Consider the following 72,089-nt stretch of genomic DNA (forward strand, 5'->3'; position numbering starts at 1 on the left):
TACCAATGATCGCACAGCTAAAGAGGTCCTGCCAGGCCGTGAACCCAGATCCAGCTCAGAAGTCCAGGCTCCAAATCCCCATGCTATATTGCTTCAGTGAGAGCCTGCTTCTAGAATTTACATCTTCTCACACTGTGTTGCAGTCTCACGCATCATCTGTCACTATGAATCCTCCTAACCTCTCCTTCCCTTGCAATTGCCTCTTTGCCACTGATGTTTTTCTAGATGTTCCCAATTCTTTGCTGAATGTGGGAAAGTTGAAATCAATTTTTCAAGGTGTAATTTTAATACACATTCCAATACAGTAAATTACTATTATGAAAAGTGTACTACTTGGAAACTTCAAGAAGCCCTCTAGAGTAACTTGTAATTATAATGAGTCGTGTTGATGCAGTATACGTTTTTACTCTGTATAATTTAACAAGTGTGTGATGACTATCTAATTATAGCCTATAGTTCACAAAGTAATAGTTTACAATCATATTTCCTTGGTAGAGGTTATACTTCCACATGAGATTCTTGCTTTATGTCTGCCTACAAGAGGCGTATTACTACCAAATGTGCATACAAATAAAGCCTTATCACAAAGATTGACTTTAGAAGCATAATCTGCTTCAGAAGTACATTTCTAAAAATTTGCACAACACTTACATTCCTTAAACCGACCAAGCCAAACAAATTCATCAAAATACTCTTGTCCTTTCAAACGTCGTAAGAACTGTTCTGACAATACTCATGAGCGAAAATCTGTTATTCAAGAATGAAACAGGAAAAAAAAAGTGAGTAGATTTTTCTACCTCTGCAAAACACACTGAGGACTTTCTTGTATCATTGCATCCTTCAAGAGCTGAGTTGAAGAACAGAGATAGAAAGGAAACCTAATGGCCCTACCTTCAAACTATATCCTGAGTCAGTCCGCTTCCCTCCACCTCTATGGGCAACCTCTTAGTCCAAACCACCATCATCTCTCACCTGGATTACTGAAATAGCCTCCTAGCTGGCCTTCCTGCTTCTGCCCTTGCCCCACTTCTGTCTCTTGGCAACAGACAGCCGAACGACCGTTACAGCCACAGTCGGCCCAGGTCTCCTCTGCTCAGAGCCCTCCAACAGCTAGCTCTCTTTTCCCTGAGAAGAAAAGCTGAAGTTGCCATAAATGACCGATAAAGCCTTACCCACTCTGGCCCCAAGTGCCTCTGTGACTCATCCCCTACTCCTCTTCCTCTGCTCCTGCCAGATTGGCCTTTTGCACTTTCTCAAAGACAGGAAGCACACTCCTGTCTCAGGGCCTGGGACCACCTGCCCCTCTCCCTGGAGAATCACGTAGTTACCTCCCTCACCTCCTCCAAGTTCTTTGCTCGTACGTCACCTTCTCAAGGAGGCCTTCCTGGACCATCCAAACTTAATTGCAACCCTCTCCCCCAGTCAAATCCCAAATTCTCCAACCTGCTTCACTCGTTTTATTTTTTTGCCAATTATTTGAACCACCTTTCCCTGTCCTCTAGGGTTTTACTTGTTTCTTGTGTTTATTGGCTGCCTCCCCCATTGTACAATTCAAGGGGGAAGGGTCCTTATTGTCTTTTATTCATTGATGTATCACTAGAAACTAGAATTTTACCGAGCATGAGGTAGCCAGTCAAATATTTGGTGAATGAATGAATGAGTGCTAAAATTACTCAGGTTTTTGTCACTGTATTTCACTCTTTTTAAAAAATTTTTTTTTAATGTTTATTTATTTTTGAGAGAGACAGAGACAGAATGCGAGTGGGTTAGGGGCAGAGAGAGAGAGGGAGACATAGAATCTGAAGCAGAGTCCAGGCTCTGAGCTGTCAGCACAGAGCCTGATGCGAGGCTCGAACCCATAAGCTGTGAGATCATGACCTGAGCCGAAGTCAGACGCTCAACCGACTGAGTCACCCAGGCGTCCCTGTATGTCACTCTTTCTCTGCTTCACCAAAATGGCCACGATGCCAGCCTCCTTGAAATCTTGGATAATTTAAAATGCCATGCATTAAGAAATAGCCTAAAAAGTGCTTTTTAAAATTACAGCCATATTCTTCAGGGTTCTGACATTAATATTGAAATATTCATCATGACATCTTTAAAGGTTCTCTGCCTTACTAAATCCTAAACATAATTTATCATATCAGGGACAAAATTAATTGAATTATTCTCTATTCTTAAATCAAGAATACAACTGATTTGCTGTTTTTCCTCATTTTGACGTGCTGTCATATATAAGCAGAGCTTTGATTTTGTGATGAACTTTTAAAAGCTATTGTTAAACTGCTCTGTGTGACATTTTTGCAGGCAGAACTACCATGAATTCAGCAAGCAGCCATGTCGTCATCAGTATCTGATCCTCGTTAAATATAATTGTTAAAGTATAATGAGTCTTCCACTCTCAGAATGATAATCTGTCTAGAGTAAGAATTTCCTCAAATGATATGAGATCAATGAAAATTAAGGCTACTGTTGTTTTTTTTTTTTTCTATCAACAAATATTGACCATGTGTCTGCTGTGATAGATCTATTGCTAGACCCTGGGGGCCCAGAGATGAACAAAAACTAGTCCTTGTCTCAGAACAGTTCAGTCTAGGGGAGGAAACTAACAGATAAATGCCTAGCAATTCCATGACATGCTAAGAGCTATAGCAGACTCATTGAAAAGTGCTGTGAAAACATGGAAGAGAGCGTGGCTTGAAAAAAATTCCTGTATTATCACTGTAGATCTTTGTATTTTTTTTTTCATGTAAAAATGTTCATTAAGCACCTGCTAGATTCCAGGCATTGTGCTTGTCCCTGGGGATGGAGACGCAAATAAGAGGCTGTCTTCTGAGAGGTGCTATTGATGATGATGCTATTTATGCTGATCCTGCGTGCGTGGCTAAAAACATTGATTCCTGGAAAAATGACCAGTGGCAACTGGCGAAGCTTTTAGAGCATGTCTTTTGTAGTCGCTGGACATTCAGCATCCCAGACACCAAGCTCAGAGCTGCTGAATAGCCCTTTCTCTAATTACTGCGTGTCTGAATGCCGTGGTGGACTGGCTGCTACCAGTTCCAGGAAATAGTTCAACCAAATAAAGCACCCACGACTTGTAACTACTCTTGGTCTTAACCTCTTCTTTGTCTGATCCTTGCATAATATAACAAGGTTTATATGAAAGGGCTGAATGCTTCATAAATGCTTCAATATCGTCATGTTATTATGGTAAGAGGGAAAAAGTAAAGAAACACCAAGAAATATTTTCAGCCATCTTCTATGAGCATTTAGAAATTGAGAATTCGACTGAGGGTATCTGTGAACTGCATCACTTTAAGTCAATGTAGCAGCCAAAAAGGCAGGTTCGCATCACATTAGAGTTGGTTACGCGGCCCAGGTGCCATGATGTAATGCTGTATTTTATGTGGACATATATTTGTTCTTATAACCATTAACATAGTTGAAAAATCACTAATAAAATTAACTCCACTACAGTACTATACACGAGATACTATTTATATAATAAGTAATTCCATCACTAAATGACCCTGTGGGTTGGGAGCCATGATTATCCCCATTTTACAAGTGAAGAAAGGTGCAGTGAGGCTTGCTAGTGTGAGGTCACTGCTGATAAGTGGCAGAGCCAGAATTTGGATCCAGGTGGTTGGGCTCCAGATGATGGCAGCTGCAACGTTGTATTGCCACACAAGATGTGCAGATTAGCCATTATTAGCCACGTTCATTATTTAACTCCTAACATGTTTCAGGAGGGTCTGCTTGTTTGCCCTTCGACATGTGTGAGGGGAAGAATACTCCAAGTTATGGTCCTGGTTTGGAAAAACTGTGCCTTTTCGATGTTTGTTATCTACCCTCCCAAAGCCTTAAAATAACTTTCAAGAGTGACTCAGATTGTGTGTAACCAAAATCTTGCTAATGATGAAACAACAAAACCTCAGAAGTTTTAACTACCAATCACCTAATGGAAGGCACACCTTGCTAATTATATCCCTTAATGTGGAGCCAGTAGTCTAGGCTAGGGCACATTACTTTGCAGGGCATCGGGATTCAAGGTCGTGTGAACTCCACACTCGTCTGGACCTAGAACTTAAATGTTGGGTGATAACGTTTTGAAGAAAATTGCTTAATATTTTATAGTGAGGGGACTTTGTGAGTAAAAATCTTCAAGAAGGGTTGATGTGATTTTCAAAAGCAACTTCGATGTTTGGAATTTGGATTGCTGCTCTCTTATTCTTTGGCACATCAATGGGTAAGACTTAATTTATTAGTTCCTTGAGAATAAGGAGTATAGTCACATCCAGAATGTGATTGATACGGGTTTTGGAATATTGGCTCTGTTTATATTTTGATTTATTTGTCATAAAAATATCTAAGGGAAATGAATCAATTTAGTAATACTAAATCTGATAAGTATATAGGAAGTATCTATTTCCAATAATACAAAAGTTGCTGGATGGCTTGTACTGGGCTCCCAGCTCTATACTTACTAGCGTATGGCCTTGGTGAAGCAACTTATCTGTTAAAGTCTTGATTTCTTCACTTCTAAGATAAGTGTGTAGCAATAAATGAGAAAATACATTCATATTTCTGGTTTCAGTATCTGAATCACTGTAGATGCTCAATGAATGTACAAATGAATGAATGAATGAATGAATCAATGAATGACTAATGGTGATTGGAACTTCCATGTTGATTTTTTCTACATTTGGGTCATGCTTTTGTGAAGAGATTTTGGTCTGTGAACATTTCTTACACATTAACTCAATATTCATGGACTTGTGCTCTTTATATTGTGGACTCTTCAGGCATCTCCTGTGTAGTAACTGTTGTTTATCTCTGTTTTTACCTCCCTGGTTCAGTGTTCTGACTATAAGCACAACAAAAGTTAGTTGATATGTTTTAACCAAAATAGAATCAAAGAATTTCAGTGTTTTTACTCCCTGCCCTCCAGATCTTTTCTGTGGGATAAAAGTGGATGGATCTATTGTTGGTTTTAGTATATTCCTGGAACTGTGCTCTATTTTCTGTAATGTTCCTGCCCCCGACAGTCCTTACTGAATACTGAAAGCAGCTAGACTGATAAGTTCCAGAACAGAATCGAGTGAAGTCTTGCCTGGTCTATTGTTCTTATACCGTCACCTTTTATTCCTCAGGTGGTCTCTCCTCCTTCCAGACTTCAGGCCTCTTTGCTATCTCTACTCACAGCCCACCCTCAAAGTCCTCTCTGAACAAGGATGCTAATATGTTTTATTTTAATCAACAAATACAATCACCTACTATGTGCCAGGCACTGTGTTGAACCCTGGAGACACAGTTGTGATTAATAAGACTTCCCTATACCCATCGGAAATATTTACTTTTCAGTAGGGAGTGATTTCTGTTTGAAGGTTTATTGAATTAAACACAAATTGTAAAATGGCAGGTACCAGAGAACTAAATGCAAATGGACCCTGTTACAAATTTAATAGATGCCAATGCAGGTAATAATACAAATGTGATGGAGACTCAAATTTTTAATGATAGCGGCTCTATAATGAATATAAGTGTGCAGTAGAAATATATATATATATACTACTATATATATATTATATATATATACTATATAATATATATACAGTAGAAATATATATATATATATATATATACTACTCCACATATATATATAACTATGCATAACTATTATATATATAATCTAATTTTAATATAACTATGATTTTATTTTTTTAAGTTTTTTGGCAGCCAGCCAACTCTCTCCTCAGTTTAATGCCATGGCCAATCATAATCACTCCTTGGTATACACATTGGACTTCTTTGCTGCTTTTGCTTCACTTGGCTTAACCACAACACTGGTTAAGTCCAACACATCATCTCTGTGCAGCTGACTGTGCCTGGAGAAAAACACACACCATGCTGACTGTCTCACTGCAAAGTCATGGTTATCAGACAGAAGGTGACCCTAAGGCTGCCAAGCCATCCTACTGTTCTCCCCTCATCCATTCATTTGCCCGGGCTCCTGGGGTCTTTCATTTTTCTCCCCTCTTCTCAAATCTCCAACATCTCCCTGCTTACCAGCACTCAGCTGATGGCCTGGTTTCCCATTTCAATAAGAAAATGGAAACAAAGAGAAGAGACCTTTGCGGAGCTCCCAGTACCACATTTATCCAACTTAGCTGCATACACCTGCCTGTACGTTCTGCCTTCTCTCTTTCACAAGAGATGAGCTGTTCTTGCTGCAACAAAGGCCAACCCTTCCTCCTGTATATTAGACACTCTCTCCTCTCACCTGCCCAAGGAGTGCACTCAACCACACTCTCTTCTATTTCTCCTGCTTTACCAATTTTCTTCCTGTCTTCTGGAACATTCCCAGCAGCACAAACATGTGTTATTTCATCCATCTTTTTGTTTTTTTAATTAAAATGTATTTTTAAATGTTTATTCAATTTTGAGAGAGAGAGAGAGACAGAGACAGAGCGCAAGCAAGGGAGGAGCAGAGAGAGAGGGAGACACAGAATCTGAAGCAGGTTCCAGGCTCTGAGCTGTCAGCACAGAGCCTGATGCAGGGCTTGAACCCATAAACTGTGAGATCATGACCTGGGCCAAAGTCAGACACTTAACCAACTGAGCCACCCAGGTACCCCATACATCTTTAAAACTCCACTTCTGAGTTGTGTGTATGGGGTTTCTTTTTCTCCTCCCCTTCCTTCTTGAATTCAGTCCAATCAGGCTTTCACCCCAGAAACTACCCTTGTCACTGTCACCAGTTACTCCTATGTTGACAAGCCAGTGGTCAATTCTCCATCCTCATCTACTTAGACCTTGCAGTATTTGGTACTCTTGATTGCTCTCTCCCCTGGAAGTACATTTTTAAGTTGGCATCTAGGATTCCACGTTCTTCTGGGTTTCCTCCTACTTCTTGTAGGCCTTTTTGTCAGTGTCCTGTGCTTATCCCCACTCGTCTTCCTGATGTTTCAATGATGGAGTGTCCTAGGACTCCGTCCTTAGGTCATCCCTCTTCTTTACCTACCATCACTCCCTTGGTGATCTCCTCCATATTCGTGACGTCAAACACCAACTTTATGTTTATGACTGCCAAGTTCCTATGTGCAACTGAACTTCTCCCTGGAATTGCAGTCTCATATATCTACCTACTTCTGTGGCATCTCCACTTATGTATCTAATTCATATAAAAGCTGCATATCCAGAGCTGAGCTCTTTTTTTTTAAGTTTTTTTTTTTACATTCATTTATTTATTTTGAGAAAGAGAGAGAAAGGCAGAGGGAGAGAGAGAATCCCAACAAGGCCCTGCACTTCAGTGCAGAGCCTGACATGGGGCTCAAACTCCCGAACCGTGAGATTATGACCTGAGCCAAAATCAAGAGTAGGCCACTGAACCTACTGAGCCACCCAGGTGTCCCCAGAGCTGAGCTCTTGATTCTACTCCCAAATCTGTCTAGAATTCTAGCGTCTCCCCAAGTAATGGCAACTCCAGCCTTCCAGGAACTTCGCCAAAAACCTTGACATCATCCTCTACTTTTCTATTACACCTTCCTGCCAATTAATCAGTAAATTGATCCTCCTTCACAATTTATCCAAAACCTGACAACTTCTCACCACTTCCCCTGCTGCCACCTTGACTTTGGACACCATTGTCTCTTGTCTAATTTACTACAGTCGCCTCCCAGATGATCTCTGTGCCTCCCCCCTTGTCCCGCTTCAGTATATTCCTCAAACAAAATAAACCTAAGTCAGTCTGCATCACTTTTCTGCTCATGGCCCTCCAATGGCTATCCCCCTCACCTTGGAGTAAATGCCAGAGTCCTTCCAATGATCTGCCAAGGGCTGCATGCTTTAGCCCTCTGTTACCTTCCTAATACCATCCCTTGTCCATCATCCCTTGTTCAACTCCCTGGGGCCAGATATGTCCCAGAACTCAGACTTTTTTTTTTTTTTCTAATTTTAAGTATACTGTAAAATACAAAACCCTGAGAGGAATCTTGGGTAGCACAACCACATGGATATTTTTGTAGTGAAATCTATGAACATTCATATTAATTAGGACAACGAATATATATAGCCTCAGGTCAGTTTTTGCTACCAAATGAGTTTTCTGCAAACTGAAAAACGAATGAAAAAATCAAAATCCCACTTCTTTCCCCCAGAGGATTTTGGATTTTGCAATTGCAGAGTAAGGTGATACGGACCTGTCACTCCCCACTCTTCCGTCAGCTCTGATCAGGGTGGCCATGTCATAAGTCCTCTGTCACACTAAGCCATGCTCCTTCCCCCAGAGGCTTGTGTGTTCTCTTCCCTCAGCCCTCTTCCAGAAATCCCCACAGTTTGCTCCTCACCCCCTTCAGCTATAGATTCAAATGCCACCTATTTTAGTGAGATCCTCCCTGGCCACCCTATTTGAATAGCAACCCCTTCCTCACCTGAACACATACACATCTTCATTTTATTTACTTATTCTTATTCATTGTCCCCACACACCACTGGGCTATACTCCACCAGGGCTAGGCTTATTTTTTCCACGGTTGATTCCCTAATGCTGAGAACAATATCTGGCACATAATAGACACTCAAATAAATATTTCTTGAATAAATTAATGAGTCCATTTTCAAGATATTTTTTGTCATTGGGAAAGGCGGCTCACAGTATGAAAAATTACTCATTTAGAGAGTGGAAGTTAAGAAAACATGAGCTAATATACCAACTTATATGATTTCTTAACCAATTAAACCTAATGTGCTATAGTAAAGAACGTTGAAGTCAAAGGGTAAATAAAACCCTTCAGTTGCAGAATATATCAAAATACAATGACCCAAGAACTGAAGACACTAGAAAAAGAACAAGTAACATTGAAGGAAGAATTTCATGAATAAATATAAAAGTAAAGGTTAACATATTAGAAGAACAGGAGTAAAGCAATACAAGTGATAAATGTATATTGTGATTGCCTAATAAAAGTAAAAAATAGAAAACTGTGATGACAGATTTAAATAAAGAGAAATAACCACAGGTGTGGAAGACATTGAAATGATTATACTTTGTATAAATTCAGGCCAAGAGAATTGAACTTCTAGATGAAAACCTTCTCTTTACACCAGAATAAACCCCAGATCAATGAACGTTTAAAGTAAGAGAGTGAAACGAGAAAAATAGAAACGAAAACAAAGTGAAATTGTTAATGATCTTGAAGTAAGGAAGGCTTCTCTAAACAAGATGAAACCCCAAAGCCATAAAGAAAAAGACTGATTATTTTGTTGAGTAAAATGTGAAATTTCTATAAAACAAAAACAAAAACAGCAAACTAGAGTATTTTTTCTCAATGTCTGATTGAAAAGGACCAAATCTCTCTACTATTTGAAGAGTTTTTACAAATGAATAAGAAAAAAGCAAACTTTAGAAAAATGTACATCAGACACAAAGATGTCACCCAAAGAACATGTGCAAAGGGCCAGAAATGCACAAGATATTCAGGCATTTAGGTAATTCAAGGAATACAAATGAAAATGACAAAAGGTTTTCCTTCTGGTGGCACCTATAAAAATGTAAACCTGCATACCCTTCTGTTGCAAATGGCAGTGTTGTTCCCCACTCTTTACTCCCCCTCCCCGGAAGAGGATGCTACAACCCCACCTTTGGCTACATGACCTGCAGAGAGCAGTGCCAAGCTCGAATGCCTGTATGAAGAGCATTTGCATGGTTCAACCATGGTTCTGCCCTTTCCCTCTGCCCCAAGAGCAACATGTTCCAGACAGGGTCTCTTTTGGCTTAGATCCTGGAAGGAAGAAGACTGGTAAATCAGAGCCACAGCCAACCGGAAACTACTGCAGCCAAAATAGAACATGAACGAGAACTAAACCTTCATGTTGGGAGGCCGAGGAGATTTGGAGGCTATTTGTTACAACATAACCTAACAAAAGCCAATTAATGCACCTCCCAATTCTACTTAGTGATAGAATGAGCTGCATCATGGTTCTTCCCACCCCCCCCCCCCTCCGCACCAACTTAATAACAATGACACATTGGGCAGGGTGGTCACTTTTTTTTTTTTTTTAATTTATTTATTTTTTAATATATGAAATTTACTGTCAAATTGGTTTCCATACAACACCCAGTGCTCATCCCAAAAGGTGCCCTCCTCAATACCCATCACCCACCCTGCCCTCCCTCCCACCCCCCATCAACCCTCAGTTTGTTCTCAGTTTTTAACAGTCTCTTATGCTCTGGCTCTCTCCCACTCTAACCTCTTTTTTTTTTTTTTTTTCCTTCCCCTCCCCCATGGGTTTCTGTTACGTTTCTCAGGATCCACATAAGAGTGAAACCATATGGTATCTGTCTTTCTCTGTATGGCTTATTTCACTTAGCATCACACTCTCCAGTTCCATCCACGTTGCTACAAAAGGCCATATTTCATTTTTTCTCATTGCCACGTAGTATTCCATTGTGTATATAAACCACAATTTCTTTATCCATTCATCAGTTGATGGACATTTAGGCTCTTTCCATAATTTGGCTATTGTTGAGAGTGCTGCTGTAAACACTGGGGTACAATTGCCCCTATGCATCAGCACTCCTGTATCCCTTGGGTCAATTCCTAGCAGTGCTATTGCTGGGTCATAGGGTAGGTCTATTTTTAATTTTCTGAGGAACCTCCACACTGCTTTGGGTGGTCACTTTTTGTAAGTCTTCATTTCCTCACATATGTGACACTTAGGGCTCAGTCTGTTTTTGCCCTTTTAATTATTATTAATTAAATTATTATTAACTAAACATAATTTGGAGAAGTAGTCTTCTTTTTTCTTTTGTGACTTAGAGTTACCATTATTAATTATTAAAAATTTAAGACCATAGATAAGGGTAAACGAGAAAATAAAAACCACGCATCCTCAGGGCGCCTGGGTGGCTCAGTCAGTTAAGTGTCCGACTCACGTATCTCATGGTACGTGAGTTCAAGCCCTGCGTCGGGCTCTGTGGTGACAGTTCAGAGTCTGGAGCCTGTTTTGGATTCTGTGTCTCCCTCTCCTTCTGCCCCTCACCCACTGGCGCTGTCTCTCTCTCTCTCTCTCTCTCAAAATAAATAAAACCCATGCTTTCTCACCATTATTAATATTTTGATGCACTTCCTTTAAATTTTCTTTTTCCCCATGCATTTTAAATAAAACCATGCATAGTTCTGCAGCCTGCCTTTTCAGCACAACACACTAACATAATCACTGTCATTACAAATTTCATTACAAATCTCTGTAAGCATTTTCAATGGCTGCGTAATACCGTTAACGCTATCATTCTAAAACTATATTCTTTGTCATATGGGCCATTTAAGTTATTGGCCCAGTATCAACTCACTGATTTTGTAGCAAACATGTTATTTTTAAAGAACTATTAATCTTTCAATTTTTTCCCTAAATGGCTTTGATACTTTATAATCTTGATCAGTCTCCTTCATCATATCTAGTTTCTTCTAACTTTATATTCTTTTTATGGGTATTTCCTTATGGAAAAAGGCATAGTGACCAATAACCCTGGTAAGTTACAAACATAAGAAACATACAGTTTTTACAAGTCTTTATTTCAAAATCCAAACTCCTTTCCATAGACTGAATGATGTAGTTGAGAATTTGGGTGTATGGGGGAGGGGGAGACATGGTGTGCGAAAAGCAAGGGCAGCTGGACAGTCTAGAAAAAAACAGAAGGTTGTATTAGAAAGGCACGATCCAAATGTGAACTTATTGATCCAAATTAGAACTGGACATATGTGTGCTTCAACAGAAAAAAAAAAACAGAATGGATTCCAGGCATGAGAAATATTGATTGAGGAGCTATAGTAGAGATATATTGAAGAAGGCACATGTTTACACTTACAACAAGAGAAAACAAAGGCAACCAGAGAATCCAGGAAAATGAAAATGCTACAAGAAAAGCATGATCCAAATATGAAGCAAACCAAAATGACACTGATCTCGAGCAATTCATGTCTAAGGAAAGATAATTCATGTGAATATTCCCCTTTTGAAGAGAATGGGTAACCATACAACAAAGTGCAGATAAGCAAGTGTAATTATAGCACGCTAGCTGGCTCTGAAAGGAAAAATATTTATCTAGTCATAATCGTATAAATTCTGTTTATTGGCTTTCAATTTTTTGGAGCCAGCCTACCCACAAAACATAAAAGACTTAATTATGATCATAGAACAAAGTCTGAATGTTATCAACTTTGACAATATGAAGTCAAAGTGCTGCTGGCGGACCTTGGAAGATGGAAGGGAAGAGAGGTAACATGGCTTAAAACTTCGTCTTGCAAAGGTAGAGAGTCAGGTTATAAGGAGTATGAGGTATCGATCAAGAAATAGAAGATTACTGGGGCACCTGGGTGGCTCAGTTAAGCTTCCAACTCTTAATTTCGGCTCAGGTCATGATCTCACTCTTCATGAGTTCAAGTCCACGTTGGGCTCTGCACTGACGGCAGACTGTCCGTGCCTGAGTGACAGCAGACTGAGACTGCCTGAGATTCTCTGTCTCCCTCTCTCTCTGCTCCTCCCCCACTCGTTCGCTCTGTCTTGCAAAAATAAACATTAAAAAAAAGAAATAGATTATTACTATTTCAGTTCACGGTGGAAGCCAGTTAATGAGCTAAAAACAGTGTTATTGACTATAGAGGAGGAGGAGTTGAGACAGCGTGGAGAGCAGGACTTGTAGGAGCTGTTGTCCCCCAGCAGTTTCAGGCCAGCCCTTGCTTGGCCAGCGCTGGGACGTGCAACCACAGTTCAGCCTGTCTGGCCACTCCCAGAGAAGCTCTGTCAATAGAGACACTAGAGGGACACTGAGGTTCCAGGAGGGAGGAAGGTGGCGTTCCTTCTTCTCTGCTCCTGGTTCCTGTCTTTCCAGAAATGACCAATAATCATCCGGTAGCAGCAGGTGGCTCCAGCTGGCAGTTGTTCGGAAACACCCAGAAGCAGGCACACGGTGCCTACTCAAAGATGCCAGTGCTAGCCAGCCAGCTCCCCTCTTCACGGGCCAAACCCCAGCTCTGGAGACAGCACCTCTCCCCGCCAGGGTCTAGCAGCCCTTCCTTCAAGTTTCTACATCTGAATGACTTTTTGGTTTGGTTCTTTTGGTTTGGTTCTTTTTGATTCTTCCACCAGCCTTCCACCAGCAGCTGCTCTCTGCAATGGCCACCTGTGAGCAACTACATGGGCCCCTTTGTGCCTTCAGTTCTCCAACACTTGATTGATAGCAATTCATTGTATTAAACTTTCACAGTTAAGATAACCGGTATGATTTGTTTCTTGCCTTGATCCTGACTGATCCCAAGAATAGGTGGGTTAAATCCTCATTTATTATTGCAGCAAGTTAATAGATCATGTGTGACTAATGTTAATAAATCAAACCTTGGCAGTGTTAGCACATTATATAGAGATGTGGGGGTAACCACGAGAATAACAGCAGGCATGTTTAAAAGTAGCCACCTCTAGGGAGAGGGCTGTGTTTGGGAGTGAGCACGGATGTTGCTCATCTGTACAATTTCTTTTTAATGTATAAACATTTGTTTGATTAAAAAAAATTTAATTCCTTATCCTCTCTCTTCATGTTTAGCGGGTAATCTCATTGTTAGGGAATGGAGAAAATGCAAAATCTCCTAAGATTTTAAAGTAAAATCTGGTGGACTTAAGAGTGAAAGAATTATTCAGCATTTTTTGGTAAGTGAGAAAAGGAAATGCTCAAATTCAAGACTTCAAACAGTTGTAGCCAATACTAATGAATAACCATATATTGAATAAAGGCCAACCAATTTAATAAATCATAATAACACATTGAATACATAATTCAATGCTAAATTGAATAAATAATTATTGTTATAATTGAACAAGTTAAACTATGCCTCCATAAAACAGTATGAAATAAAGTTATTTGCTTTTGGCTGTTAAAAGAAAATGAAAAAGAAAGGCCATGGTGAAAAGATCAATCAGAGTCGGTGGATGACAGAAACATTAAGACTCAGTTTGCCCAAAGCGTCTCATTTTAGACATGAGTGAGGCGAGCTCCAGAAAAGACTTGGTTAAAACTGAATTAAACTTTGCTGTTATCTATACTCCCAGAAGACCGACGTTGGACTCCTACAGCGTGTCAGGCATAGTGCTAGGTCCTGGGGACTCCAGGGCCCATTTCATCCAAAACTTTCAGTCTGATAAGAAAAGACAGAAATTCAGGGAACACACAGTATCCCTCTTATGTCCAGGCCCATTGACAAGGGCTGTGCCGTGTAATAGTTCGTTTAGGCTTCCCAACAAGGCTGTAAGGTAAGTGGTATTATCTCCACATCACAGAGGAGGAAACTGAGACTCTAAAGAGGCAAAATAATTGCCCAAAGCCAGGAACGTCTGATCCCACAGCCCCTGTGCTCTCATCTGCAACATTGTGATCTACAAGGTCATGGTCATGATATTGGGAGGGTGGTGGGGGAAGGAGAGAGGAGAGCATTTTTTGAAGAGAATCTCCCCCTAAGTCAGACTTGTTTAACTTAAACACCAGTTTCAATTAAGCCTCGTGGTAGGAAACAACCTCTCTCTGGGCCTGGCTCCTACAATACTGACCCTCAATCTTTCTGCCGCAGGAAAAGAAGTTTGCTATGAAAGGGTGGGGTGCTTTAAAGATGGTTTCCCATGGACTGGGACTTTGTCAAGACAGTTGGCAGGTCTACCCTGGTCTCCAGAAGAGATAAACACTCGCTTTCTGCTCTACACGAGACATAATCCCAAAGTTTATCAGGTAAGATAACTCGCTGCCTTCACACATAGGTTATTCCAAAATATAAGATGTAGCTATAGGTTCAGTAACCTACTCTGGGATAAACTGTTGACTTAAAGGCAAATATTTCTTTTTAATATTGTAAGCTAGATTTTTTTTTTCTCATCATCAAATACTTGCCCTAGTATTTAAGTATAAAGATTGGTCTCAGTATGTCGTTTCATAGGAGGTAAATTTGATATTTCATTTGATTCATATATTAATTGGGAGCTTTCCACATGTAAGACTGTAAATAAGCAACAGGCTCCTCATGTATTAAATGGAATAAATAAGACAGTGTCCTAAATTTATTATATTAGGGGAAAGGGGGTATATAAAGAATTACCTCTGTTGCAGCACAAATTATGATCTGTTACATAAGATACAAACAAAAGAATCTGGGAGCAGTGAGGAAAGGCTTACCTTCCCCTTGAGGGTGGGACAAGAGCCAGAAAGGCTTTGAGGAAGACGTGTTTTGAGGTGTGTCCTGAGAGGTGGGAAGGGTTTGCATAAGCAGAGGCAGACAGAGAAATGACAAAAAAAAAAAAAAAAGGTGTGGACAGATACATAAAGGAGAGAACATCTGATGAATGACAATATGTTGAGTTAGACTGAAAGGAAGTCCTCAAAATATGGAGTTAGTTAGAAAAGTAGTTTAGAGACAAATTGTGTAACTCCTTCCTGGGTATTTTGGATTTCATCCTGTGAGTCAGGAGGTCCCACTGGTAGTTTCTGAAGAGTCATTAGGCTGTTTACTCTGGCTGCAGTGCACCGTCTTGACTGGAGCCGGGCAGGCCTGCAGGTGATTTCCTGACTGTTTCGTACTATGCCACCCAACATGTTAGCCGTGAGCCACGTGTGGCATTAAAATGGAATAAAATTAAAAATTCAGTTTTTCAGTTGCACCAGCCACATATCAAGTGCTAATAGTCCCATGTGGCTAGTGGCTACCATTTTGGACAGTGCAAACACGGGATATTTCCACCATCACAGAAAGTGCTATTCGCGATTAACTAGAAAACTACGGCGCGGTTCGGAATGGACTCGGGGAACTAGGCTGAGCCATGGAATGAACATGAGTATGATGATAGAAAATTGACATGATAAACATCATAAACTGCCTGGAGATTTTACACATGAGTTATGGGAAGAGTAATGACCCTTTTAACAAGAAAACTTGATTGGGGATGCCAGAGAATGAGTTACATGTTGGACGAGTGAGGTTCGTGTAGGCTATTGGAGATTTTCGTCTTGCAACTCTGTGGGAGTCTAGACCTGGAAAAATAGGACCCAAAGTCTTTTACCCAGTGGTGAGAGTTGAAACCCAAGAATGATGTTATCTTAGGGGCAGAGAAAAACAAAAGCATGATACTAGACCCAGGTGGAGCGCGAGCCAGAGAAAGAGCACTCCCCAGTGCAATGACATTTCCAGTTTTTACCTTCATCTATAAAACCTTGAGGCTTACTTTCCATCAGACCCAGCCAAGACAGCCTTCTGCTCTGCCTTCTTACAAACAGGATCTGATTTGTAGCTGTCTACATACCAGACACATACACAGGGACACACGACTCTTCACTGACATGTGCCATTTGCTCTGTAGATGACGGCTGTATCTAAAACAAAGAAGAAAAATTCTTATTTTGGGTATGGAGAAACTTACAAAGCAACTGTACCTAAAAATTTGATTTTTATAACTATCAAGAAGCGAAGAGAGGAATATCGTTCAGCCTTTAAAAGAAATGAAATTATGGTAGATGCTACAACATGGATGAAGCTTAGAAACATTTTGCTAAGTTAAATCCGCTAGACAGGAAAGGAAAAACATGGTATAATTCCAGTTATATGAAACACCTATTTGAATAGTCACATTCATAGAGATGGAAAGCAGAATAATAGTTACCGGGGGCTAGGGGAGGTGATAATGGAGAGTTACTGTTTAATGGGTGCCGGATTTCAGTTTAGGATGATAGACAATTCCTCGAGAGGGATGGTGTTGGTGGTTGCACAACAGTGTGAGTGACTTCACGTTACTGAATTGTATACTTGAAAATGGTTAAAATGGTAATTTTTACATTACATATACCTTACCACAATTTTTTTAAGGTAAAGAGAATCTATGTTGAATAAAAATGTTTTGGAGCACCTTCACTGTTTGTTTAGGACTTCCAGGGTGTATGTGTGCATTCAGGACGAACTATACCCCTAGTCTTGACTCTCAGTCCTCATAGGACTCATGGGTCCTTTCACTTTCTGCACAGTGGCCATGCACCTGAGCTTTTGTAGAGAACGGGCACTAAAACAGGTGATGAAGGTCAGTCTTTAGGACAGTCTGGGCCCTGAAGGCAATGAAGAGAATATCAGACACTGAGCACTTCCCTAATAAAGGGACCATAAAAACAATGTTACTCATATCTTTACCACTCCCTTCCATTTGGAAAAACCCATGTGACAAACCAGATCTGTACTTGAATTTTGCAATGGATGGAAGCCTAAGGGTTTGTTGTTAGAGTGTTTTATAACAACAGTGAGGATATAGGATGAGTCAGGATGCAGTACTAAAAACCAGAATTGACCCATATGCTACACTGTGCAAATCTGACTTCGTTTATGAGGAAGCAGAGGTAAACTGTGCAATGGTTTAATACACTCTTTTCTCAGACAGAGGAATTGTTAAAGCTGAACATGGTGCGATAAACTTGACTCTTCTGAGAGTCATAGGTCTTCACAGCTACATTTCTGCAAGAATAAAACCAACTTACTGTCCCCCAGAGTGGCTCATGCAGTCGCTGCTGGTGATGCACATTTGACATAATCATGGTAGTTTCTCCAAGCTAGAACATATCTAACCAGTGACTACTTTTGACGTACTAGAAACGAGATCATCCAGTCATGCTTTGTAGGATGGGTTGATCTCATTCCAGTTAGGTTCTGACTCCTCAAAGATAAGAACGTTCCAAGTAAAGGCCTGAGCACCCAGCTGAACACTGAGACTTTAACTAGCCCTTTCTCTGGATGACCTGTTCTGTCCCAACACCCTTTTAAGGTTCTGTCCTTGTGATGGCAGAATCTGAGTTGTCTTCTTTGAGTTGGTTCCATGATGTTGTTTCAAGTTTCACATTTTCTAAGTTAGTATGCCACTTCATAGGGGTGTGCCAGATGGCATACAAAGTGAAAAATAGTGGGGTTTTTTTTCTACCTTTTCTATTTTATTAAATTCTTCCAGGGCTTTTGTGACAGTGGAGGATGGTCGGACCTCACAATCCTTGTCAGATTGCTAACTTGAAGCTATCACAAGGTCCCGCTTCCCGCGAGTCTCGTGATGGGGAAAGATGAAACAAACTTTCTCTACCAAATTCCTTTTCCCAAATAAGACTCTTTTGAGGGGGAGCATAGAAGTAGAAACACAGTTGGTGTTTAAGGGACTTCAGCTGGAATTGGAATGAGCATTTGGATTCTTTTAGGTATATAGATGGACAAAGGTTTCTGCACTAGAATTCCGTTATTTAGCAGAACAGTGTTTCTGGGAAGGCCCAGGTACACTTGATTTTATTATCTGCCTCGGCAAATCCCACATCTGCCCTGGGCCCTATCAGTAAAGAACAGTAGGATCAGATCCTGACTGGAGAGCTCAGTGGTGAAGCACATGACTTCAGAGAAAGACCGTGAGGGTTTCAGCCCCCACTCCAGGTGCTTCGGGACAAGTGACTTCTCATCATGTTCTTTCCTAATCTGTAAAGTTAGTGCCTACCTCACAGTGTTGTGAAAGTTAAATGAGCTACTCTACAAAGTACTTAGAACAATTCCCAGCATGTAGGCACATCTAAGTGTAGCTCTATTACAATTGCCATGTAAACTAATTTAGGATTCTCATAATTGTTTGCTCACCATCTTGGGAGATACTTTAGCCGGCAAGTTATATGATTAATTGCACGTTACTATTAATCACAGGTAGCTGGTAATAGGCTCTTTGTTTGAATTTCATAGGTATCTAAATGTGTTGCTTTCCAGTGTTAGGATTCACCATTGTCAAATTTGCAGTTTGCTGATTAGACTATTCACTTTTTCTCAAGATAGAATTTTGCGCGTTTCTTCTATTGTGCCTTTTCATTTTTCTCTTAATAATGAAATTACTTAAATTCATCATATCACTTAAATTGAGTTTGGTTATAAAAAGAATCCAACAAAACACAAGAAGTACAAAAGAGCATTTAATGTAATTACATAAAATTATCGTTGGCTGTTGTATTGCACATGGTGAGATCCTAACCTCTATTCCTCATTCTTAAAGTGGGTGAACAATCTGTTTTTGCCACCTTTGTAGCATGCTTTTAAGCCTCAAGTAACATGCTACTCATGAATCACGTCGGCAACAGAGAAGTGCTGTACAAAAGTAAGGCTGACAGAAGTCCTGACTGAAACTGACCCAACACAGTCCTAAAGCCCTGACCTAAACAGTGCCTTAAAACCACACACTTGCCCTTCCTGGTGATTAAGTTTGTATTTTGTATTTTATAACACATTAATAACTTCTTAGTATTTTGCAGTGTGTCAAGGTAACTATTTCTTTGGTTAAAATGCTTTCGATAAGGTTGTTAACAATCCAATTTAGTGGAAGACTTTTGAGCAGACAGAATAATTCTACTGAATATCAAATAATTTTAAATTCTTTTTTTTTTTAACCTTCATCTCTTTTCGCTTGAAATAGGAGATCAGTGCAGTTAATTATCGAACTATCCAAGCCTCACACTTCGGGACAGACAAGATGACCCATATCAACATACCCGGATGGAAATCAGATGGAAAATGGCAGCAAGACATGTGCAATGTATGATGTGAATAAACTCTTCCCTCTACTAGATAAAATCTCTATGTTTAATGGGAATGTACTTCACATACATTAATGCCCATTCCTGGAAATCCCTCCATTCAGTTACTCACATTGTCCTTGTCCCAAAGGCCCCAAGTGAATTATCCATTTCCCATTTATGCTCACTTATTATGAATCGCATAGATTATAAGGGGAGCATATTTTTTTAATAATTATTCTTTGATTAATTCTCACTTTTGACAAAAGATTAAATGATGCGATAAATTTCTCACTTAAGGGCGAAATTTTCCAGGTTCACTCCAAGAAATTAATTTTCCTCTCTGATACTCAAGATCAATAGAGTGCTAACATAGTAAGCAATTATTTATAAGGCCATATAGTATAGTAGAGTCAGGCCGCCTGAATTCATACCATGGTTCTACTTACTATGATCCTGGGCAAGTTTAATGAATCTATTTGTGCTTCCGATTCCGTATCTGTAACTGGGGATGAAATCAGTTCATATATGTAAAAGGGTTAGGACAGGACCTAGCATGTAATAGGTTTTCAGTACCTGGTAGTGTTATTTCTTATTATGGAAGCCCTTGTTCGGTCACTTTGGTTTTCTTCAATTCTTATCTCTCCGAGACTTATAATAAATCTTTGCCCCAGATGCTACTCAAAGTGGAAGATGTGAACTGCATTAACGTAGACTGGATTAACGGTTCACTGGAATATATCCATGCGGTAAACAACCTCCGCGTTGTGGGTGCCGAGGTGGCATATCTTACTGATGTTCTCATGGTAAGAAAAGTTGAGTGTTAAATTTTTTTTAAATATTTGTTTGTTTTTGAGAGAGACAGAGAGAGTCAGAGCGTGAGTGGGGGAGGGGCAGAGAGAGGGGGAGACACAGAATCCGAAGCAGGCTCCAGGCTCTGAGCACAGAGCCGGATGCGGGACCCAGACTCACGTTAAGATCATGACCTGAGCCAAAGTTGGACGTTTAACCAACTGAGACACCCAGGTGCCCCAAAAGTTGATTTTTTCAAAAATTATGTGTAATTGGTTTTGCATCATAACACCAAGAATTTGGGTCAGTTGTATGGCTTTTATATCAGCTTACACAAATTCTGAACAGGTGAGATACTATAAGCATTCCTGTATGGTGACTGGAAAAGGGAAATTACTTCTTGGGAAAGAAGCGCCTGTGGTTCTACAAAGCGCCACTTGGTGGCAGTGTCCCTTCACAGGCTCCTCACCAAATGCTTCTCCACCCCCACCCCCAAGGTCACCTCCTGGGTCAACTTGCAGGACCCTCTCATGCTGGGTAGTTTTCGTTGCATTGTAAACCTATCTTTGATGATTAGAAACTGCTCGCCTCTTATGAATGTTATTTGTTTAGAATGTGAAATACATTTTCCTACAGAAATTGGGTTCTACGGCAGTGAATTAGTTAGGTCTGTAGTCCAGTCCAGGCACAATGACCTATACGTTTTCTAAAAGAATCAAATAGACATTGCTATTTATGAGGGATATACCCTGAGACATTTATAAATCTCCGAATGCCCTACCATAATGGAAAGTAATTTCCCACCATAAAATGCAGTGAAGGAAAATCTAAAGATTTATGACCCTTTCAGACTCTTAAGGAGGATTCATTCATTCACTCAACAAAGATTTTTCTCTGCACTTGCGGTGGGCTGGGCACTGTTCTGGTCCCCGAAGGTACACGGCAAGCGAGACTGTGTTCCTGCTCTGACAAAGCATGGGACGGTGCTGCGAATGAGTCGAAGGCAACGGGGTGGAGAGAGACTGGAGCCACAGCTAACCTAGATGGGAGGCCATGGGAGGTGATATTGGGACCCCGAGCGCAGTGAGGGGTCAGGGAGCCAAGTACTCACCTGCGCCCCCACACTGCTCGGCGGCTCTTCCTGCTGTCAAAGGAGACCAGGGCACAAGGAGGTTTTTAGAATGGGTCCTTGTACCCAAAGGATGAAATCAGATTCATCTCCTCTTTGAGAAAAAGTCGTCCTAAACTTTCGTGAATTGTTTGGTTGACCCTGAGGCCTGAGCTGTGAACTTTTCTAGGGCCTGGACAAAAAGTAGGAGTGGCTCGTAGGAGAGGAAATGTTTGTTGGACTGAAGGGGAAAGCGTTTGCTGAGCTAAATGTGCAGGAGATTGATGGAGACAGAGGAGGGGAAGACTGAGGGCGAGGAGGGCTGATCTCAGATACCAGGGCTGGAGAGGAACCCAGGAAAGAAAGCAGAGATTTCAAAGTATGGCAGCAGTGGAGGGTAGGCTGCCTAAGGACCAGGAGACATCCCGGGCAGCCATTCACGTGTGAACCAGAGAGAAAATACTCTTTATAAAGCAGCACAGATTATTGTCATTACTGTCATTATTTTCCATCACTGCAAAAATAAAAAGTGGAACATTTGATCAAATGACACATTTATCCAAGTGAAGGCAATTGCTTGATATTCACTATTATCATGAAGAGAACTTGAAGCTTAGATAAAACTAAAAATGCGTGCTCCTTTGTTCCCGTTTAAGTTGAGTGTGTGTGTGTGTGTAACTCTTAGGAACATAGCCATTTTGTGAACACTCTTAAAAACTCCTCTTTGAAGACCAAAGTCATCCCAGACATTTGCTCAAGTCGCCTTCAACTGGAGGAGACAGACACAGGTAGGGTAGGTAACAGCCTGGGTCTGACTGCATTTGGCCTGTATCGGGAGGATGCTGGAAGGGTTGGGTCTCAGGAAGAATGGACATGGGCTGAGAGCCACAGATGCCATTTCTGGGCTGTTCTTTTCCGGAGGGCCTTGAGGCTGCTTAGCACAGCGGGAAGAACCTGACAGAAGCCATTCCTCCAGGCCTGCCTGGTGCTTGCTCCTGCAGCCAGACGAGGAAGTGGGTGGATGTGAGGGTCACGTTGTCACCTGGCTGGTCCCCAGGCTGTGTGTGAGAAGGACAATTATGCCAAGCATATGTCAAGAACATGTAAGCCGCTCCGCGTGGTCTTTTAAAAATACTTGTTCTGTTTTCCTTTAAAATCCCTACCAGAAAAAGTTTGGATATTCTCCTTCAAAAGTGCACTTGATTGGCCACAGCGTGGGAGCACATCTGGCTGGGGAAGCTGGGTCAAGGGTACCGGGCCTTGGAAGAATAACTGGTAAGCTTGCGCTGGAGTTGGGCCTTGAATTTGTTTACACACAAAATCAAGTATCTGACGCACCGAGTGAAGTAGCAGAAGCGAATGTAAGGTAGGAGAAAATGGGACTCAACTGAAGCAAAACATAAAAGTGTTTTCAAAGTATGAGCGTGCAGATCCACGTTCAGGAGTGTTCACTGCAGCATTATCTGGGGCAGCAAAGTCATGGCAACTGTGACCGCCCAGCTGTGGAGGGTGGCTGGCGCATTCTGACACACACACCGTGCTTTGCGACGCTGCACCACTAGCTAATACAGAGGATGAGTTAGAGCCCGGCTGATGGTCCTGGAATGGCGTCTGTGACGCATCTGGGTCACCGCTCACAATGGGTGCTGCCTCTGTGGGACTCGTTGAAGGCCTGTGCCCAAGCTGTTCCGGTTGCTAAAATGGTGGGTATTCCTCCTGGATACACCGTTAAGTCTAAAAACAAATCGCAGAGGCAAGTGTGGACGATGAATTAGTAGGAATTAGTTTATACTGTGGATTCGGTTTTTTGAGGATGATAATTAATCATATCCGTTCCCTGCACTCTGACTTCCAAGATGGATGGAGATGGAAATATCAGCTCCAACACCAACGGGTTGGGCTGGCCTCTGTCTCCTCTGCCTTCCCAGCCAACAACGCTCCGTGGGCACGCGCCATGTCTCCCTGTCTGCTTTTCACCTCTCCGTGCCCTGGCCCTGGGCCCGGTTCAGGCTCTCTTCGTCTCTTGCCTGGATTTGGCCGCTCGCGGCTGGTCCCCCAGCCCAGTCCCCCACAAGTGCTGCCAAGTCATCACGTTTCCAAATACAGGCCGTGTCACTCACTGCTGGAACTTTCCATTGCCCAAAGCCTCTTAGCTGGTGATAGAAATAGTTCATGTTTCATTGGGGCCTTTCATAGTTCTGTGCCCTAGCGCATGCTATTGCCTAAACAGCCACTATTCATCCTTCAAGATCCATTTCAAAAGCACCTTCCTCAGGCTGAGCTAATTCTCTGTGCTTACCATCCCCTTTGAAATATGCCTCTATTATATCCGGAAATGCAACTATTGTATTGCATGGTCTTACAATTATTCATGCACCTGTCATTTTTGATAGACTCTGAACTACCTAGAAAGTCTCCCTCACCCCCACCCTACCCGGGCACATACGAGGCACACATTTCCTGTCGGCTAAAACAATATACATACATACATACATACATACATACATACATACACACACATACATACATATGCTTTAAATTCAAATTTGAACATTACGTATTTTTTTCCTAAAACTAGTTAAGAACTCCAAATTGGGTACAAAGGGTTTTGCCTCTGCAGCTCTTAGTACAGCAGGTTTTTTCCCACTGAACGCTTCCTCTTTCTCCTAGTTCCCAAATCCCAGCCCTAGCACCAGCCCACTGCCACCCTTCTTTCTGGGGATAATAAACTGTATTTTTATTCTGAAGTCATTGGGTAGCAAAAATCCCCCTTCGCTCTAAGTTTTCAAGCCTGGGGAAAGAAGAAATGGGCACAGTGTGTGAAGTCAGAAGTTCATGGGGCCTACCCAACCTTGGGCATGTCAGCCATAAATGAAAGGGAAGAATATTGCTGTTCATGTATTGAAAATCACACTGGGTTACAATAAATTTATGAAGATTTTGCCTTTCTCAATTTTGATTCCAAAAATCAGAAACTGTCTAACTCCAATTTTTTTTCTGCCAAGTGAATTACCCTGTTGAGTAAATAGAAAACACTACATTTTTTTAAATCTTTATTTCTTTTTGGGAGAGAGAGCACAAGTGGGGGAGGGCCAGAGAGAGGGGCGCACAGAGGATCGGGCTCCTTGCTGACAACAGCAAGCCTGATGTGGGGCTCAAACTCACAAACCGTGAGATCATGACCTGAGCTAAAGTTGGACACGCAACCAACTGAGCCCCCCAGGCACCCCAGGAAACGATGCATTTTTAAATGTCTCTAAAGTCCAAAGATTGCTATAATTTGGATGTTCTGATCTATATTCCTTCCGAGTGGTTAATTTTTGAACAATCATGTTCCTTGAGTGACCAAAGAACTGAACTTCAAGAAAGATACTAGCTTTATAATAAAACCAGTTAAAAGCAAAATTAAATGATAGATTTGTTTAAGTTTATTTACATAAAGAGAGAGTAAGCATGAACAGGGGAGGGGCAGAGAGGGAGAGAGAGAACCTCAAGCAGGCTCCATGCTCTCAGCGCAGAGCCCGAATCAGGGCTTGATCCCATGAACCGAGAGATCATGACCTGAGCCAAAATCAGATTTTGGCATCAGCCAAAATCTGACGCGTAACCTACCGAGCCACCCGCGTGTCCCTAAATGATAGATTTTAAGACACCCGTAAGTTGAACCTTCTGTTCCCTTTCCTCCAGAGACACGCTAGAACCAAAAATCCAGGATCTTCTCTTCCCTGCTATTTGCCTGTCCTCCGATCGATAGAGTCTGAAGTGTGTCTGCTATATTTGGTTACATCTCTACAGGGCTCTTGACTCCATCAGAAGTTTGTAACTAACCAATAATTGTACACTAAACACACAGACAGCCAGACAGACTTCCTAAAGTTGAAGGTTGATTATGAGGCAGATAAATGCTGCTGTGTCCCAGGAGTGTGGTGTGCAAACATTCACTTCCCACTCATGCCACATGTCCACAGGGGGCTGTGCTCTGGGGTCCTCTCCAATCTAGGATCCAGTCTCCACTTCACAGCAAAAAGATTTTGCTAAAATATAGATAGATCTCTCCTGTTGCAAACTTGTGAGAGCTTCCCATTCCCAACCAGATCACGTCCAAACCCTTTCCCATGGTTCCGGTTACATCCGGCTCCTGCTTACAGTGCTGTCTTCATCTTTCACCCAGTTCTAAAGCTCTGCACACCAGCCTCAAAATCTGGTTCACTATATAGTTTCCCAAGTGTGCTTAACTGCCTCACCTGGAGGCCATGGAGAGTCTCTTTCTTACCCCCGGAGGTCTGCTGACCCCTCTTTACCCTGGCAGACTCTTCTGGGCCCTCAGACCTCTGCTTGTATTTCCCATCTCCAGCAGAAGCATGCCCCAATTTCCCAAGACTTGTTTACATGTCACTTCCCTGTGCTTGCAAAAGACCAATGCTCACCTCTGTCTCTGCACTGAGCGGATTGGGGTGCCTTCCTCACCAGATGGAAAAATCCTTGAGGACAAGGCTAGGCCTCATTCCTTGCATCCAAGTGCTAAACCTGGCACATATTAAGTGCTCGATAAATAATTGTCAGATGTGTAAATGAGTAGGTATGTGAATGGTCATAACATCTTAGGGACCTCTAGATATCTTTCCTTTATCTTTATTAGACATTTGAACAGGAGAGGGTGGGCTGAGGGCCTAGACACCTGGGCTCTTAGTCTATTTTGCCTCCAATGTATGGTGACCTTGTCAAGTCACTGCACTTTCCTGGACGTCAAGCTTTTCATTTGTGATATAATGAAGTGAAACTAAGTGAGCCATAGCTGAAAACTAGGATTCTGTTACTTTAAGTGTGTGGCTTTGTAGATTCACGTTTACACCCTGAAGAGCTCTTATCTTTTATTTTTGTTTTTACGTACAGATGTTGCTTTTGAGATCATCCGCAATCCATAAGTTTAATTATGAATATGGTAGTCTCTGTACAGACCCAGAATAGCCTCTTTGATTTTTCTGACTTTATTGGCTATTTTGCCATTGACTAGATACAGCTCTTCTTGTATATAGGAATCTGATATTGTAATATATAGAGACCTGCGTTTATATACTCAATTTGTATGTCTATACTTTGCCTTGGGTGGTGTTTGACCTATATAAATCTTATAGGAATGAATACCTTGCCTTTCTCATCTGTACTTCCAAAAGAACACTATCAGTATCCTCTTGTATAGAACATGTTTTGGCTTAAAAGACATTATGCTTTTTCCCAGGGTTGGACCCAGCTGGGCCATATTTCCACAACACTCCGAATGAAGTTAGGCTGGACCCTTCAGATGCCAACTTTGTTGATGTTATTCATACAAATGCAGTTCGCTTACTCTTTGAGTTTGGTAAGTTTTTAACACAAACAGAAACTACACTGAAGCGTGGAAGAGAATTTTAGAAGCACTTATCCTGCTTTTAACGATTTCAGGTGCTGGGACTATTAATGCTTGTGGTCACCTTGACTTTTACCCAAATGGAGGGAAGCACATGCCAGGATGTGAAGACTTAATTACACCTTTGTTTAGCTTTGATTTCAATGCTTATAAGGAAGGTAAATACTTTCTAAACTATGAAGCTGGCTATTATATATTCAGCTCCCTCGTTGGACAGGATCCACACCCTTTTGCACATAATATACTATAAAAACACACTTTCGTGCAAAACACAGTCACATGTATGAAGCTCCCACCGGTTGTGAGATCTGCAAGATCGTTGTCTGTGTCTTAGTTATCTTCACATCCCCAGGTCCTATCAGAATATCGCACATATTGTAGGCACTCAGTATAAACAGGGAGGATGTGCTCATTCATTTAACAAATATGCATTGAGAGTGCCTACTATGTGCCAGGCATTATTCCAGGAGCAGCAGATGTAGGAGTGAATACAAAAGACAAAAACCCCTCCCTGATGGAGCTAATATTCTAATTTGCTAGAAAAACAAATAACAGAGTAAGGAGACAAAGCAAAGCATAGAATAGAATATGAGGTGTGGGTGATAGTAGAGGTTGAGTGGGGAGAGGAGATTCTTGATAGGGTGGCCAGGGAGTCCTTACTGACAAGATGGCCTAAAGGAGTTAGCCATGTGGATACCCGGGAGAAAGGCATTCGAGGCCAATGGGTAGGAGGCAGCAAGTGCAAAGGGCCTGCGGTAGGGGCCTGCCTGGGAAGTTCATGGCAGTGAGGAGCCTACTGTGGTTGGCGTAAATTGAAAGAGGAGAATAGTAGGCATGAGGTTGGAAAAGGAACAGGGGCAGAGGGAGATAATGCAGGGCTTTATAAACCATAGTAAAGGTTTCAGCTTTTATTCAATTGAGTTGGGAGCCATGGGAGGATTTTGAGCAGAGGAGAGATACGGTTTGACTTACTTTTTTAACAGAATCACTATCGATCCACAATTTAAATTAATCACAAATTAAACAAATAGTATTTAGCCCTTTATAGTAGTTTCCAGTAACAATAATACCTATAGAGCTCTTGGTAATAAGGCACCAAAAATTATTATTTGGGGATTTCATTTTTCTCTATATCTACATATTACCATCATGTAAATAATGAAACATATCACACAATAATATATAAAATACACGATAGTAGAATGTATGATGATGTGATAATAAATGGATTACCCTAAATCTCACTATCTGATCCCATGTGGTCAGAATATCTAGATGATTTAATTATTTCAACTTCCAGTTGGCTGGTGTAGTGGAAAGAGACACAGATATGACACTGAGAGTAGCTTGAATTTCCTCTTCTCTAGAGACAACTTTCAAAGTTTTAATATCTGTTCAGAAAAATAAACGTGATTAGAAGTCTGTTTGCAATGCCTTCTGAAGGAAAGAAACAAGTAGTGAATTACAGATACTCAAAATGAGAAAGCCAATTCCATCTAGAAGAGAGAAGCAAAATTCATTGAAATAAGACCTATTATAAAAATTATTTGTCTTCTTATTTTCCATATTATGACTTAAAACCCTTTCTATTAGGATAAAATATAGATCATAATATTTCTTTATGTAATTATATACATACATAGGACATTTGAAATTCTGTAAAGAATTAATTCAAGTAAAATACATTGATCACAAGCTATCATTTTAAGGCATCATAAAATTCCCTACAACTTTATTTAAGTATGTGTATCATTCATGTTATAATTTAGAAGAGTTTGAAGATATTAAGATATTCTATTTTACATTTGTTACTAAGAAATCATTTACTTTTAAAATTTGTATTTTCCTATATGCTAGTGAACCATCTGGTCTAAATCACAATTATAAACATAAATCTGAACACAAAAAGGCCTGATGTAAGAGAAGTCCTTGTTAAAAAATATATATATAATGCCAATTATTGATCTCTGCTTTCTGAAATTACCCTGTCTCAATTATCTATTGCATGATAAACCATAATGGCTTCAAAGAACAATGGTTTTATTGCCCATTGTTCTGAGGGTCAAGATTCAGGCAGAGCTCTGCAGAGACTTTGCTTTGTGATGCGAGTCATGTGATTGCATCCAGTTGGGGGCTGCAGTAGGTGGGAAGGTCCAACATGGTCTTCCATTATCTGGGGTCTTGGTACTGGTTTGTCTCAAGTGGTCTCTTATCCTTCAGGGCCTTTCTTCCCAGCCAATTAACCAGGATTGCTTAACATAAAAACTGGGTTCTAAGAAAGCAAAGTGGATTCTAGAAAGCCTCTTAAGACTGAGAACCTGAACTTGCACAGGTCAATTTCTCCATGTTTCTGTTGGTCAAAGCAAATCACAAGATTAGCTAGTAATCCAGGATGGGGAGAGTGTGTGAAAAAAAAAAAAAAATGGCTCCTTGTTCTTGAAAGGAAGAATGGTAACCTGATACTGCAAAGGGGTGAGGACCTAAAAAAAGAGTGACTCGTTGGAGGCCTCTATTGTAGTATAATGATCTACCACACATACTAAAACAAAATCTAACTTCTCAAAGGTCAGCCAAACTGTGTAGAAGAATGGTCCATGCCAGACATGTTGCTGTACAAGATAAAGAGCATAAATGACTAGAATACTATGATAACTTCAGAATGCACAAATGTATTTAGGTATGCCTCATTATTGCAACAATCTTAACTATTAGTGGCGATAATGTCATGCCTGACAATGACAAAACTAATTTGTCCTTAGCATTCTTTATAATACCTCTTACCTATCACACCTGGAAGGTCAGCTGAAGCTGTGCACCGGTTAATGTTGCTGTTGCTGGCTGTTTTGTGATTGAACAGGAGGGAGTTCAGCCTTCCTGCAGAAACAGAGAGAGAGAGGCAGAGAAGTAATGGGTCTAAGGTAGAGACGCTGTGTGCACAAGAATACTTAAAGCCCTGAGTCAAAGATCCGGGAGGCATTGAAGATATTACTATCCAAACACAGAGTCATCTGTGGTTGCATGTGTTTATTTACCCTGCTTGAATGTCCCTTGAGATTCACACAAAGAATTCTTTGATACAAAGAAAATGATACGTAACATTGATAAATATTTTGCAATATACAAGCCTGCATACAAGATCTGGCTCTCTAGACTTCCCAAGTCAATAATCTGTTTTTTTTTTTTTTAAGTTACTTTTCTAAGAAATGGTTCACATGATCAGCTATCAGTTCATCAGTTTACTGCTATCTATTAATTGGAAATTGTCTTCACAGAAGTGGCTTCCTTCTTTGATTGCAACCATGCCCGAAGTCATCGCTTTTATATTGAAAGCATCCTCAATCCTGATGCATTTATTGCTTATCCTTGTAGATCCTACAGATCTTTTAAAGCGGTAAGTAAAGCATTTTGTAGTGCAACTTAATTAGCAAGTCGGTTTTTGAAGCACGATCAGCCAACTAAAAATTAGTGCTTTGAGTATGTGGCAAAAAATGCATCTGCCATTTGGGGAAATAATAGGTTCTTTCTCTGTGCAGAGTACTGAACAGTAGCTGGGTTGCTAAAGGGCTTAAATAACTAAACCAACCATTTGTATTCTGGTTGTTTCAGCTCTTTTGAAGATTATATCCAGTTTTGCGTTTGGGGCCATTTGTTATGCGGTAATTAGATGCTAGTGCGTAACAGACGTAAGTTCAGGGCAAAAATTTTTCTGTGTCTATATTTTAAATGTCATCTTCAAAGATGCCCTGAGAAGGCTGAACCAATCAATAGCTACAACGAAATATGTTACTATTTACTTGGAACGTGAAAATTATTTTATTAAAATTTAATTATTTATACAGAGCAGAACTAAGGCACAGATAGCTCACAGAAGCTCCACACAGATCAGTAAGGGGACAAAATACCAAATCTGATTTTGCTCGAGTCATAAAGTGCACAGTGCCAGATCTGAGCTCAATGTATTTTTCATTTGGTTATCACTATGAGAAGGAGAAAGAAAATCTATTTTGTAGTGAAAAGTGGAAAAGATTTTCCTTCTGATGATTTAGAGACCTAAACTCCCTGTTTTATCAGGGTAGAAAAATGTGGGGTTTCCAGCTGAAGTTTATGGTAAGTAATAGCACTTTGTGAATAAGTGCAGTGTTTAGACAGGAATAAGCCTTTCCCTGCTCTTACAGAGCGAGGTGACTGGATGCCCTCAGGCCACCTTCTCTGTCTCCCCAGCCGGTTCTTGCTCATGGCATGCCCATGAGCTGCCATGCTGAGGAAGCTTGCCAGCCAAACACTGGCGTTTCCCCAGGAACCTCGTTCCACCCCACCTCCTCAACCTTCCGGCCCCAGATGCTGCTCTGAGTGGCTGAAGGGATCTTGGCATTTACTATATGAAGGCAGGTGGAAGAGGCCCTCGGCGTCACAGCATATTCAGAGATAATGGGGTGCAATCTGTGAGATTGGAGAAATTTAGGCTCTTGTGCCACATGGTTGCTAATTATGGCTACAAACTAGAGAACAGGGAGTCAATGTCCTTGACCCGTTTTATTGTGCTTCTAACCAGTCATAAAAAGGAAATGAAATGAAATGAAATAAAACAAATAGAACAGAATAAAACAGAGTAAAATAAAATAGAATAAAACAAAAGAAATTAAAATAGAATAGAATAGAATAGAATAGAATAGAATAGAATAGAATAGAATAGAATAAACAGGAATTCTAGTACGAGGCTATGTGGTTCACAGTCTTGCTCCATCACTTATTAGACACACGACATTGGATGAATTAAATTTAACTTCTGTGCACTTCAGTTTCTTCATCTGTTAAACAGGGAGACTAAAAGCACCATAATAATAAAGGGAACTTGTAAGGATTAATTGAGTTAAATGCACATAAAGTGCTTAAAAATGCCTGACACGTGGTAAGCTCTTAATAAATAGGAGCTCATTTATTATTGTTAGAATGTTTCTTCATTAAAATAGAGTTTTACATGGGATATTTTACTATCATCTTAACCTAAATGTCCATGGTTTATAAATCTGAACCTTCGAATCCTAAAATAACAAATAAAAAACTTGAAACACCGCTATGCAGATTTTTTCAAGTTAACATTTTGTCAGTTTTGCTTTAGATTTCAAAATGTACAGATAAAATTGAACTACCTAACATTCCCTTCACGCCGTGTTTGAAGTGAATCCGATATTATATCAAATAAATAGTATTATACTGTATCTTTCTGGATTTGCTTTTTTTGTTAAATTTTATAAATTTGAGATCGAGGGGCACCTGGGTGGCTCAGTCGATTGGGCACCTGGCTTCGGATCAGGCCATGATCTCATGGTTCATGAGTTGGAGCCCTGCACTGGGCTCACTGTTGTCAGCACAGAGCCCGCCTAGGATCCTCTGTCCCCTTGTCTCTCTGCCCCTCACTCGTGTGTACATGATGCCTGTGCGCTCTCTCTCTCTCTCTCTCTCTCTCTCTGTCTCAAAAATAAATAAACATTAAAAATTGTTTAAAATAAAATAAAATAAATTTGAGATCTACACTGATATATGTAGATCTAATGTATTTATTTCAGAGAAATCAACCACAATTTGTTTATTCATTCCCCTACTAATGGGCATTTTGGTTGTTTCCAGTTTTTGTTATTAAAAGCAACTTGTAGTAAGCACTTCTGTATGTCTGCTAGTGTGTGTGTGTAGAAGTCTCTTTATGGAAGGTAATACAAGTGAAATCGTCAAAGCATATGTGCATTCCTGTCTTTATTAGACATTATCTGTCAATTTATATTCCCCACAGGAACAAATGAGAATCCCACACTCCATGTCTTCGCCACTACTTGATATCGCCAATTTTTTTTAATTTTTGCAAATCTGCTGAGTATGAGATTGTATGTTGATTTCATTAGCACGTCCCTGACACCTAGTAAGACTGAGCATAGTTATTGACTATTTGACTTCCCTCTTCTATGGCTTGTCTGTTCATATCACTTATTTATGTTTCTAATAGGCCATTTTTTTCCCTCTGTTACTTTTGTTTTCCTTGGTTTTGTTTTTGCAAACGGGATGGCCTATTAGGCAACTTAGTCATTTTTTTTCAGATGTTTATTTTTGAGAGAGAAAGGGCATGTGCGTGAGGGGGAGGAGCAGAGAGAGGGGGACAGAGGATCTGAAGCAGGTTCCGTGCTGACAGCAGAGAGCCCCATGCCGGGCTCGAACTCACAAACTGGGAGATCATGACTTAAGCTGAAGTTTGATGCTTAATCGACTGAGCCACCCTGGCATCCCAACAGCTTAGTCATTTTGAAATGCATATGCTTTGTTTAAATTTCAAAGATTTATCATAGTTTAATAATATATTAGGAGTTTATTGAAGGTCAACATTGCTAATTACATTTCTAACTACCTCTTATTTTCTGTCACCAGGGAAATTGCTTCCATTGTCCCAAAGAAGGCTGCCCAACAATGGGTCATTTTGCTGATAGATTTCACCTCAAAAGTATGCAGCCTAATAGATCGTATTATTTTTTAAACACAGGCACTCTTTCCCCATTTGCCCGTAAGTATTGTAGCTCAGTTTTATTGTAATGCTTCAAGGTACTTATCTTTAAAAATTCAACAGTTTTTACTGAGCGTCTACTAAATAACTGGGCGCTGGGCCAGACTCCGAGGATGCAGTGAGGAGACTAGTGGGGAGTTTCAATCCCGAATAATAAACGCGGTGGGAGACACGCAAGGGAGGAACTTCCACAACCACGTCAAGGGAGCTTTCTGAGGGAAGGTGATTTCTAAGCTGACTCCTGAAAGATGAGTAAGAGAGAGAAGGAAATGGGAGCGTTCCAGTAGGAAGGAAGTACACATTTCAGTGCCATGAGGTGAGAGAGAACTAAATCAGAAAGAAGATTCCCCCAACAGGACTGGAAGACCAGGAGGACAGTAATATGAGATGAGGCAAGAGAAATAAATTAAGTCAGGTAATGAAATCGTGTGCCACGTGGGGAGTTTGGACTTCATCTACGAGCTAATGGAAAGCCACCGAAGGTGTTAAGGTGATCGGATTGGTTTCTTAAAAGGTGATTCTCGTTGCTGCATGGATTAGAGGGACACAAGATGGAAGCAGAATGACCTGTTAGAACGAGTGTTGCCTCACCACCATGTGAAGGGATGGATGTGTTCACTAACCGGAGAGTGGTGATCATTTCACAAGATATGTATATCATTCTATGTATATCACACTGGACACTTACACAGTGCTATATGTCAGTTACGTCTCAGTAAAGCTGGACAGAAAGGTAGGAGAAGCGGAGAGAGTACAGAGATGGTTGGGAGGCAGAAGCAAAAATGGAACTTGGTGAATGGATTTGAGGGATGCAGAAAGTCAAGAAGTCAAGGATGATTCTGACTAGCTGGATGAAGGTTTTGAGAGGCGCTGGGATGTGGGAGCGTGTGCGCCCGGGAGGCAGTCAGAGGTATGGGACACAGAAGATGCATCACCAAAAACACTAAAAGGTCAGATGAGAGGGGGGCCCAAAGGGCTCATGGGGTGAAGCCCCACTGCTGTCACTGGGAACATGGGGCGAGCGGTCTCAGTGGAGACGTGACAGTGAGATGGGCCGAGGAGGGAAGGACAACTCTGGCAACCGTGAACGCAGGAACTGAAAGTTCTCTCTTGTAGGTTTTTTTTCCCCTTTCAGACATTTTCAAACAATTTTTGGAAGAATTGCATTTTTTTCAACGTGTTGTTAAACATACAACCATTTCAGGATTCACAATGAAAGATCTGTTTCATTCTAGATTTTTTAAAAAGTCACCCTTGGCCACTTGCAAGGGATTTATTCTGCTGGCAGGCTTTGTACTGCCCCAGACCTGCATTAACCCGGCATTCTGAGCGCAGAGCCCTGCGGGAGAGGAAGGAAGGCTCACTTTGCTTCTCAATATAAAAGCACAGACCCTCTTGCCCAATAGGCATTCTAGATTTGTTCTGGAGCAGTTGCCAGACCATGGCCAATAAAAACCTGGCTGTGCAAAGCATACATGCTGCAGAATACAAATGTAATAGACGAAAGGAAATACCCATATCCGTTTTAAAAAGACATAAAAATGCCTCGAAAATTAAAGAATTTTCTTGAAAGAATGTCATTCCACTATTTACTTTTGTAAAATGAAAATATGCACATTTATATGTATTTTAAAGGCAGTGTTTCACCCAATTCACTCAAGTTATATAAAGTTGTCTTTTTTCGTGAACATGAACAGCCTCATTCAAGGCTGAGAGTTGAGTTCACATCCATGTGCTCTGAAGGTCATGCTTTTCTCATGTTTTCACCTCTCCATTTTCTCTCTCTTTTTTTTAAATTTCCAGGTTGGAGTCACAAATTATCTGTCAGACTCGACGGAAACAATGTCACCCAAGGGAGCATGTTTCTCCGTGTAGGTGGAACCACTGGGAAAACAGGGGCATTTGTGATAGCCAGGTAGGCCAGGGCCAAGGGCGAGGAAGCAGCAGGTGGCACAGCACTGAGCATTTGGTCAGACTGGCTCATTCAGCAGCTCGGTCTTTTCCTAGAGCAGAGCACCACATGGCTGGCAGGCCACATTTGCCTTTTCTTTCCACTTCATGTTTTCCAGGCATAAAATAGAAATCATGGTATCCGTGGCTCCAACTACAAACAGAAAATGTTAGAAAATGATGGCAGATGCAGACAATAAAGCAAGTGGACTATAAACAAGATATATTGTTAATTCAGTCCATTAATATCATATAGATTTGAGCATATGTTTTTGCTTGTGTAGATTCAACCTACTTTTGGAATAAGACATTTATATATAAATTGCCAGATTGCTAAGAAGCTGAGTAGTACCCACAGATATAGGACATGTGTTGGAATAGTCAAAGGCGGGAATAATTCGGTAGAGACGTTCACTGTGTACCTTTGGCTGAAGTCCCCTTTTATCCGGAGTTTTCCTAAATCTTTCCTTTGGTGAACCTTAGCATTTTTGCGTAACATATTTCACTTTTGTCGTTTAATTCTGTAATCCATTTCTGAATTAACATTATGCACGCCAATTAGATGCTACCTTTTGGTAAACCAATCAATGGATTCGATTTTTGCCTCTATGCTTTCCATCATCTTCAAATAGTGGGCAGAGGTATGAAAAACACAGATTTTATGGTTACTTGTCAGTCGAAGGATGCAACAGATTAATCGCTCTGGCAATCTGTGCATGTCATCTTGCCTCAGTGCTGCTGCTTGTACATATGGGTTCAGTTGGTGGTCATCTGGATCCTGGCCAATGCACAGGCTCCAGCCCACCCTTCGAACCCTGTCTCCCACCATTTGACTTTGTTCATCTTCAGCTCAGCCACATTACCCTGATTGCACTCCCCAGCATTGACTAGATCCCACACTTTCCTCCCTTTCTGACTTCACCCATGCTGTTCCTTTCTTCCAAACACCCTTCCCTGTCTTAGCATATCTCATTTCTGCCTGTTCTTCATGTCTGCATTAAGCAGTCCTCTGAGAGCAGTTCAATACAATCACATGCCTGTGGCTCTGAGGCCCAACGAATATTGCCTAACACTGGACAGTTTGAGCTCTGCAGAGAGGCACCTGACCCGGGGCAGGTAGGGACAGATAGGTGTTCTTGCCCCCTTAAAAACGCATAAGAATATTTGGACATCTCTGCGTTTCTTTTGCAAAAATCTAAAGAAGCTACTTGTCATCTTGTGGCATAGGCACCCGATCCTCTTTTAAGGATAATTCAGCGTTTCTGGTTCACAGTAGATGTCTCACCTTGAAACGCAGTCAGTTAAATGCATTTGCATGGTACCTATTCCTGTGTTTCAGTCAAGTGCCAAGAGTCTGGCCCCTCCCTGTGGATTATATTTTAGTCATCGGGGCTTCTAATGACGCTGTTATGAAGGAATGGATGGTAGGTTCACACTGAGTGAAGGCAGTTCAGGGGCAACAGGAAGATTATCCTTAAGAATTCGGAAGAAAAGCTGCCTCCTGATAATTAAAGCAATTAATTCTACATGAAATGGAGTAAAACAGGCCCTAGGAATAGCACCATTCATTCATTTACTCAACAAACAAACCTTTGAATGCCCACTGTGTGCCAGGAATTGTTCTGATGGCTAAGGATACAGCCATAGGTCCTATTCTTGTGGAACCTATCTTCCAGTTAGAGGAGATAGGCATTACGATGAAATTAACAAAGGAAGAGGGAAACAACAGGAATGAGGAAATCTCATCTGGTCTAATTTGGGCTTGGATTAGGTATGCCCTATGCCTCAAAATAATCCACCTCTCTCTCTTCTATGGCCATGTTCAGCAAAACATCTTTTGATGACTAGTTTGGTTACCTGATTCTTTTTATCCAGATAAAGAAGTTACCAGGGAAAGAGTTGGAATACTAGTAAAGAGAAAGCACTTCCCCACTGTGAACTGGATAGATCAGATTTCTGTGAATTTAGCTCCTCCTTGACAGTTTGATCATTTCCTGGGGTCAATAAAATCTGTTTCCTGATACTGTCAAGCCAAGACCAGACCTTTCATTGTAGAGACCCCATCAAAATAATGCCTCTCCAGGCATCCCCCAACATGAACGCGTCAAACCTCCCTTTTACCTCACCCTTGTTTCAAGCTTCATAACCATGCTATTCTACGATGCTTATCAATATGAACGAAAAGAATAAATCTCCGACAAGCAAATGCCAGCAAATGCAACTTTCTCTTTCATGGTACCACAAATGTTCTTTCACTACACTGTCAAGAATACCCAAGGCAAGCTTTTGAGTCTAATTTCTCTGTTTACAGTGGAACACTTAAGCCAGGCATGACTTACACAAAATTAATTGATGCAGACGTTAATGTTGGAAATGTTACCAATATCGAGTTCTTTTGGAAGGAACTTTTGTTTGGACACTCTCAGAATAAGTTGGGAGCAGAAATGGTGATAGATAAATCTGGAAAATATGGATATGAGTAAGTATTACTTTTTCCTTTTTTTAAATTTTTAGTGGTATCGAAAACCTACATATAATTTGAAATTTGCAACCAGCCTACAAATTTGTATATCTTGAAATTTTATAATTAAAAAAAGTAAATTATTTAAGAAACCAATATTATATTTGCAAAAGTGTTTACAAAATAATAATTACTCATTAAATTAGATCTCCCATGTCTCTCTTTCCCACTAGACTCATATTAATATCCTTTTTTTTCTCGTAAAATTTTTCAGATCTACCTTCTGTAGCCAGGACATTATGGGACCCAATATTGCTCAGATCCTGAAGCCATGCCAATCTCAGATACAGTCTTGATGGATTTACTTAATGGGAGCAGTGAAAGAAAGAATCTCCTTCTAGCTGGTATTCAAACCAAACTTGGCCTTTGTGAATGACATAGACAAGTACAGTTGTTGTTGCTTTTTATATAGAATTTTTTTCTCACTGATAAACTTTGTAAGTGCCTTAAAAACAGACTGAGTCCTAGGACAGGGTATGGTATGGTAATCTGAAGGAATCTGAGTATCAGTGACAAAATAAAGCTGTGTGGGAATTTCCCTGAATGAGAAGAGGAGAGGCCCAAGTGTGCTGGAATAAATTCACTGGGCAAAAGCGAGACTCTGGTTGAGTATTTGAAGTACGTTTTGAGTATTTCCAGGTCAAATAATCATTGTTCTAAAATGATTTAAAGAATATTTATTCTGTTGTTAAATCTTGCTAAGACAAATTATGACTATAGTTCATGATATATAGTGATGATAACCCTGTGGGTTAATATGCTTATGTATTAATAATGAAAACCGATGAGAGTACATTAGTATTTCCAAGTTGTTCCTTGGTCTTCAGGTGTATGTAAAGTAAATGAGATTTGGGGGGCCTATCTGTGATGTGTACACCAGTTAGCAATAGGCCCTGAGGATCATCAGCCCCTTCTCTAGAAGCTTCCCTGCCAGGGGAGAATTACTCCTCTCTGGGCCTTGTAAGTTCCATAGCAAATTTGCATTTAACCTAAAGGCAGCATTTCACTTGTAAAGCACTTGACTATCCCTTTGTGTTTGCAATAAAGTACTGTAATATTTAAATGTACCAATTTTTAAAAAAAATTCCTCCCATCTTTTGTAATTCAGTTGTCCTTATCCATGGCAAATGACAGATGAACGTTTTTATTTGCTCTGTTTTCTAATGGGTTCAGTGGTTAGCCCGCAGCACTCTACTGTAAATGTTGTTAAAAAGAAATGATGACAGATGCTCTGCAGAAGTTTTCTTGATTCTCCTTGATGCCTTAATGCCAAGTCAACCTCAAGAAGAGGCCCCCGGATGTACTTAAACTTGTGTTGGGGCAGACAGTAGAGAACAAAATGGGGTGGCTCTTTCCCACCGTGCAAATAGGAGCTAGCCGACTGATGGGAGCCCAAGACTCGCTGGAAGGAGGGAAGGAGCTGCAGACACATTTGGCAGGGTCTGGGGTCTGGTTGATCAACTGCTCTCTGGTGGGCGTGTCAGCCCCAGGCCTTGGCCGGTGCAGGAGCAGGATGGCCATGAGCAGCCCCATGGGAGAGTCCGAGCCCTCCTAACACTGTGGCAGACCCAGCACACCTTGGCAACCTGGCGGTAGAGTCTGCCCCCTGGCTCTGGGGACAAGAAACCTTCCTGTGAAAGCAGCTGTCCTGAGCCTGCGCTGTTCCCCGCTCAGCCTTTCTTTCTTTCAAAAACGGCTTGGCCACCAGCAGGAAGAGTTCTGGATCAAGTCACAGCATGAGGCTCTGTGAGTCCTGGCCTGCCTCCTTGCCCAAGAGGCTTCTTGGCTGCTTCTTTCTAAGCTTGAAAAGACGAATGGGAACCAATTAACTTCTGGAAACCCTATTTTAATAAAGTGCAAACTTTCCATTCCATAGATCTTACTATCTGTCCTTTTTTGTCCCCCCTGCATATTAGAATGTTGTGAGGATGAAAAACTGTGCATGAGCTATGTAGGCAAAGGGATTCTGAAAGTTTAGAGTGACAGCATTATTTTCTGTGTGTATCGTTCCCTAGGAAAACACAAAAAAATGACTCCCTTTCTCTCTGAGTGCCCTGCGTTACGGTAACTTAGCATTTTGAGCCAGCAGATGTTGGCGCAAGGAGTTTTAAGAAATTCCTCTGCTCCTTGGATGACCTACCGTTAATGCTGAAGACTGATTTCCAATCCAGTGAGCCATTTACTTCTTCCACACTCATTGTCATTGACTCACTCAGACCTTGTCATCATGTCATCCCAAATGCCCACTTCCAAAATTGTTAATGTGAGCGTCCCCCTCTCTGACCACAACTGTGTCCCTTCAGGCTCACTGACATTCTCAGACCTCCTGGTGACTTCTGATCCATTTCCATTACCCATCTACTTTCTCGAAATCCACCAACCAAACCTTTTCCTTTCCATCCCAGCTTAAAGTGCATGATAATTTAGTTCAGTAATAATACCTATAATGCCTTAAACCCCATCTCTTTTTTTCTGTATCCTGTTAAGCAAAACTTCTACCTAAATGCACCAGGGTTCCCCTTCTGTAGGCAGCACCCGGACCGTTGAGTCCTACAGAGACAGTCACATCACGGGAGGGCTGATATAACTATAAATCAGCCATCAACACTGTCTTGAATTCTACTTATTTTTGTTGTTGTTGTTTAATGTCCACGTTATACCTCCTACCCTGAATTCTCCCCCTACTTTGTACAGAAAACAGAGGTCATCAGAGAATAAATCTCCCCTTTTTATTTACTTATTTAATTAATTGATGTATTTATTTACTTGTTTGTTTTTTAGAGAGAGGACGAGTGGGGGAAAGGGGCAAAGGGAGAGACAAAATCCCAAGCAGGCTCCGTGCTCAGCACTGAGCCTGATGCAGGGCTCAATCCCATGACCCTGGGATCATCACTTGAGCCAAAATCAAGAGTCAGATGCTCCCCTGAGCCACCCAGGCGCCCCTCCCTTCTTTTGATCCAAATCTATCAACTACGTACATTGGCCATCCATCCCATCCTTTTTCACTCTAGTAAGGAAGAGCTCCCCCTTCTCCCATCCAAGGTCAATGTCTGCCCCATGCATTGACTCTCACCCTCCCCTGCTTTCTTGGGTATTGATTACATCTCCTTCTTTTGTATACGCAACCTCTCATTGCATCAGATTTTTAAAAGCCTAGGTCTCTCCCATGGGGGAAAAATTGTGTTCAACCCTAAATTGCCCTCTACTCCCATCTGACCTCAGAACGACTCTCCCCAACATTCCCGGCAACCGCCAATCACTAAGTTGAATAGGAAATCTTGCTCATTTATTCTATCCTTCAGCAGAATTCAGCCCTGTTGTCAACTACCCCCTGCTCTCTTGCTTCTCAAAATTAAAAAAAAATTATTTTTGATTTTTACTTTTCATTGTAGAAATTTTCAGATATTCATAGCAACAGAGAAGTCGGTTAAATAGAACCCCCAGGTTCTTGTCAAATAGTTCAACAATTTTCAAATTTTGCCAATTTATGAGTGTGTGCACAAACACACACTCCCTGTTTTTGTTGTGTTTGTTTTTTGTTAGAATAATTTAAACCAAATTCTAGGCATAATACTATTTCTTCCATTTATACTTCAAATCGCTTAACATTGCTGCAATATCCGTTTTATAAAGATTTAACAATAATCATTTTTAAATGAACTTCAGATTAACTGGGAAAAAAATGAACAGTAATTCCTTAATATCATCTTAGACTGAGATTGTTTTTAAATTTCCAAGATTTCCTGAAAAATGTCTTTGGGCAGTGAGTTTGTTTAAACTGGGAACCAAGCAAAATCCAAACACTGCCTCCAATTGACTTGTCCCAAGTCTCTTTTTTTTTTTCCTATAACAATTCCTCCTTCCCCTTCCTGCACACTAGTTATTAAATAAACCAGGTCACTCGTCCTGTACATTTTCTCACATTTAACCGATGGAACCCTCTTGGTATAGTTTCCCACATTTCTTTCCTGTAAATTAATTCTTAGGCTGAGAGATGTGACGAGGTTCAGGTTCTTCCATGCTGGGCAGTGGGGACTGAGCACCTGCCTACCGGCCTGTTGAGACAGGCAGTTTCTGCACCTGACCTGCAGCTCTGTCTTGCTTGCTCATCTTTTCTCTCTTTCTCTATTTCAAGGATAATGTATATGGTAGCACTTTATATATTGGAAAGGGCGATACCAATTAGAGTCATGGGTAGAATAGAATATTGGATGGCAGGGAACCTGGTTGCTAAAACATCAGGCTAAGAGGAGAAAGTGCGTGGAAGAAGGTCCGCAAGAGTTTGTGCTCTGGGAAGAGTGGAGGAAAGGACATATGGCCTTGTGAAGATCCAGTGACCGCAAGAGGCACTGAACTCTGCCCTCTGGCCGGGGCTGGAGGAAGCAGATACTAAAGGGTCCTGCAGAAGCTGAGGAAAATTCAGATATCCAGTGGCGTTGTGTGACTGTGTCCCCCGGGGTTCCTCAGATCAGAGTGAACAATAGGAATTTCCCTGCTGAATAGAGCCCTCCGGTTTTGTTGACTCTGCAACTCTCCAGAACGAGCCCAGGGCATCAGGAACAGGGATGTCTGCCAAGTTATTGTTTCCCAGCATCTTAAAACCTCGGCTCTTGCTAGATAAACAGAAAAATCCCCTGTCCCTCCTGGGGTCTTTACTCCTCCACTTGGGAAAAATCAATCTTTTTTCATATACCTTCTGACTAAAAAGATTTTGTAAATCCTCACTTTCTGTAACTCGTGTAATAAAAATGATAGGTATGCCTTGCCCATGTTACGTTTTTTGTTCCCCAAATACATACTTATAACACAAGATGGGCTTCTTTATTTTACGCACGCTTCTCTAAAAGTTCTGCTGTACGTGATTTAAGTCTCAGACTCAGGAGAGTGGAGCTTCTATTAGATTTCATTCCAATATGAGAGAGGCTAAATGTCCACGTGGACTGAGCCAAAGACGTGGGGCAAATGTTTACTTCTTTGCGAAGCCTATTTGTTTATGTTTGTGTGTTGCAAACATTTAGCCTTTACATAGTCACATATTTTTCCTTTCTGTCCATAGGCTTTTTTTTTATTCATTGAAAAAACATTTACTGAGTTCTCCTTCTGTTATCTTCACGTGCCTGGCACTGTGCTCAGTAGCAAGTTATATGTGAAACAAGAGCTGGGCCCTGCTCTCACAGTGTGCGCAGCACGGACAGGGACACAGGAAAGGAGATCCTTGATTAGAATTCATCATGACAAACTCTTGTGATAGAAGCGGGCACAGAAGTGAGAGAAGCAAAGAAAAGACTGCTCTTCTCATCTTCACCCTCTGCTCCATGATCTCTTGTGGAAGCCAAAACAGACAGAAATCAGTAGGGTTTCACCTCTGAATTCTGTGGTTACCACATATATTATTCCACGTGATTCCAGTTCGGACTTCGGTGTACTTTATTTTTGCAATAGCTAAGATCCCGGAGAAATAGAACTGGAATTTCGCTGACCCATACACGTGCACACACGCACACACACGCACGCACGCACACACATCCGGGTCTGTTGACTGTGAACTGTGGCCAGAGAAGCAATCATTTCCTTGAGGGTCTCAGGCACAGGAAGCAGAGGCCACGCTCAGTAGATTCAGGATGACACCACCCAGAGCAGGACAACATACTCCAGCAAACTCCCCTCAGGCTCACTTCTGACAGTTCAGGGACCCCAACTGAGTCAACGGCCGAATGATGCCCACGGATCATGAACACAGATGGTATTACCAAGCTTCTGTCCGCCATTTTGCCACGACTATAGGAAACCTCACGCTGAAAAGAAATGAAGAAACGTGTGATTATGTGGCGGCAGAGAACGCTACTTGAACACTCTTAGCTCAAAGAGGAGTAGGCTACCCTTCTGGACACCGTTCATCGATGTAAGACTCTCTTCGTTAATTAAGAGCTCCCACCAAGTCATTATTCCACATGCCAGTGTGAGAAAAGGAAAGGTTAGTGCTTCCCTTCTGGCTTAAAAATGAACATGAAAAGGCACGTGTATGTATAACCTCTGGAGAACAGGATGAAATTGAAATTTTATTTCCACAACAAAACGTATTTAAGTCAACATATCAGAATTAAACCTTTAACAGGACAAGGATATAGCACCATTACCTAACTCTAGGTGTTTTATTAAAGCTTTTATTACCCACAATGCCGTTCGCTTTTTCTCTGAGGCTGAAGGGGAAAATGCAACATTACCACCGTCTTATATTTACAGAGTTTTCTCTCACCAGCACAGACAGAGGCCCACAGGTTTTCAAAACCAGAAACTGTAATTTTATTGGTTATCACAAAAGAAGGAGACAGGCCCAAGGAGTCCAAAACACACAATTCGGAAGAAGGAAAATGCAGAAGACACATGAAACACAGGACACATACTACTTTGTACCAACAGTGTGGGTGATGTTTTCTGAAACCTCAGGAAGTGTATTCCTTTCTGAACTTGCACAATACTGCAAAATTTCATGTAGAGGAAAGAGCATAAAATTGTGACTTAGAGGGTCTCAAGTCTTGTCCTGACCACAGAGTCAGTTAATGAAGAGGACTGAAGCAAATGCTATTTTTCTTTGGGCCTCGGGGTGCGTATCTGCAAAACAAAGATAATATTTATGATTTCTGCGGTTGCTTTCTCATTCTGAAACTCTTTGGTTAATTTGGTTAATGTAGTTTGCCTACATAAATGAATGGATAAAAATAAATAAATAAATGGATAGATGAGTGAGTTAATCAATAAAAAATAACATTTGGGTTTTCATGTGTGGTCATAATTCTTCCCAACCATATAAAGCTCTTAGGTATTTATACATTTTTATGATGTATACTTATTGTACCCAATAAATTCATGTCTTCCCGATGTTTGATTTGTCTTTTTTATTGTGGAAAGCCTTGCTTGCTTGGCTTAATATATTTGTTAAGGCGCCCTCTAGTGGAAAAATGAGCATATTGTGGCATCCAGTGTCAGTAATCCACAAACCACAGCATTATAGGCATTTTTTAAATGTTTATTGATTTTTGAGAGAGACAGAGACAGTGTGAGCGGGGGAGGGTCAGAGAGAGGGGGACAGAAGATCTGAAGCAGGCTCTGTGCTGACAGCAGAGAGCCCGATGCGGGGCTCGAACTCACAAACCGTGAGATCATGACATCATCCGGAAGTCGGACGCTCCACCGACTGAGCCACCCAGGCGCCCCACATTATATGCATTTTTAATTTTTTTTTCAACGTTTTTTATTTATTTTTTGGGACAGAGAGAGACAGAGCATGAACGGGGGAGGGGCAGAGAGAGAGGGAGACACAGAATCGGAAACAGGCTCCAGGCTCCGAGCCATCAGCCCAGAGCCTGACGCGGGGCTCGAACTCACGGACCGCGAGATCGTGACCTGGCTGAAGTCGGACGCTTAACCGACTGCGCCACCCAGGCGCCCCTGCATTTTTAATTAATCAAAAACCTCTCTGCGATGTGCAGCGAAACGTTCAGTGCTCTAGATCTTAATATCTTACTCTGCTTAAAATTCTGGTTTGGAACCAATCTTGAAATTTAAGAATAACAGCATGTAGAATAGGCTGAATATCCTTTAAAAAACAAAACAAAGCACTTTCAATCATTGATTGCTGCTCTGTGAGTAATAACAGTGCGTATTGAGCTATAGAAACACGGAGCCCATTTCGTGTGTTCACCAAATGCACGAATCACAACCAGGAAAGAAAGTGAAGCTCGAGGTCTTGTACTCAGCTGGTTTTCTGGGAATTTTCCCCAGCACGTGTTTCAGGGAAGACAAAGGCTGAACCTGTGGAGCAGGGTGAACAGTAACTATAATCAAGATATATTAGAGATATATTAGGTATACTATAGATATAATAGAGATGGAGTATAATGGGTGAACCCTAACGATAATAGCGATACCCAGACTTGGACTTCACAGAATGCCTAGGGCATGGCAGCAGAAAGGGCACAAGCTGTGGTGGTTCTTCCCCATCTGTCATGAGGTTAAATAAGAACTTACGGGTCTTACTCACTAGCCTCTGTTTCGATATAATTGCTGTTGGTGCAGTAATCAATAAAGTATTTCTCTCCAGAGACTGAACTTTCCCCTTGATTGAACAGCAACTAACAGAGTGTGAGAATTAAGCTATGTCGACAAACCAATTTAACACAATTAACTGGTGGGCTTTGTTTTTTAAAAAGTGACAAGAGCATTTCAGTCAAGCGACAAAGTTTGCTTTTTTAGCAGAATTCCACCAGTTACGGATTTCAACGTAATACTGTCTCAATACACCAATGCATCCAAAATATCACATTTGGTATGGATATAGTGTCATGGAGTAAGTAAGAAAGTAGAAAAAGATAGAAAAAGATATGGCAACTTGAATTTCACAGGGTTAAATAAATACCTCGATTAGTATTTTATAAGGCAACATTTGCTGGAAGCTTCTGTAACTATTCCTCATATTAAATTGAAGTCATTCCTCATAGCAAAAGGACAATCGGTAGCCCCATGGCAGCTGACTTAACGTTAGGCACATTTCCATTTTTTTGTAACTACGGAAAAATTCTATGACTAACGAATCTTTGGGGTTCTTGTACTGAATGGAGCAAAAGCCTGCCATTTCTTCGTAGCTCTCGTGATCTGAGCAACTCATGTTTACAGAGTTACGGCCTTAATTCTGACACCCACGTCCTCTCCTTCAGTCGTTTGCTCCATTGACAATGGGCTGAGCTCCCACACAGCTGAGGAGGTTTAGGGGGGGTAAATGGGGCCAGTGGTGAATTCCAAGTGTGTAAAGAGGGCTAACGCTAGAAACCGATCCTAAATATACAAGGTGTAGCTCAGGCCTCCAGATAGGAAGGAAGCCCCTAGGACAGGACTGCACATTTTGCTTTCATTTAAAGTTCTTTTTATTGAAGTAACAATGTATACAAGAAAGCGCATAAATCATAAAGGTGCAGCTCAATGTATTTTTTCAAAGTAAACACCCATGTAACTTCTTTTTAGAAGAATGCTAATGGCCATCATAGAAGTCTCCTTTGTCACCCCTCCCAATCAATACTCACCCAAACGAACCACTGTTCTGATTTCTATTACCATAAGTTGTTTTTGCTTATTGTTTAAAGTTGACACAAATACAGTGTTTATTCATTCCTGGCTTGTCCAACATTATGTCTATAAAATTGTTGCAAATAATGCTCGTTTGATCTTTTTCGGTGCTGTATAGAACACTTGTGTGTCAATTTATTTATGCATTTTAGAGCTGATGGACCCTTAAGTTGTTTCTGGTTTGAGGCTATTACAAATAACGCTTCTATGAATATTTTGGTGTGTATGAATATTTTTGAACATATCGTTTGTATGCATTTATTTTGCATATAAACCGAGGAGTGGAATTACAGATTGATAGTGTATGCACATATTCAGTTTTAATGAATGTGGATTTCCAGGGTACTGACTTTGGTTCCTTTGGATATCTACGCAGATTATATGCTCGACTGTATGCTAGCTCTATTTTTAGTTTTTTGAGGAACCTGCATCCTGTTTACCATAGCAGCTGCATCAATTTATATTCCCAATGACAGCACACGAGTGTTCTCTTTTCTCCACATCCTCCACTAGCATGTGTTCTCTCTTATCCCTTTGATAACAGCCATTCTAACAGGTGTGAGGTATCTCATTGTAGTTTCATTTTGTATTTCCATGGAGATTAATGACGTTGAACACCATCGTCATACACCTATTGGCTCTTTGTTAGCCTTTGAAAATGTCTGTTCAGGTCCTTTGCCCACCTTTTAATCAGACTATTTGGGGGTGCGGGGAGGTGGGTTGCTTTGTTTTGTTTTGTTTTGGTTTTGTTATTGAGTTGTATGAGCTCCTTACATATGTTGGATATTAACCCCTTATAAGAAATAAGACTTGGGGTGGCCTGGGTGGCTCAGTCAGTTAGCATCTGACTCATGAGTTTGGCTCAGGTCAAGATCTCATGGTCTGTGAGATTGACCCCTGTGTCGGGCTCCATGCTGACAGTGTGGAGCCTGTTTGGGATTCTCTCTCACCTCTCTCTTTCTGCCCCTTCCCCCCAACCTGTGCACTCTCTCTCTCTCTCTCTCACTTGCTCTCTCTCAAAATAAATAAACATTAAAAAAAAGAAATAAGATTTGCAAATATCTTCCTCTAATGCGTAGGTTGCCTTTTCATTGTGTTGATAGCTTCCTTTGCTATGCAAAATCTCGTTGGTTTGATGTGGTCCCATTTATTCTGCTTTGCTTTCCTGAGTTTTCTGTGTCATATCCAAATACTCATCACCAAGACCAATGCCGAGGCACTCACTGCCTATATTTTCTTCTAGGAGTTTTATAGTTTTGTGTCTTTCAGTCTTTCATCCATTTTGAGTTGATTTTTGCATATGGCATAACCTAAGAGTCCAGCTTCATTCTTTTGCATGTGGATATCCAGTTTTCCCAACATCATCTATTGAAAAGACCGTCCTTGCCCCTCATATATTCTTGGCACCCTTGTCAAAATTCATCGGTCATTTATGCATGCGCTTATTTCTGGGCTCTCTGTTCTGTTCGTTGATCTATATGTCTGTTTTTATGCCACTGCCATACTGTTTTGATTGCTATCTTTTATAATTTGAGACCAGGAAGGGTGATGACTCTTCTCTCTCAAGATTGCTTTGGCCATTTAGGGTCTTTTTTGGCTTTATCGGTTTTGAAAAATTGTCAGCCAGTACCTTTTCTGAGGTTGTTTTTTCCCCATTCTTTCTTTCCTCCCCACTGGGAAATCATGCACACATGCATTAGATTTTGTCTCTGTGTAGTGTATGCTATTTATGCCCTTCCTATATTTATCAGGATTTTCCCTGTCCTTTCACCTGGATACTTTTTACTGGCCTATCTTCCACTATGCTAATTTTCTCTTCTATGGTTTCTGATATACTAGCAAACCCATCTATTAGACTCAATTTGAATTATTGCATCTTTCATTCTACATGTTTCTACATGGTTCCTCTTTATAATTTCCAGATTTCTGGTGAAATAGTCCATCTCCAGGGAATTTTAAACATAACTACTATAAACTCTTATCTAGTCACCCAATGTGCTCAAAATGTGTTGTTATATGACTAGAATTAGCCTATTTTAGGCAAACTTCTCTTTTAAACTAAAGTAACCTGGGGAGCCTGGGTGTTTCAATGGGTTAAGCATCCAACTTCAGCTCAGGTCATGATCTCATGGCTTGTGAGTTCAAGCCCCACATCAGGCTCTGTGCTGACAGGCTCTGTGCTGACAGATCAGAGCCTGGAGCCTGCTTCAGATTCTGTCTCTGTCTCTCTCTGCCTGCCCTCCCCACCTCCCACTCATGTGCACTCACTCTCTCTCTCTCTCACTCTCTCTCTCTCTCTCTCTCAAATATAAAATAAACAGGAGCACCTGGGTGGATCAGTCGGTTGAGTGCCCATCTTCGGCTCAGGTCATGATCTCGTGGTCCATGAGTTCGAGCCCCATGTCGGGCTCTGTGCTGACAGTTTGGAGCCTGGAGCCTGCTTCAGATCCTGCGTCTCCCTCTCTGTCTGCCCCTCCCACGCTCATGTTCTGTCTCTCTCTCTGTCAACATAAACAAACATTAAAAAAATTTTTAATTATTTTTAGATAAATAAAGTAACCTGAAAAAAGTTTTATCTAAAGTTTCTTTTTTTTTTTTAATTTTTTTTTCAACGTTTTTTATTTATTTTTGGGACAGAGAGAGACAGAGCATGAATGGGGGAGGGGCAGAGAGAGGGAGACACAGAATCGGAAACAGGCTCCAGGCTCCGAGCCATCAGCCCAGAGCCTGACGCGGGGCTCGAACTCACGGACCGCGAGATCGTGACCTGGCTGAAGTCGGACGCTTAACCGACTGCGCCACCTAGGCGCCCCTCTAAAGTTTCTATAAACCTGCATGACTGGAGACATAATTGTAGTAACTGTATAAATAAAAACATATAATCAGTTCATATCTAGAATAGAATCCTGAAATTTAATATTTAAAAGAAAATATTAATCACTTATTTTTCAGTATCTTTTAAACTCAAGCTTGACAATATAGTCATATCAGAAACAATTACTGGGTTATTTAAGTAGGAGATATTGATCAGATCATCTGCATTATGGAAGGGAAAATTATTAGGCCTAATTAGTAGAAGTAAAATAAATAAATTTAGAGAATTTAAGGAAAATTAAACAGGTTGGCATGACCTTATACAGAAACAATCTGAATCCTGAAGTGGTCAGCAGAATAATAAAAACTGAAATCCACAGAGCACATGCTGTATGCCGGCTATCATCCCAAGGGCTTTGCATATTTTCTGATTCAGTTTTCAGAACAACCCTATAAGACAGGTAGTTAGGCAGCTGATGCATATAGGCACAGAGAGGTTAAGTAACTGGGCAAAGATCACACAGCCAGTCAATGGCAGAGACAGGAGCTGGACTCGGGAAGTCTGACTCCAAAGTCAGTCAGCAGTATTGTAAAAAAGGTCGATGCTTTACATATTTTGGACCTCAGGAGTGACAGGAACCAAAATGACATTGGGAACATAGCCAAACAGGGCATATACTCCCACTGAACCTGAAATGAGGGCTCACCACTTGTAGTCGCCTTCGCAACGAACCCCTTTAGCGGCTACGAGAGCAACATGAGAAAAGAAAATGAAATTTTGTTTCATAATTTTGCAAATTACTTAATTACTTAATAGTCGAAGCGGCAGAGAAACAGGAGAAGCGGCCATCTCTACTGGGGAAGAAGATGTACGGAGGCATTTGGCACGGCTTATAGGAAAGAATGTGGGCTCCAAAAACTGGGGCTCAATAAACTGTTATGCTCCAAAGCATACAGGCATATCTGCCGTTTCTCTCACTGATCTGATCAACAAAGAGCCAGTAAATGAAAAAGTAAAAATCTAGTGTCTCCTTTTTTACCACGTGTCATCATTGCTGAAGGAGAGGGTTGCAAAACTCATCCTCCAGGCCGTCCGTGCAAACTGACCGGAGATTGGAGCCTCGAGCATGCTGTTCGGGCGACTCTCCCCGCATGGTGCTGTGTGCCTTCTGCCAATGGCAATGTACTGGGGGGGAAAAAAGCGCTTATTCATTATATACAGATTTTGCCTAAAGAAATGCCTTTTACATTTCAATTTATGGGTTAACATATCTAAAACATTATTTTTCAAAAGAGGGCTACATATATACAGCTACTCGGCTGCATGCAAACAAATAGAGGGACCAGCTTTTAAACAAAATTAAATCGTTACCAGTGGCAAGGAGGGAAGTATAGTGACGACAGAGACAAAACTTGACTTTTCTGAAGGAACTTTGTTTTGTAGATTTGACTTTGGAATCATGTGAGTGTTTTTCCATGCTTACATAAAAAAATAAACTAATAGAAAAGCAATCTCTAAATATTGAATGCAAAAACGAAATAAATGAGCCTTAGAGTACATCCAGTTGATCTTCATAATCACACAAATAAAAACTACTCCAAGTGATTTTACACCGGTTATTTGATTTATATCCCAGTGGAATAACCCTAAGGACAAACAAGAACTTAAAAAAACAAACATGTAGACTGTTTTCAGTGTTCATACTGTTATCTGTAATGTTGTTATTTTGAGGCAAATGTGTGACTACTGTGGGGTAAAATGGAGGAAAAATTAGGTTGGTGTCATTGAGAACAAGTCGTTTGGGCATGGGGCAGAAATATATACAGATGCAAGATGAATGAGATTGAGTAAAATCCTAAAGTACTGAATTTAAATAGGAAGTTCCCTGGTAAACTCACAGTCTAGTTTATCTTTAAAAGAAAGCCTTTTGGGGCGCCTGGGTGGTGCAGTCGGTTAAGCGTCCGACTTCAGCCAGGTCACGATCTCGCGGTCCGTGAGTTCGAGCCCCGCGTCAGGCTCTGGGCTGACGGCTCGGAGCCTGGAGCCTGTTTCGGATTCTGTGTCTCCCTCTCTCTCTGCCCCTCCCCCGTTCATGCTCTGTCTCTCTCTGTCCCAAAAATAAAAATAACGTTGAAAAAAAAATTAAAAAAAAAAAAAAAAAAAGAAAGCCTTTTTCGGGGTGCCCGTATGGCTCAGTTGGTTAAGCATCGGACTTTGGCTCAGGTCACGATCTCACAGTTCACAAGTTCAAGCCCCGCGTCAGGCTCTGTGCTGACAGCTCGGAACCTGGAGCCGGCTTCGGATTCTGTGTGTCCCTCGCTCTCTGCCCCTCCCCTGCTCATGCTCTGTCTCTCTCTGTCTCTGTTCTCTCTCTCTCTCAAAAATAATAAACATTTAAAAATTTAAATAAAAAATGAAGAAAGCCTTTTTCAAATCAAATCAGTTTTTAAAAGATCGAGAAACAATGACCAACCCAGTAGTGATGAACACCCCCTGGCATCCAGACTCCGGTCTCTAAATGCCATTTGCTACTAAAAAGAAACAGGGCTCCAGGAAGCAACGGTTGATTCTAGGTAAAATATGAAGCTGCCAGACCTAAAAGCAAGACCTAATTGTCAAGGCTTACAAAAATCATGTCAAAAAGATGAAGGAGCCTTCGACTGAAAGAGGCTCCTACCGGTTGCAGATGGGAGAGTATGATGAGCATCAGTGGACAATAGTTATGTGGCAATGCACTGAACCATAAGCTCGAAATAATACTGAAAAAAACAAGGCAAGGGGAGCCTGGGTGGCTCAGTTGGTTAAGCATCCGACTTCGGCTCAGGTCATGATCTCACAGTTCATGGGCTCAAGCCCCACATCAGGCTCTGTGCTGACAGCTCGGAACCTGGAGCCTGCTTCGGATTCTGTGTGTCCCTCTCTCTCTGCCCCTCCCCTGCTCATGCTCTCTCTCTGTCTCTCAGAAATAAAGAAACGCTAAGAAAAAAGGCAAAAATTCCATTGATCACCTTTGGAGGCTGCTAAACTCATTACTTTGAAAACTGACAAGTAAATGGGAAATCAATCATTTATCTTACCTTTCCTATGAACTATAACTCAGAGTAATTAAATGGTTACTAAAGAGGCAAGTAACAGAAACAAAGAAATAAAGATGTCTTTACAGAAATATTCCAGCTAAAATATGAAAAAGGAATGATATAATTAGAACACTATTATTTTCAGATCCTAATAAATGAAAGGATCTAAGCAGTGATTTTCAATGGCTGCTAACATCACAAAAAAAGAGACCACCAGATACCTAGACATCAAGGTCTAGAAATACACCACCTCGCCTTGTGTTGCTACGTGAAATCTCCAAGCAGCAGCTTTGGCAAATAGCTTCGTAGGCATCGTGCTGGGAAGAAGTCAGATTTCAGTTCCGCCTAGCAGATTTTAACACTGTTTCCCAAACTTGTGTGCTTCTGAGTCATCAGAGGATGTTAGTTTTTAAATACTGAACGCTGAGAACATAATCCAGTAGTCCTCAGTTGAGAGATTAATTTCATAAAGTTCCACAGGTATTTCTGGTGTTCAGGCAAGTATGGGAACCATTGATTTGCATCACTTATTGTCCCCAACACCTCACCTACAACCTGCATGGAGCAGGTTGCAGGCAGGTGAAGCATTGGGATTTTTGGAGAATTCATCCAAAGGCCAATATCCTCAATCCCTCCTTCAGCTCATGGCTGGCACCTTAAATTCCGCCATCAGCACTCAACGCATTTAAGTTGCCTGCTGTCAAAATAAGGGCTAGACGTTCCAAGAAAACGATCAAGATCCCAGCGAGGAATCTTGGTATCCCTGTCATTCAAGCTAGGTTCAAAGCACTCTGATGTCTTCCCTGATACAACATTCTTGATCTCTGGAAGTGGGATTCCTGGGGCGATCTTTGCAGCAATGAAGGCCAATGGGTAGCTACAAAGGAGATTTTATTTATTTATTTATTTATTTATTTATTTCAGCAAATAAGTGTTAAAGACAGCCCCAAACACAAATTGGCCTTAGAAATTCGGGAAGTAAAGAAGGGAATGGAAAATACATGGCCAATGTGATGCCATTTTTCACTCCCAGCCAATTACCCCACTACTAACTGATCACCATCCCCTTTCCCACTGAAATCAGATGTAACTCCAGAATCCTTTCTACTCCAATGTTCCAGGCAGTCACTACCCGTTAACTCTTTGCTGACAGACACATCAGAAACAATGTGTCATCCTCGGCTTCATGTGTGACGGGGGTCCCTTGTGCACTTTAAGTAGACAGAAAAATAGAATCTGTTTGCAGCTACGCCTTACCACGCATGAGGGTCTAAGAGTAGAGACGCTGAAGAGGGAGAGATCACGAACACTGCACGAGGCTGGGGCTGGTGGCGGAGGATATGCCCACTCCTTCAGCGAGTATCTGCAGAACTGACCGGGCCCAGGTCCCAGGCTGGGCAGCAGGGCTTGAAAGGGGGACACCCAGCCTCGGTGGCATCCCCATGGACCTTCCTCTCCCACACTTCTCAGAAGGTTCTTGTCAAGGAGGGAGCACGCGGCCTGGCAGTTTCAATTTTGATCACGTAACCTGACGAACAGGATACGGAACGTGGGCTATTATTTCCACAAAATCTTGCTCTCTTCCTGACAGCTGTCTCATGTGCTGTGAGGACAGAGCCTGTCCTTTGGCCTCAGTGAGCAATTCACGTACAGGAACGATCTCCTCATATTCTCCCAGCATCTGTGGGTTTACTCTTCAACTGAACGTGTTAATTCGCATAATTTGTTGTTGCTCCTGTGTTTGTGATGACCAGGTTCACTATAAAGGATCAATGGCTCGAAGGTTGTTCATCGAGATGGAAAATTAGAGATGACAACGGTCTCAAACACCATAGCACAGAATAATATAATAAACTTAAAAACCAGCTCCGGGTCAAATGACTCTGGAAGGATGAGAGGAATACAAGGAACAACACAACGTTTTCCATTTTCCTTCTGGTCCCTGATATACAAATAATCCTCCAAAAGTGGCATCCATTTTTGACATTCTCATGACATTTTTTTTTAGCAAAAGATACCGACCTCTTTGTTAAGAGTATTCCTTAAAACAAGCAGAAAATAATACTGTCCTCAGTACGGGGTTTATTAATAGCAGGATGAGCTCAGGAGCAGGAAGGTGGCCTTCAGTGTTGTGTTCCTTGGGGCAAAAACGGGTGCAAGTGACAGCTTCACAGAGGAGCTTATAAAACCAGCCTCAAAGACAGTGACAAGTATTTTTGAGAGGTCACAGAATAAGCTATTGGCACAATCACTTCATCGGATGAAATTGTTGGACGTGCAGAGGAGAAACGATATCTTTTTCTTTACCCCTTCAAGTTCTCAAGTGGGACCTCCAAAACTAAAGACAGGTTAACAAGAGAAAAGTGTACAGATTTGTTGAATATAAAGTTTATGTGATGCTGGAGTCTTCATAAGGAGAAGACCTAAAGAAACAGTTAAACCTGAGTGCTTCATGCTAGGTTTGATGAAGAATTGCAAGCTGTGGAAAGATCCGGAAGGGCAGACTATGTAGTGAGTGTCGTAAACTGGGGGAAATTGATCAAGACCTGTTCTTTCAGATTCTCCTCTGAGTCCCTTCATCTTCAGAGGTAAAGATGCCCCTTCCCTCAGACCCCTCACACGAAGTTCTTAATACCTGCTTTAGGGGAAGATCAGAGAGTCCTTCCTGTGTCTGCCATTTCTCAAATTCCCTCAGCTTAAAGGAGTCAGCATGGGGCGCCTGGGTGGCTCAGTTGCTGAAGCATCCGACTTCGGCTCAGGTCATGATCTCACGACTTGAAGACTCATGAGTTCGAGCCCCACGTCGGGCTCTGTGCTGACAGCTCAGAGCCTGGAGCTTGCTTCCAATTCTGTGTCTCCCTCTCTCTTTCCGCCCCTCCCCTGCTCGCCCTCTGTCTCTCCCTCTCTCTCTCAAAAATAAATAAACATTAAAAGAGTCAGTATGACACAGGGTGCCATATTTTGGGAATAGCATGTCCTGAACCGGTGGGATTGCTATGACTTGTGTGATAGCAATTCAACAGGGAATGCAATGCGAGGGAAGCATTTGATGACCTGTGGTCCTCTTTATTGCTGAAAGCCCATGCGGCAGGAGGAACGACTTCCATCCAGCTAAACGATTGGTGTGTGAGCCATCAGATGAGCTGGAGGAGGTGGACTGGGACCACCACAGACAGCACCAGCTCTGTTCGCAGCAGGGAGGCTGCGACCACACAACTGGAAAACGTGGCACCAGAATGACAGTTGCCACATGGCTGAGTTTGCAAAGAATGGTTGGTCAGCTTTCAAGTGCCCTCTGATCCTGACACAGCGCTGAAAAAATGGTGGCATTTTGACTCTGACAGTGTCGAGACCATGGAATATTCCGAGTGTGCTACATGAAGAAGAGAGCATAAGTTCTGGAGGGAAGTGTGTTCACTTGAAGGAGACAAAAGCCTTTTCTTTTTTAACGTTTATTTATTTTTGAGACAAAGAGGGAGACAGAGCATGAACGGGGGAGGGTCAGAGAGAGAGGGAGACACAGAATCCGAAACAGGCTCCAGGCTCTGAGCCATCAGCACAGAGCCTGACACGGGGCTTGAACTCACGGACCGCGAAATCATGACCTGAGCCGAAGTCGGATGCTTAATCGACTGAGCCACCCAGGCGCCCCAACAAAAGCCTTTTCGATGCCTGCCTCTAATACCCCTGATGATATCTATTCCATGGTTTCAAGGGGCGGGGGCGTCTTGGTAGTACATTCATTTTCTGCAATAGCCTGAACCTCTCACTTCTTGGACGAAGTACAAATTTTAATGCTGACAATAAAATTGTAGAATTTTTGAGAAGAGCAAACTGTGGTGGGTGAAAAGCTGCTTGCTCTCCCAGATTTTATTCTTTCCCATCACTTGCTAACCCCCTCCACCTCCTATGCCTTTACTCCTGCCACCAAATAGGCACATTTCCGAGAATTAAGAAGGATCTTCTTTTTAATATCTTCTACTTAACAATATTAAGAATGGCTAGATTCTCAGATATTCTTCATTCTCTGTGTAAAACATACCAAGTGATGTCTACAGCATAGTGACCCAATACGTCCCTGTAGTTCTGTGTGATCTCGAAAATATTTGCCAATTGTATTTGTTAATAGAGGTAAGCTTTTTCATTAAACATTATGCCAAAGTCATTATAAATGATTATAACATATCATTTTAATTGCTGATATCAAAGTACACACCAGAATCTCAATGGGGAGCTTTAAAAATCCCAACATCCAGGCCACCCTCCAGCCCAATTATATCAGCATCATTGGGGGTGGCCCTCAGGCATCTGTATTTTCTTTAAGGATCTCCAAGTGATTCCAACATGTGGCGAAAGTTGGGAAACAAAGATTGATCACAAAGCTATCTTAGGTGGGGAACAAAATAAACAGTTTGGCACAAATTATTACCTAGTTTAGATTTCTCCTTTCTCCTTTCCTCCTCCTCCTCCTCCTCCCCCTCTTCTTTTTCTTCTTCCTCTTTCTTCTCCTTTTTCTCCTTCTCCTTCTTCTCCTTCTTCTTCCCTCTTCCGTCTCTTTCTCCTTCTTCTTCTCCTTCTTCCTCTCCCACCCCCCTCCCTTTCTCCTTCTTCTTCTTTTAAGCACAGCTCATAACAACCAAGCTACCTTCACTGGATCTGCGGAATGTTGCCTCTTTCCTTTTGGATCCTTTTTACTACATTGTGACATTTGGAAAGTCTCATGACACCATTTTCAGGTGCTAGGACATAGCCTAGCTTCATATAACTGCAGCTGATTTTTGAGATATTGTGAAAGATGACCCTTTCCCCTTGTCCACTGCCTGCCCCCCCCCGCCCCCGCCACCGGCCCCATTGAGTACTGAATGTGTCAGGATATTAGCCAGCTAAACAGTCAGAGGATACTTTAAAGAGGTTTGAGGGGAAAAGTAGCATAGGTGGGGGTGGGGTGGGGAGGCTGGGCTATAGGAGCATCTGAGCAAGATTTTGTGCCCAGAATAATTTACTGTACTGACACTGGCTTCCTGCCCCATGAAGCACTGGGGCAGGAGCCTCCGGAGTGCTACCAGGCCCGTGGGGGGCAGGAGGCGATGCCTCTGCTGGAGCAATGTGGAGGTGAGAGGAGAGCTGTGTCCCCAGGAAAGCCAGTCCCGTGTCCCCAGGGCCGTAGGAAGATTCCATGGCGCAGCTGAGCACATTCTGGAAACATCCTCACCTCACCTCCCTATGGGCCACAGGGGAAGACACGGGAATGGCTGTTGGTTTTTCTTCAAGACCTTGTTTGTTAGATTTTTAAACTCATGCTCATTTATTCATTTAACAAATATTTGCCTGAGGCAGGGGCCTGTATGGCCTGTTTGAAGAACAGTAAAGGGCCCAGTGTGGTCAGCGCCAGAGAGGAGGCAGAAGGTAACAGGAAATGACGTTAGGGGGCAAAGAGATCTGCCTTGTAAGACATGGTAAGGAACTTGGAATTCATTCCAAGGAGGTCGGGAAACCAGTGGAAGATTCTGAGCATCTCCTGTAAGTTAGTTCCCTAACAGAATAACTTAAGCCTTCACGTTTGCAGAGCTGTTGGCTAAGATGTCCCAATTTTTTGTGAATAAGGTCGCCACTAACAGACTGATGTGAGTTTTGGTAATCGTGTGTGTTTTCTTTTTCCTTTAAATTCCTATAGGGTATCTTATTTATTCTTCTTCTGATGAATGACTTCCTGCAACTTCTTTACGAGTAAACGTCTTCTTTTCTTTCCTAAATGCTTTGCTTCTGACTCATTCTTTCACGCCACCCACAGGCCTTAGCAGGATCCCTGTGATCAGAAAAGAGAACAGATTCATGAGAATTGCATCCCCCACTGTCAGCAGTTGTGACTTGTGGGCACCTGAGCTAGGCAAGGGTGACCGTGGTTGGGCCCTCCCCAGATGTGATGTGCCACTGGAGGACAGGTTTTGGTGACAAGTCCAAACAGCCCCTCTGTGGTGTTTGAGTGACTGTGTAAGTGGCCCACTGGGCAGCTTAAGTCTAACAGAAATGGTGTCTGGGGACACACAGCACAGGGCAAATCTGCACTAGGGTTTCACTTGACCTCAGGCTGCCTGGGAATCAGAATTCCCTTAAGCATGATAAATAACAACAGTCGTATTGGAGTGCTGTACCAAATCGTGAATTTCAGGTGAGTTAGGGACAGCAAATGGAAAGGAATTTTTTTTCTAATATACAATAGCTCCTTTCAAGATACTAGGGTTATGTACAAATATTATTTCTTCAGAACTATTCTTAACTACTGCCCGAAACATTCAGGATGTTTGTACCCCATAGGAGATTTTTTTTTTACTTGAACTTTTAATGGACTTTAAGGGGAAATCAGTGAATAATGAAATACAGAAACACTCTAAACTACTTTTCTACTGGGAAATAAATGGCACTCTAGAGACCTGAATAAATCATTACAGCTAATAAAATTTCCTGATATTGCCTCTAGTGGATTTGCACCAGGAATATTGAATTTGTACAGATTTATACAGTCAAATAAGGTCAGTCTATATAAAAGAGTGCTGTTTATCCAGCATTTGGGCAACATAAATTTAGACTATTCATTATGTAACCACATCTATGGTGAGTGCCCTCTGTAGCTTTCCGATGAGATCGGAGGGTAGAAAACTTACATTGCAAGTAATGCTTATCACTGCCAGTAAGAGGGGGCACACTACACAATTCATTCCCTGGCAATGTGACTCAAAATTCTGCCTTCAGTCACTGCAGACTTTTGTATTTTTTCTTGTCGAAATGATATCTCATTTGAATTTGTATTTTCCATGACTATATTCTCTTATTACATTTTATATATTTTACATTTATAAATAATTTTAATTGTAATTATATTTTATATATATTCTTTAATGTTTATTTATTTTTGAGAGATATAGATAGACATATTGCAAGCAGGGGAGGGGCAGGGAGAGAAGGAGACACAGAACCTGAAGCAGGCTCCAGGATCGGAGCTGTCAGCACGGAGCCTGACGCAGGGCTTGAACTTGTGAACTGTGAGATCATGACCTGAGCCAAAGTCTGATGCTTAACCGACTGAGCCACTCAGGCACCCCAGTTTTATGTATATTCTTAATTTCTGAATACCCTGTTTGTGCACTTTGCCTATTTTATCTATATGGTTGGTCTTTTCCTTATTGATTTATAAAAACTCTTTGTATATCAGGAGTATTCATTTTTTTCCCGAAGAGATGTAGTGCAAATATTTTCCCCAGGCTGTGGGTTGTATTTTGTTTTGTTTTTTTTTTTAAATATGTATATATACAGTGGAGATGTTTTTCATGTTTATGCATGATCAGATTTGGGGTAAGAAATGAGGTTAGGATGAGCTTTACCTTTTTTTCTCATATGGTTCATTAATTACCTAAAATCCTCATTTTCCACTGATTTACTGACACCTTTTTATTAGATTATATTTCAATAGATGCTCAGATCTAATGTTACATTCTCTACTCTGTTCTATTCATTGGTCTATTTTAGTTTCTCAGACTTGGGACTTTGACATTTTGGGGCCAGATTATTGTCATAAGTGGGAGTGAGAGAGTGTCCTGTACATTATAGGATATTTAACAGCATCCCTGAACTCTATCCACCAGACGCACATCATCCCTCAGTTGTGACAATCAAAAATGTCTCCAGATATTGCCAAATATCTTTGAGAAGCGAAACTGCCCCAGGTAGAGATCCTTGGTCAATTTCTGTCCCAGTACCTCATTATCTTAATGACTAGAGTTTATAGTTATAGCACATTATAGAATCAGCTAGGGTACGTTCCCCTCTTTTTTTCAGAATTTCCACATTTAGACTCCAGAACTTAGCATCCCTTAGTGCATTAACAGAAAAATCCTGCTATGAATAATTAATTGTATATCAATAAATTTGTTGCATAAAAACAAAATTCTGTCAGGACTTTATTGGGTTTGATTTTAACTCAAATGTAATCTGATAAGAATGGACATCCTTCATGATACACAGCCCTCCTCTGCAAAACTTACCTCCACTGAGTTGGGTGTTTTATGATCCCTTAGAACTGAGTTCCATGGTTTTCTCTGTAAAGGAAGAATCTTGCCTAATGGTGAATATCTTGATTCTGCTGTGTTCTGCCCATGACCTTGGGAAGGTACTGAACCTTTCTGAAGCTCGGGTTTTTCAATTACAAGATGCTGATAACAATAACAATGCCTACCCATATTTTGCTTTGAGGATTAAGTGATAATGTAAAAAGACCCTCCCCCTCAGCTGGTATTTACTCTTAATTACCATTGGGATGCCTAGATATTTTGTGTCTCATTGGTTTTGTGAATAGAATCTCTTTTTTCCCGATATTAATTGCTCCTATAAAAGAGAATCTATTGATTTTGCATATAAATTGTATACCTGACCACCTTACAGAATTCTCTTACTGTTTTCAATGATTTTTTCATAAATATAGTGATAGCATCTGGAAATAAAGGAATATTGCCCCCCTGCTTCCCAGGTGGTATACTGCTTGTTCTTGCATTTTTTTTTGCATTATTTAGCACTTTCAGAACAATATAAATCATAATAAATAATGAACATACATGTCCCATCTAGCGCAAATGAAAATGCTTGTAGCCTTCACCATTAAGCATTGGCTCCTAAGACGTATCACTGCTCTGTTGAGAAAGTAGCTTTTTTTTTTTCAATTTTTAATTAATTTTTAAAATTTAAATCCAGGTTAGTTATCATATAGAGTAATAATGATTTCAGGAAAAGAATCTAGTGATTCACCACTTACATAGAACACCCAGTGCTCATACTAACATGTGCCCTCCTTAATGCCCATCACCCCTTTATCCCTTACCCCCACCCAACACTCCATCTGCAACCCTCAGTGGGTTCTCTGTATTTAACAGTCTCTCATGGTTTGTCTCCCTCTCTGTTTTGACATTTTGGCTTCCCTTCCCTTATATTCATCTGTTCTGTATCTTAAGTGTCACATAGGTGAAATCATATATTTGTCATTCTCTGGCTGACTTATTTCGCTCAGCATAATACACTCTAGTTCCATCCACGTTGTTGCAAATGGCAAGACTTCATTCTTTTTGATCGCTGAGTAATACCCCATTGTATATGTGTGTGTGTGTGTGTGTGTGTGTGTGTGTGTATACCACGTCTTCTTTATCCATTCATCCATCGATGGACATTTGCACTCTTTCCATACTTCGGCTATTGTCAATAGCGTTGCTATAAACATTGGGGTGCATGTGCCCCTTCAAGTCAATACTTCTGTATCCTTGGGATAAATACCTAGTAGTGCAATTGTTGGGTTGTAGGGTAGTTCTATTTTTAATTTTTTGAGGAAACTCCATACTGTTTTCCAGAGTGGCTGCACCAGTTTGCTTTCTCACCAAGAGGGCAGAAGGGTCCCTTTTTCTCTCCATCCTCACCAACATCTGTAGTTGCCTGAGTTGTTAATTTTAGTCATTCTGATAGGTGTGAAGTGGTATCTCATTGTGATTCTGATTTGTATTTCCCTGATGATGAGTGATGTTGAGCATTTTTTCATGTGTCAGTTGGCCATCTGGATATCTTCTTTGGAAAATTGTCTATTCATGTCTTTTGCCCATTTCTTCACTGGATTATTTGTTTTTTGGGTATTGAGTCTGATAAGTTCTTTATAGATTTTGGATGTTAACCCTTTATCTGATATGTCACTTGCAAATATCTTCTCCCATTCTGTCTGTTGCCTTTTAGTTTTGCTGATTGTTTACTTTGCTGTGCAGAAGCTTTTTATCTTTAAGAGGTCCCAGTAGTTCATTTTTGCTTTTGTCTCCCTTGCCTCCGGAGACATGTCAAGTAAGAAGTTGCTGTGGCTGAGGTCAAAGAAGTTGTTGCTTATTTTCTCTTCTAAGATATTGATGGTTTCCTGTCTTATGTCTTGAGTTTATTTTTTGTGTATGGTATAGGAAAGTGGTCCAGGTTCAATGTTCTGCATGTCGCTGTCCAGTTTTCCCAACACCATTTGCTGAAAAGACTGTCTTTATTTCATTGGATATTCTTTCTTCTTTGTCAAAGATTAGTTGGTCATACATTTGTGGGTCCATTTCTGGGTTCTCTATTCTGTTCCATTGATCTATGCATCTGTTTTTGTGCCAATACCATATTGTCTTGATGATTACAGCTTTGTAATACAGCTTGAAGTCCAGTATTGGGATACCTCCAGGTTTCATTTTTTTTGTTGTTGTTTTTTGTTTTTCCAGTATTGCTTTGGCTATTTGTTGTCTTTTCTGGTTCCGTACAAATTTCAGGATTTCTTTTCTAGCTATGCTGGGAAAATGCTAGGATATTTTGATGAGGATTAGATTGAATATGTAGTTTCCTTTGCGTAGTTCCACATTTTAACAATATTTGTTCTTCTAATTCATGAGTATGTAATGGTTTTTTTTCCATTTTTTTATGTCTTCTTCAATTTCTTTCATACACTTTCTATAGTTTTCATTGTATAGATATTCCATCTCTTTGGTTAGGTTTATGCATAGGTATTTTATGGTTTTTGGTGCCATTGTAAAAGGGATTGAATCTTTTATTTCTTTCTGCTGCTTCATTATTGGTGTATAGAAATGCGACCAATTTCTGTACGTTGATTTTATATCCTGTGACTTTGCTGAATTCATGTATCAGTTCAGGAAGTTTTTTGGTGGAGTCTTTTGGTTTTTCCACATATAGTATTATGTTGTCTCTGAAAAATGAAAGCTTGGCTTCCTCCTTGCTAATTTGTATGCCTTTCATTTCTTTTTGTGGTCTGATTTTAAGGCTAGGACTTCCAACATTATGGTGAAAAACTGTGATGAGAGTGGACATCCTTGTCATGTTCCTGACCCTAGGGGGAAAGCTCTCAGTTTTTCCTCATTGAAGATGTTAGTGGTGGGTCTTTAATATACGGTCCTTATGATCTTGAGGTATGACCCTTCTATCCCTAATTTCTTGAGGGTTTTTATCAAAAAAGGATGCTGTATTTTGCCAAATCCTTTTCCAGCATCTATTGAGAGGATTATGTGGTTCTTATCCTTTCTTTCATTAATGTGATGTATCACATTGATTGCTTTGTGGATATTGAACCAGCCCTGCATCCCAGGAATAAATCCCACTTGATAGCGGCAGAGGTTCAGAGATTATGGCAAATCACAACACACAGCCAGCATCAGGTTTCACCATACTCTGGAGTCTTTGTCCCAATACCAGCAAACTTGACTGCTCTCTGGGGTCCACTGGGACCTTTGCCTCTGAGGAGGCTGCGTGGCCTCTACCAAATGCTCTCTAAGCAGGGGAACCACTTCTCCCTGTGTGGCACATGGACCCCTGAGACACCGATGCCTGCTCCTGGGGATTCGCCCTATTTCCTTACCAGAGCACCGCCAGGCACTGAGCTCCAGAACTGCAGACTCTGTGCTCCATTGTTTATAGAATCCTGGTGGTATAGAAACCTTCTCCTTTCTTCTGGTCGATGGTTTTGGGAAACAGATTTCCTGTTCAGTTCCCTGTGAGTCTTTTCACTCTTTCTCCCTCTTTCTCTGCAGCTACCTTCAGGGGAATGCTTTTCTTGCACTCCAGATGCACTGCACTCTCCCCCTTTCTCCGTCCTCTCTCCGCAAAAACAGCTCCCTACCCTCCACGGCTTTTCTCTCTCCTCTAGTTCACCTCTCCGCACCGTGTACCTGCCGAGTTCTGTGGCTCACGTTATGCAGACTGTTGTGTTGATCCTCAGATCATTTTCCTAGGTGTTCAGAACAGTTTGGTGCTGATCTAGCTTCATTTCAGGGATGAGACAAGCTCAGGGTCTCCATGCTGCCCCATCATCTTCCCAAATCCCTCAAGAAAGTAGCTTTCTATTCTTGCTTTCTAAAACATTTTTAACCAGGTGTTGTGAATCAAAAGGTATAACATTTCACTTACGCAAAATGAGTAAGTTCTAGAGATCTGCTGTGTAATATTATGCCTGTAACCATCTGCGTTGTAAACTTAGATCTCACGTAAAGTGCTCTTACCACAATAAAATAAAAATAAAGTTAAAGCGTAAGTATTGAATAAAAGGATAGACAAACCAGTGGAACAACACAGACCCATACAAATATCAAAATGATACATTTTGGAACTGCAGATGCAGACCCGTGGGAACAGATTGGATTTTTCAACAAATAGGACACAAGTGACACACCCAAAGTTAGACCCCCTGCGTCATACTACACTTAGAAAAATCAATTCTAGGTAGGTTGAACATTTAAATGTAGAAGAAGAACTGTAAAACATTTAGAAGACAGTATTGGATATCTTTATCACTTCTGAGTTTAAAAAGATTTCTTCGAGAAAATATAAAAATAGATGTGTCATAAAGGAAAAAACATATATATTCAATTCACTAACATAAAGAATTACCTGTTCATGAAAAGAAAACGTAAAGAAAATAAAAGTCCCACAACCCCACGACTGGGAGGGTCTACTGCTACGTAAATAACTGACAACTGACAAGTGATTTATATCCAGAGTATGTAAGGGGTGCTTACAAATAAGAAAGAGAGAAATAACCCAATAAAAACAGTCAAGAGGCACTTTGAGGAGGAAGAAACCCAAATACTGAAAAGAAAAGAAGCTCAACGTCATTGATAATTGAGATAATGCTCATTGAAACCACTAGGCTGTTTTACTGCCAACAGATTGGCAAAATGCAAGTCTGATGACATCAAATTATAGAAGAATGTGGAGCGACCAGAACAGTTACATAGCGCTGATGGAAACGTACATTGCAGCCATCTCTTTGCAAATGATTGACACCATCTAATAAAGACTAAGAAGAAAAGACCTTATAACCTGTCAAGTCCACTCCTAGATACATAATCTAAAAAAAGTAAATAAAACTTAGATAATAAAACTTAGATACAGGATGCATATGCTCATAGCCATGATTTTTACCCCACCAAAACTAGATACAATCCAGTTATCAGTAGAGAGCAAGATGGATAAATTAAGTGCGGTGAACTCCTATCATAGAATATCATACGGTGGCAAGACTGAGTCAAACATCCACACGACACGGACAAACTTCCGAAACACAGTGTCGACAGAAAATCCCAAATCGCAGAAGAATGCATATAGTCTGACTGCTTTTATAGAAAGTCAAAACTACGCAACACGAAACAGTACATTTTTAGGGATACAAACACACAAAGTATAAATTTGAAAAAAGCCGGGAAGGGATACATTTAGATGTGCGGCCACCTGTGATGGGGCAGGGAAGAGGCTGGGATGGGGGAGAGTCGTGCGGGGCATTTGTCCTATTCCTTCAATCGCATGGTAGATACAAGGGTGTTTGCTCATGCAGGCATTCAGCAAATATTTATTCGGGCCCCTCTGTGTATCGGGGAGATGGCAGTGAACAAAACAGACATTTTGTCCTTTGGAGCTGACTTCCGGTGCTTGGAGATAGACAACGAATATATTTAATAAACAATATGTGTTACATAGTGATAGGTACTAAAGGATTTTTTTAAAATAAAGCACAGAAGGAGAGGAGGTATTGACTAGGGTGGGTGTTGGAATTTCACGGCCAGGGAAGGGCTCCCTGTGGAGGTGGCACTCCGGTGAAGCATGAAGGAAGTTGGGCCCAGCCCTGTGGGTATGTGGAGGCGAGCAGCAGGCAGAGGAGGGACAGTCAGCCTTGCTGGAGCAGTCAGCAAGAAGTCGGGTGGCTGGAGCCCAGCCGGCAGGAAGTAGGAGGCACGGTCGAGTCGGACTGGGGGAGGGTCGTGGAGAAGAACACTTTGGTTTCACCGCGAGGGACACAGGTAGTAAATATGCTTGGAACACGATTATAAATAGCAAAGCCCGCCGTTGGGATTCGATGTGCCATTTTCTCAGTAGCAGGCCAAGAGATGCTGTGCAGACTCACCTTCATGACAAGCCCACACTTAGTCTCCGGCTGTGACTGAAAGGCTGACTAGAGGCTCACATGACCAAACGCCCTTGAAGAATTAGGACTTCGATTCTTAGAAGTTTCTGTTCTCTGATGTTGTAACCCAGTTTTGAGATAACAAGAGCTCATTAAAATCCCAGTGCAAGATTTTACAGGCAGCTGGTGTGACTAATCCCATTGTACAAGTTAACTGACTCCCTCTATCCATAAAATCAGATTTTATCAGAACAAGTTCTTGCTTCCACTTTGTCATTATAAGCAGTCACTCCCCAAGCCTCTTGATCACTCATTACACACAATGCTCTCTGCCCTCCTTTTCCTCTTGCTTTCTTGTTCCTATACCCGATGTCCCATCTAGGCACCGAAGCATCTTTCCCGGTGACACATCTTCAGGACTCAATGGCACGGACTCTGTTATGTACAACGAGGCCCTCCCTGCTCCTGGCTTCAGGGAGCTTCTGAGCTGGTAGATACTGTACCCAAGACCTCCGATTCTCCTCCAGAGATTCTTCCTGACTCTTTTTCCTCTGGATGGAATTTTTCAAATTAAATCTCAGCTTTCTCTCTCCTAAGTTCATCCGGTAACCTGTGACTTGCGTTTCCCTTAGACTTTAACCACAACGCCTTCGGTTAGCTCACTTTTTTTTCTTCTGCCTTATTGTTGAGCGGTCAGTTGGCCGGGCATGCTTTATTCTAACACCCATTTTTCTAGGATGACTGAATTATCTTGTTGGGTGCAGGAGTATCTTTAATTTTCTGTTTCTGAATTGGCTGTGGGTTAGACAAGCTGTTCACAGAAAAATATGTGGGCAAGTAACTTTTAGCGTTTGGCAGGCTCCCCTAACAGGCTCTATGGTAACAAAGCTTGTTCAACCACAAGCACGTATATACTCAGAATTGTGAAGTAAGAAAGAACCATATTGAAAGAGTGACTTCTTTAAGCATTATTACCCACATTTAAAGATAAATTTTATGTGTACATTTATGACCTTCCCTCAGATGTTATTAATATAAGCTTTTAAAATGGTGAAAATTGAAAACGTATCCTTAGAACCTTCTCTCTTTTCTTGTTCTTTTTCTATGAAACTATAGGAAAAAGGAAACATTTACCTAATATATGGCATTTATATTCTAACATGATATGTAGAATTTCCTGGAACTTCCTACTGAGTTTGGGAAATGTGCCCTATTTAATGAGATATCACAAATGGGTTTTTAAACATATAAAATTTATTTCATACCTATCTATATTTAAATCAAATTTAAATATATCATGGCTCTCAGTTTGCTGAGTCATTATCTACTTAAAAATATCACTGTTAAGCGTCTTTGAGGGTTTTTAGGTATAATTTACACATAGTAAAATGCACATATATTAAATGTTTGGTTTATGCATTTTTATGTATACTATGTAACTTCTATCCAGATCAAGATATACAATGTTCCCATCACCCTAGATTCTTTCCTCCTGGACCTTTCACTCAGCCCTCCCCACTCAGAGATAATCACTTCTCCAACTTTATCACCATAACATAGTTTTCCCTGTTCTTGACCTTCCTATAATAAGAATCATACGGTAGTATTACAAATGTTTTTAAAGGTTTTAAAATTGAATTGTTAAATAGAATTGCCAGCAATTCCACTTCTGGGTATATACCTAAAGAAACTGAAAGGAGGGACTTGAACGGAGATGTGTACCCCTGTGCTCCGAGCAGCAATATCCATGACAAATAAGAGGTGGAAACACCGATGAATGAATGGATAAACCAAGTGTGGCATAGACACACAATGGAATATTACTCAGCCTTAAAAGAGAAGGAAATCCTAACACATGCTACAACACAGATAAAACTTGAGAACACTATGCTAAGTGAAATCGGCCAGTCACCAAAGAACAAGTATTGCGTGATTCCACTTTTACGAGATACCCAGAGTAGTCAGACTCACAGAGATGGGATTGGATGGTGGTTGCCACAGACTGTGGGAGGGGAAACTGTGGAGTTTTTGGTAAATGGACACAGTTTCAGTTTAGCAACGTGAGAAAAGTTCTGTGGACGGATGGCGGTAATGGCCGCACAACAGTGTCAATGTTACTGAACTGTGCACTTAACAATGGTTAAGATGCTAAATTTTAGGTGATGGCTGTTGTACCACAATTTTTAAACTGAATTATTTCAGTTATTTTTCCATTCTTTTAAAGCTAGATCTAACCCTTTTCAGGGGGAACTTGTAGAAGCTGCTGTTGGGCGTAATGGCAGATAAACACCAATAAGGTGTTAAAAGAGAGGCCCTACGAAAGCTTTTGTAGAGTGATAAAATCATATGCTTTGAAATTATTCACTGGGTAAAACTTTGGCTAGGCCAAATGTTATTCCCTTGAGATGTGTATTCATAAAATAGCTTTAGAATCTTGAAATTCACACGTTGTTTTGTTCAAGAGCGCACTCCCATCCCCCTTGAACCCCCAGTACAAGCCATCAGGGGGAAAAAAAACTCAGCTCTGCATAAAATGAAAGATTTTTGGCCCTGACAGGAACCTTTAGGTCTCCGTGTAGCATTTAAACCAAGAGAAACTGAAACCAATATCACTCCTCCCTCTGCATTTACAGTCCCAGCCACCAGCCTTGAGGAGGGGGAAAAAAAGTTCTGAAAGTATGACTGACCTGGGAAATGGCAAGGCTAAGATACTTTTTTTATCTAGAAAAGAGCATTTTTGCCATTGATATTGAAGTTAATTGTTGACAATTTTGTTTGGATGTTTGGATGTGAATTGCTGGGAGGGAAAATAAACGCCTGCCACTTAAAAAATTTTTCTTTTATTTCATTGTCGTAAGAACCCTTAACATGAGATCTACCCTCTTAACAAAATTTTAACTTCACACAACGGCTAACGCCTGGCGCAATGTTGTACAGCAGATCCCTGGAGCCTATTTATCTTGCTTAACTGAAATTTTATGCCTGCTGATTAATAACTCCCCACGTCCCCTCCCCTGAGTGCTGCTGGCAGCCACCATTCTACTCTGTTTCTGTGAACTTGACTATCTTAGATACCTCATAATAAGTGGATTCATGCATTATTTGTCCTTCTGTGACCGGCTTAATGTTCTCAAGCTTCATCCACGTTGTTGCATTTTATAGAATCTCCTTCTTTTTAAAGGCTGAATAACATTCCATTCTATGCATAGGTCACATTTTCTTTATTCATTCATCTGACGATGGACATTCAACTCAACGGCATGAAAACCAATAACCAGATTTTAAAATGGGCTAAGGACTTGAATAGACATTTCTCCAAAGAAGACATACCAATGACCAACAGGTACATTAAAAACCTAAATAGCTTCAGATAGTGAAATTTGTATGTTTGGTGATATTCAGAATCAGTAAGCCCAAATATAATTTAATTTTAATTGGTATATTACATTGGTATTATTATTTAATAATGTAATAAATATATTCTATTATTAATTGCTTTTTTATATGAAATGGGCATTTTAGTAGCATTTGCCTCATAGGGCTATTTTAAAAACCAACTTTGGTATAGATTTTATTATTTAAAATAAACTGCACCCATTTAAAGTGCACAGTTGATGAGTTCTGACAATTATATAAGCTGCTGAATCCACCACCATAATTAAGATCTACCCACAAAAGTTTCTTCTTGCCCCTTTGCAATCCATTTTTCCCTCCACCCTGGCTCCAGGCAACCCCTAATTTTCTTTTTGTGCAAAAAGATTCATTTCCATTTTCTAGAATTTTAGATAAATGAAATAAGATAGCATATATGCTTTTTTGTCTGGCTTCTTCCACTCAGCATGATGATTTTGAGATTCATGCATGTTATTGTTTATATCAGTTGGCCACTCCTTTATATTGTTGCATATCGTTCCATTGTATGGATATGCCCCATTTGTTAATCTATTTACCTGTTGATGGATATTTGGGTTTTTCCAAGTTTGGTTATTGGGAAGAGAGAAGAAGCCATGAACATTCATGTACAAGGTTTTATGTGGACACACCTTTTCATTTTTCTTGGGTAAATGCCTATGAATAGAATGACTGCGTCAGGCAGGTATATGTTGAACTTTAAGAAGCTGATAAATATTGGACCACCTGGGTGGCTCAGTTGGTGAAGCATCTGACCGGCTCAGGTCATAATCTCGCAATTCATGGGTTCCAGCCCCACATCAGGCTTTGTGCTGACAGCTCAGAGCCTGGAGCCTGCTTCAGACTCTGTGTTTCCCTCGCTCTGCCCCAACCCCACTCACACTCTGTTTCTCAAAAATAAATGAATGTTAAAAAAATGTTTTCAAAAGGGAACTGATAAATATTTTTCCTAAGTGGTGATATCTTATTACATTCCTACCATCAGTGTGTTTTCCAGTTTATCCATATTCTTACCGACACTTGGTGTTGTCAGTCTTTTGAATTTTAGCCAGTCTAAAGGGTGCAGTGGTATCTTATTCTTATCTTAATTTGCATTATACCAAAATATTTAAGAATATGAAGACTATTATGTCATAATGAATGAACACAGAAGAAATCTTAACACAGAAATAATAACTATAAAAAGGAAACAGGTGGGAATTCCAGCATGAAAACATAAAATATGTGAAATTAAAAATTCCACGGATGGGCATAATAGAAGATTGATGATGGCAGGTGTGAAGGCAGATCAATAGAAATGGTCCAATCTTAAGAACAGAGAAAAAGACTGAAAAAAATAATAAAGAACAGAGTTTCAGGGACCTGTGGAACAATATCAAAAGTCTAACATATTTATTAAAATTGGAGTTTTAAAAGAAAAGGAGAGACAGATGGCACAGAACAAAAATTTGAAGACCTAATGACTGCAAAATTCCCACATTTGATAAAAGATGTAAATGAACAGATTCAACATGCTCAGCAAAGTCCAGGAAGGATAAATATAAAAACAAAAACAAAAACAAGAAACCCACACCCAGACACCATATACTCAACCTGCTAAAAACCAAAGATAAAGAGAACTCTTGAAAGCGGCGAAAGGAAAACAACATATCACACAGGATTTAAATGGCTGCTCACTTCTTAGCAGAAACCATAAGAGCCAGAAAAAAATAAAGTGTCTAAAGTGGTAAAGGAAAAAAGCCGTCAAACCAGATATCTATATCCAGCAAAACGTCCTTCGAGAATGAAGTGAA

At 40.9% G+C, this 72,089-nt stretch overlaps 1 protein-coding gene across 2 annotated transcripts; it reads left to right on the forward strand.

Moving 5' to 3' along the window:
* Positions 1-3,939: 3,939 nt before the first annotated feature.
* PNLIPRP3 (pancreatic lipase related protein 3) lies at positions 3,940-39,797 on the forward strand. Of its 2 annotated transcripts, XM_058697881.1 has the most exons (12): positions 3,940-4,249; positions 14,619-14,773; positions 19,498-19,617; positions 20,272-20,403; positions 22,664-22,772; positions 26,737-26,856; positions 26,940-27,062; positions 30,177-30,295; positions 33,319-33,451; positions 35,255-35,366; positions 37,713-37,880; positions 38,137-39,797. In XM_058697881.1, exons 1-12 carry the CDS (start codon positions 4,201-4,203, stop codon positions 38,216-38,218), a joined length of 1,422 nt encoding a protein of 473 aa, XP_058553864.1. In that variant the 5' UTR covers positions 3,940-4,200; the 3' UTR covers positions 38,219-39,797. The 2 variants fall into 2 exon arrangements, with proteins under 2 accessions (XP_058553864.1, XP_058553865.1); XM_058697882.1 differs by lacking the exon at positions 26,940-27,062.
* Positions 39,798-72,089: the final 32,292 nt, after the last annotated feature.

This window comes from Neofelis nebulosa, chromosome 13 (assembly GCF_028018385.1).
Source record: "Neofelis nebulosa isolate mNeoNeb1 chromosome 13, mNeoNeb1.pri, whole genome shotgun sequence".
Classification (NCBI taxonomy): Eukaryota; Metazoa; Chordata; class Mammalia; order Carnivora; family Felidae; genus Neofelis; species Neofelis nebulosa.

What these genes read in the sequence shown, in the direction of transcription:
- PNLIPRP3 (XM_058697881.1), top strand. Translation starts at nt 4,201, where the DNA reads ATGTTTGGAATTTGGATTGCTGCTCTCTTATTCTTTGGCACATCAATG. An exon ending in GGGCCTTGGAAGAATAACTG is followed by an intron (nt 22,773 to 26,736) that starts GTAAGCTTGCGC and finishes GCTTTTTCCCAG; the next exon opens with GGTTGGACCCAGCTGGGCCA. An exon ending in GGGGCATTTGTGATAGCCAG is followed by an intron (nt 35,367 to 37,712) that starts GTAGGCCAGGGC and finishes CTCTGTTTACAG; the next exon opens with TGGAACACTTAAGCCAGGCA.